The sequence below is a fragment of the Pyrus communis genome, chromosome 10 (assembly GCF_041283825.1).
Source record: "Pyrus communis isolate YQ-2024b chromosome 10, ASM4128382v1, whole genome shotgun sequence".
NCBI classification, from domain to species: domain Eukaryota; kingdom Viridiplantae; phylum Streptophyta; class Magnoliopsida; order Rosales; family Rosaceae; genus Pyrus; species Pyrus communis.
Window position 1 is genome coordinate 8810928 of NC_142574.1, and position 72089 is coordinate 8883016.

Here is a 72089-nt window from a genome sequence, read left to right on the forward strand (position 1 = left end):
TACACCACATGTGGCCGGCCTGGAGCCTGGTGATTGAGCAATTTACTTACTTTGGCACGACATTTTAGGACACTTAGGTCGAACAATGATGCTACAACACATCTCCTTATCTGAAGTAAGGATATTGTGTCTATAAGCACACTTTGCCAAGCATGCTCATTAGGGAAATTGATTTTCTATGTCATTCCTCGCAAAGATACAGCACGATTTTCTTTTCAAAGTGGATTCAAGGGAATATACATGGACTAATCCAACCAAAATGTGGACCATATAAATACTTATGGTTTTGGTTGATGAATCGACAAACTAGTCACATGTTTGTCCACACACATTACTGCTAAACCTCTTGGCCGATTAAGGGTTCACCACCCTATTTATCCCATAAAGTCCTGGAGACTGGATAATGCCGGAGTGTTTATATTGATGGTTTTTGATAAAGTATTGCATGTGGTTTTGGGTTTATAATTGAACATCGAATTCCCATGATTCACCCCAAATAGCCTCGCCTAGTGATCATAAAGCACAATTTAAATGATCGCCTGAATTTTGGTAAACGTACCAAGTTTTCGATTTCTGCCTAGGGCTATGCAATCCTTGTACACAATTATGTTGGTCCGCCTTGAGGCCTATTGCCACCCAACCTATATGATGTTACAGTTGGTTACTGGGTATGAACCTGACGATTTTCAATTTACGCATTTGGGTAAGCATTCCATGTGCCAAGTTGCGCCGCCGCAACATACCACCATAGGTCCTCAAAGAAGGATGTGTATCTTTTGTCAATCATGAATCTCTTTCACATTAGCTCTCTTCAAACCTTTGCACGCGATCTCTTTACTGCTCATTTACGGGTTGTCACTTTAATGAGACAGTCTTCCTGCTGTTAGGGGAAGATAAGAATGTCAATGTTCTTGGAGAATGGCGTGAATTTGCGTGGACGTTACCCACTATGTCTTATCTTGATCCCTGTAACCGCACATGTATGATAAGTAAGTGTGACGAATTCTAGCTTTCAGAATGTTGCTACAGACTTATTCCTCTAATTTAGCTAAAGTGACAAGATCACATACCAGCTGCAAACATGCCTGCAAGGATAGACGTACTTAACGAACGTTGAGTCAACATCCCTGAAGGGTGTGCCGCCCCTGTTGGACGGTTTAGACGCCCATGTTGGACGGTCCGGTACATCAGTAGATAGCCAATCAATATGTCTTGGCCTGGAGCACGACAGATCACTTGGTTCGTAGGATTCACTTCCCCGGAAGAGGAAGACACGGCACAATAATGAATCTAAACTCGATCGCTATCTCAAATCATTTCCATCTCAAGAGATTAATCCGGATTTCTCCCAAGACTTAAAGTTCTTGGTCCAGTATACTAGTTTGTATGAGCTATATGGAATTAAAATAAGATTATTATCGATGATGTTTTCACTTATATGGTAGTTACCGATATTAATGAAAAGCGACGATATCGAACCATGTTTCGTTGATTTAGTGACAATGTAGAACTGATTAGACAACTGAAATTACAATTCAGGTCAAATTCCTTACCAAAATGTGTATTGGACTTGTCGTTCCTACACTGCCCAAGGTAACCTTGTTATGTTACAAGTGGGAAATGAAGCGTTATGAGCTAAATGAAATAAGTGCGATATGATGCACGCCTTACGGCTCAAGGTTTCTCTCAAACGTCCTGTGATTAACAGTAGCATTATGAAATGTGGTTAGTGTTTTCTCCATAGGGATATAGATACGGAGATTGACATATAAGTTCCCAAAGAATTACATGGACTGGTTCAAATAGTTCCAAAACCACGGAACACCCTCTTAACTTGTTTGAGGCATTCACTTACAATCTGACGGATGTGGTATACCCGTCTAAGTCATTATTTGATCAGTCAGGGATATGAATTATGCCCTTGCATGTTAAATTATGGAGTCTTATTCCGAATTGCTAGAGTTACGATTTATGTTATTGACATGAATCTCACTAAGACTCTAAAAGAGCTTGAGAAAACTGCCTCGCACGTGAAGACGAAATTTAAGATAAAGGATCATGGGAAAACTCATTTATGTGACCTAAAGTTGAAGCATTGTTCTAACGGTATTTTGATCTACCAGTTGAACTACACCCTGAATGTGTTACTTTTGAGTATACCTATGATCGTCCATACGTTATATGCAAATGAGACCCTTGAAGAGGTTATGAAATCCGAAATTCCATGTCAAAGTTCAACTTTGTGCTTCGTTGTACTTAGCTCATTGTATTTAGACAGGACATCTTATTCGCTCTTGATCTTGGTAAAGATGAAGCACCGCGCCTACACGCAACCACTGAATTGGTATTAAAGACGTACCCTGAAGGTACTACGTGGGCAAATCCCAATGCATCTCGAGCAGATCCAACCCCCTAATCCTCGAAATGATGTTTGCCTTGTTTGTTTTGTTGACGCTGGCTACTTATCAAACCCGCACAAGGCAAAATCCCCAAATGCTTATGTTTTTACCGTTAGGGATATCGCAATATCTTGGAGGTCCACGATATGACCTTAGTTGCAAAATCTTTGAATTGTTTCAAGACTTACCTCACTTCACTACGCCACAAGTGAGACATGGTTAGAGGTTCTTGTTGAGCATATTCAAAGTACTTGCTGTGTTTTTCATCCATTATTAAGTCCCAACTACGATCTATGAAGATTATCCACCCGACCAAGCCATGATACATCAACAAAGTCAACGCCAAGTCATATTGCGTCTATATTTACATCAGCAAAACATTAGGAGATTGAAGTTATGCAAGCCAATCCGAGACAACCTTGCCGACCTCTACACAACGTCATTGCCGAAGTCAACCTTCCAGAAGCTTATCCGAGGAATTGGTATGCCTAAGTATTCATATGCAATGCTTGTAGTTCTTATTTGGAAGTTATGTCAAACTCAAGGGGAGTATCCAGAAGTATACTCACTTGATCTTAATGTACTATTTTTCCCTACGATTAGGAGCATTTTTCCCACTGGGTTTTTGCTACCTAACTAGGTTTTAACGAGGCACCCATCATAGGCTGATCATACCCTTGTGAGCTCTTCTACTTGCATCTAAAAGAAGTATAGTTTTGACTTAATGCAACTTCTCACTTTTCTCCTTAGTCTGGGTTTTTCTCCGACCTTGGGTTTTACCATAGCAAAGTTTTGTGAGTTTTACCTTTTTATACATTCTTCCGTTGATATGAGACTCGCATTTGCTCATTATACCGACGACTTCATCAACTGTACTTACTTCATCACTGAAGACCTGATGCGCCATTTACTTGAGTATTTACACACTCAAGGGGGAATGTTGTAGTCCTATTAGATTAGGAATGTGATTGTGTAAATCCTAGTATATCTAGGGATATCTCTTATATTCCCATTAGGAGTTGATTACCTATTGAAAGTTGTAATCCTAAAGGGTAAGGAATTAACTTTCCCTACTACTATAAATAAAAGCACAATGAGGTGGAATAGAACACACCTCACAATTACACATCTCTCTCTCTTATCTCTACTATTGCTGCACCTTTCTCTCTCTATGGCCTCCTTTAGTAAATTATGCCTATAACAGATTTCATATTATATATTTTACCTTATTCTTAATATGTTTTGATAATTATTTTGGTAGAGTTTTGATATTTTGCTTTATACTTTTAATATAGGACATTCGACTTCCTTTGGGTCAAAATATGACCAAATGGATGAATTTTGAAGTGATTCAAATTGGAGGATATTCGTGAGTTCCTTAGTTTGTTTGTATCAAAATTTCGGCTTTTTTTTACCAAATGGTTATTTTCTGGCGATAAAATAAAGAAGCAATGCGCGGTGCTGGAAAATGATGTTATTGGGCTTAATTACATTTTTGGAGACCAAGTTAACCTCTGATAGGTTCATGGCCTTCTGGAGAAGTGTTCAAAATATTCCAAGCTTGAAATCCAACTATCATGGGTCAATTTTGGAGCAGATATGTGTCTAAACGTAGTTGTGCAGGTTTTGAATGAATTTTACTAGTCAATTTAGGATTATATTTCCTAATTTATTTTTATTTATTTGGTTTCCTAGCCTTATTCTAAGACCTATTTCTAGGAGGATTTAATTACAACAATATAAATAAGCCATTGTGGCTGGCCTTATTCTTCTTCTTCTCTATGCGATATTTGAGAGAGGATTTTGGCCAAAGCTTAGAGATTTTTAGACTTACATTCAAGATGTTTTTCGATCTTTTTCGATTTTAATACAATTACTTTTTATTTTAATTATGAATATGTGTAACTAATCTCTTTTGCTTGGGTAAGGCCACGAGTCTTAGCAAGAATATGTAGTTTCTTTTCAATTTACTTATGATAATATGCAAGCGGGTTTTTGAATTATTAATCACCGGTTTAAACTAGCTAAGTGTCTTGATGATTCGCGACCATTATGATGTTTAGAAAAGTAATTTGATGCAATTTTAATCGGAGGTCAGTCCCTGAAATTGACGAAGGCTCCTTGTGGTTAATATGTGAAAGTTCACTTAGGATGAATACCACGTCTTAAGGGTTGCATGGTTTTTCAGAGAGTTTTCACAAAACTTAATGAGTCATGCATATTTAGATTTAATATGAATACCATAGGCCGATTGCATGTTTGATATATGCTCTATGTTGGGGGTCCAAGTAGGCATATATTAGGAAAACCTAAGCTTCAAAATATGCATGTATAAGTCATAAATAACTAGGATAACTGCATAAGATTGTTAAGGTGACGGCGAAACTCTAGTGCTTTCTCAATTTGATTTCTAAAAATTGTTTTTTTTCTCCTTTTCTTAGTACTGCAGATTTTTCTACTCTTTTTAATTAAATTTGTTTTTAGTAAATTAGGTCATAAAATCAATCTTCTGAAAACTTTGCTTTTAAATAATTAATTGAGATTTGGTTTAGTACGAATTATTTAATAATATTTGTAGAGAACGACCTTACTAGAACCATCTATACTACAGTATCCTTGTTACTCTTGCAAGTATTATAGGTGTTATTAATCCTTTTGTACATGTGGTAAAATCCTATCAAGAAATTGGCTTTGTTGCCGGGACTTGTTTAAAATAATTTGTTTTAATCGGATTCTTAGTTAATTATTGTTGCACATAAAAAAATAATTAATTTTTTTTCTTTTTCTATAGATTTCAGCAATCTGTGTAGTGTAGATTATAGAATCTGTGCATGGTTAGCACTCGTTCAACAGGGTAGAAACTCAGTCCTTTTGATCCAGAACCTGAACAATCACTAAGAAGAAGACGCAGGGAGTAGAATCTACAATGGGTTCCTTCACTACAAGGGGACATTTATGCAATCTATATTTTCTGGGGCTTTGGACAACAAATGTATAATGGCATTTGTCATACCAGAAGTTGGTCAGCCCTTGGGGAATTCATTAACAACTCAAGGCACTAACATACCAAATTGCATTAGTTATCCGAAAGTCGAAGAAGGTTCTACATTCGAAAGTAAAGCATCGCATGTTGAATATTTTACCTACTTTTAATGGGTTATCAGCTGACGATCCTAACATGCACATTACAAAATTTTTAATGGGATGCAAGAATATTTTGGTGAAGGTATGTTCAGCTACATCTATCAAGCTTCGTTTTTTTCCTTGCACTTTGAAGGAACAAGAAATGAGATGGCTCCTCACACTTCCATCCGAAAGCATTGTCCAACTAAAGATTTTTATTCCAGTAAGACGGCTATGATCATGGTAGTTGCGGTAAAGTAAGCACGAGTATCAAAAGGTTACCCATTTTTTCTCCGGTTTCCGCAACCGTAACCATTTGTCACTCCGATTACTTCATCCACAAAGCTTTATTTATTATAGCGGTACTAACTCTTGGGACCAACTTAGTGAAAAATTCTTAAGTACTATCCAACTTCAAATACTCTTGACATGAGGACTCAAATTCCATCCTTTGCTCAAAAACCAAAATGAAGAATTTCATGAAGCTTAGGAACGATTCAAGGAGTTGATCAGAAAATGTCCTCACTTCGGGATTGATGGTACTATTCATATGCATATATTCTTTAGAAGGTTAAATATAATAACAAAGACTCTTGTCAATGCTTTATGAGGAGGATCATATAAAGACAAAAATGCACAAGAGACGTGTCTATTGTTTGAAAAACTGGCAGCAGATACACAACAGTGGCAATTGAGCCTCTGTAATCTAGGAGCATTTTTTACATGTATGTTGGGTCTCCTTATGTGTTAGCTCAAATTGAAAAGATGGAGAAAAAGCTGAAAAATATGTGATGCAAAATTTGACATGTTCTTGCAAAGAATTCTAGATTCTGGATAGCAAATTACTATCCAATAGCCTATAACAGCTGCCTGCAGCATCTGCAGCATAACAACAAATGATTGTATGAGCTGCCCACATAAAGATGCATACATAGAGTTAACAACAAAATAGGTTAATGCCAATAATAATTTTCAGTGTCCAAGGAATGATCCGTATTCAAATATCTACAACCTGAGATTGAGAAATCATCCAAATTTCAAGTGTGATAGAGATCAGCAGGCTAAATCATAATTTCAACAACTGGTAAAACAACCTACTGCACCATCTAAAGCTGCTTGGAGGTTGCAATTGAAAAATTAGCAAACGGTACCAACACAAAATTTGATCAAATTGGTTAGGAAATTCAAAATATTCATGCAACATTGAAGAATTTGGAGCAGCAAATTGGGTAGATTGTGTTGCGGTGTTTAGACAGAGAACATGGTAAATTTCCTAGCCAAACTGTTTCCAATCTGAGGGGAAAAGTTATGACAATCGAGATGAAAATGGTGTTGGAAATATTCTACAAATTTTGAAACTTCAACAGCTTCTACAATTTCTACAGATTTTGTACTACCACTGGATAGATCCGAAAATATTGCAAAAATTGCAGAACACGTTTATGTGCGTCAATGCCATATCCCATAAGGTTGAAGTCTAAAGCGAAGGATCAACAGTTAATGAATTTCATGAAGACGTTTGCTAAAGTTCAGATTAATCTACTGTTTATTAATGCAATCAAGAACATTTCATCATATGCCATGTTTTTTAAAGATGTTTGCACAACGAAAAAAAAGTTTGTTGATTTTGAAAAAGTGATTCTAACCAAACAGTGCATTGCAGTTTTATTGCATAAATTGCCATCAAAGAAAAAGAATTAGGGAGTTTTACAATTTCATGCACAATTGGAAATTCAAATTTTAAGCGTGCTTTAATTGATTTAGGTACTAATATTGATTTAATGTCTTTTTTTGTTTTTCAGTGGCTAGGACAAGGAGAAATCAAGCCTACATCTATTATTCTGCAATAAGCGGATCGTTCAGTTGCTTATCCTAGGGGAATTATTGAAGATCTCATTATCAAAGTGGATAATCCCTATCTTCCTGCAGATTTTGTGGTCTTGATATGCATGAAGATATGCAAACACGAATTATATTAGGGCATCCTTTCACGGCAATAACTCGGATTTTGATTGATGTAAAAGCTGGAACACTTACATTAAGAGTGCAAAATCAATCCTTTTTTTTTTTTTTTTTTTTTTGTCTTTTTGAAGCAACTAAAAGGTCAGCTGATGTGCAAGATTGTATGCGAGTTGACGTGTTGGATGGTGATAGGAGCATATTCATGCGACTTAATTAGCTTGTTCTCATGCATTTATGTTGTGTTTACTTAGTTGTTTTAGTGTTTAAGGCCACTTTTGTGTATTTTCAGATTATAAGGCCAAAGTGTGCAAGAAGATGCAAATTGGAGTCTTTTGGAGTGAAAGAGGAATGAATGAATTGAAGACTCGAAGAAACGACGAATTCATACTCCAACAATGAATTCTTACCAAAACGAGGAATCCTACTCAAACAAGGTTTCCTATTTTAGGAAAGTTAACCCTAAGTTTCGCGTTTTGGTAACCTTTCCTAATCTAAACGTCCGTATTTTCTAGCCACTTTGAAGACCTTGTAGGTACTTTAGGACACAAAACGAAGGCCCTAGGCTCCTTAAACACTCTTGCCGTGCCTTTCCCTTTCTTCCCTTCCCTTGCCGTGCAAGGGAAGGGCAATTTTGTCCCCTTATATGCACTTAAAACCTAACCCTTGTTCCTTGCAGCCACTCTCCCTTTTATTTCTGAATTTTAACCCATTTCTCTCCAAAACAAAACCTAGCCGCACCCTAGGGGCTCCAATTATTCAGCCATATATTCAGCCACACATTTTCAGCCGCAAATCCCATCTAAAAAAACCCTAAGGATGCTAATTACACCCTAGCCGCACCATACTTCTCCATATTCACCCTAATTTCATTCCATTCATATACATATTTTTCCCTAGCCGCCACCATGACCCACCACTCTAAACATTCTTTTGTCCTTTAGCCGCATGTATATCATTCGGCCGTTCTTCCCAAATCCACTTGACCCGTGCATTCCATAACCATTAGCCCATTATTAATTAAACCTAAGAATCCCAAAACATACATCCTGCCGTAGCCATTATCACCCATATGGCATAATCATCCAGCCTTCCCCCACTTGTGCCGCAGCCACCAAAACCCAAAAATTACAATCAGCCATTGCAGCAAAACCCCATATTGCCGTGCCTATCCCATCACACACCAGCCGTAGCCTCCCTCAACCAAAAACCTTCACTGCCGTGCCTTTTCCCACACCATTCCACCACCATTGCCGCCCACTTTAACACCCTAAATCCATCCCAAAGTCAGAAAAATCACCCAAATAAACCCACACAACATCTCTGCCGCAGCAAGGAGAAGAGGAAAGAGGAGCTTGGACGCGCCAAAATTCAAGTGGATTCGTTGGGCGTTCTAGGTGTAATCAATCCTTTGTGCTTTATGTTTAAATTCAATTGTATTTCTCTTTCTGTGAACATGAGAGGCTAAACCCCCTAGTTAGCTAGGGGGTGATTCGAAACCATGATTATATATGTGAAATAAGTTGATTACTTCCAGTTATTGTTGAATAAGTTTTGAATACAATTTGCTTAACCGTTTGATTTAGAACTTATTCTTGTATGTTGATTGAGAGTGCACGCTTAATTTGCATGCTTGAATTTGATGCTAGGGTATAAGTTTGTTTCACCTAATCGTTATGAATTTATATTCACAAGTAGTGAAGGTTGCTAGTCACGATCATGTTAAGTAGATTCCTGGCAAGCGTATCATGCTTTTCATAGTTACAAATGCCTTGTCGATGCTTATGATTTCCAAAGAACGTAATGATTCTAACTTATATCTTTATCATGCTGTTCATATAGAGAATTTGTTAGGAATAATTTGTTTGCGATGCATATTCATCCAATTCAATGATTCTAGGGAAATCTGAAGGTTAATTTAAGCGGACCTAATTAACTTGGAATGTCGAGGTTCATAACTTATTGGATTGATAATTGGAAATTGATTTACGTTGCATATATTTCATGTGTGGAGAAGAACCCCTTAGCTATCCCATCATCCATTGATTCATCCAAATTTTGTCTTAAAATCTATTTTCTTTACAATCTGCCCATTTAGTTTAAATTCATCCAACCACAATCCCCCCATATTTTGTTGAGTCGTAGTCATTCGTATTTGTTTTATTTTGTGTTTTTAAGCATTTGGAGTCATAAACACTTTCAAATTCGATCAAATTAAATTTTAGTTTTTGTGTTTTTGAGTCAATTCAAATTAGATTAGCACCCCTAGTTAATCCCCGGTTAGAACGATCCCTACTTACTTCATTACTACAATTGTCACAAATAGGGTTTAATTTGTGTGTCAACATAAGTTACACATCAAAATTTTGGCGCCGTTGCCGGGGATTAGCAAAGTTGCTAATCCCTTGTCTTGAGTCTTGTTTAAATTGTTTAGTTTCTGTTTTGTTTTAATTTTTTGCACCGTGTGTGTGTGTTTTGTTTTTGTGCCGTGTGTGGCACCTTATTTCCTTACTTGTGCCGAGTCTATTAGGTTGATTGCTAACCTTGTTTGCTCTTGTGTGCAGGTACTAGTTTATGACCCGTGGCTCACAACCTGTTCGTGAGCATATCTCCGACTTTGACGATGATTTCGAGAGGACTTTGAGAAGGAAAAAGAAATCGCAAGCATCTAATCCTCCTAGTCCCGAACCTGAATTAGAAGAGCAAGAAGTTGAAGTTGAGGTTGAAGAGGAGGCCACGAATTGGGTTGAAGAGGAAGTACCAACCATGGCAGTGGACAATCGAACCATCAAGGAGCTTTCTGCCTCGGGTTTGGCCAATGCAGCACCTCTTTGCATCCAATACCCTAGGGCAGCCCCTGAGAAGACCGATGAATTTGAGTTGAAGTCCAGCTTGCTCCACCATATTCCGAAATACCATGGGTTGGCCATGGAGGATCCGAACAAGCATCTAAAGGAATTCGAGGTGGTGTGCTCAAGTATGACACCGGTGAACGTGGACAGCAACATATTGAAGATGAAGGCTTTTCCTTTTTCTTTGGTGGAGAAGGCCAAGGATTGGTTGTATGAGTTGGCTCCCGGAACTGTCACATCATGGGAGAGTATGAAGCGAGCCTTCTTAGAGAAGTTCTTTCCGACATCACGAGTCATTCTTCTTCGCAAGAAGATTAGTGGAATTCAGCAAAGCCAAGGTGAATCTTTTCCTACGTATTACGAACGTTTTAAATCTCTTGTTGCTTCATGTCCACAGCACCAGATGAAGGAGGAGCTACTTCTTCAATATTTTTACGAAGGCCTTTTACCACTTGAACGGCAAATGTTGGATGCATCCGCGGGAGGGGCCCTAGTGGACAAGACACCTAGGGATGCCAAAACTCTCATTGCCAATCAAGCACTCAATGCACAACAATATGAAGGTGTTGGGCAGAGAGACACCCCACGGCCACAGCATGTAAATGAGGTAAGTTCTATTTCTGAGTTACAATCCCAAATGGCTAACCTTACATCTATGTTATCGCAGTTTGTTGAAGGCCCTAAGACGCAAGGAACTACAATCTGTGGTGTATGTTCCATTCAAGGACACCAATCTGATCAATGCCTTCAATTAATTGAGAACGGAGGGTGGGAATCTGCCAATGCCGTGGGCTTTGGGAATCAGAACCAACCACGGGGTGATCCTTTCTCCAACACATACAATCAGGGATGCCGTGACCACCCCAATTTCAGATGGAGAGATGCACCACAATATGGCCAACAAAGTGGATTCCGACAACCCCCGGGTTTCTTTCCAAGACAAATGGCACCACAACCACCTCCTCAAGCACAATCATCCCAAACGAACTCAGGTACGTCTATGAATGACGATAAAACATATCAGTTACTAACCACAATGGCGCAGGGAATGCAGAACCAAGCAAAGGAGGTTAATGAGCTAAAGAAGCAAATGGGCCAAATGGCCGAATTTTTGGGACAATTCCGTGAAAATGGTAAGTTACCAAGTACTACGGTGGTCAATCCCAAGGGTGGTTTCGAAACGGCCAACGCAATCACCTTGAGAAGTGGAAAAGAAGTTGGCATTACATCCAAACCATCACCATCAAGCCCCGAAGAGGATGAAAAACGGAGAATTGAAGAAGAGGAAGCAAGACAACCCACGGCAAAGGTGGACATACCTTTGCCGCAAGCTTTTAAAGATCCCAACTTGTCCAATTTGACCAACAAGGGTAAGAATGTGTCAAATTCGGTTCCTACTAATGTGATTCCACAAAACGTGCCTTTTCCTAGCAGGTTTATGCAAACAAAGAAGGAGGAGCAGGAGAAAGACATTCTGGAGACGTTTAGGAAGGTCCAAGTAAACATTCCTTTACTTGATGCCATTAAGCAAGTGCCCAGGTATGCAAAGTTTTTAAAAGAGTTATGCACAACTAGGAAAAGAATTTCAATCAAAGAAGTTGTGAAAGTGAGTGAAAATGTATCAGCGGTTTTGCAACGAAAGTTGCCTCCAAAATGTAAGGATCCAGGGAGCTTTACTATCCCATGCACAATTGGAAACACGAGATTTAAACAATGCATGTTAGATTTAGGTGCTTCTATTAATGTCATGCCATATTCCATTTATGCATCTATGAACCTTGGTGAGTTAAAACAAGATGGTGTTATAATTCAGTTGGCCGATCGTTCTAATGTTTATCCCAAGGGAGTCCTTGAGGATGTTTTAGTGCAGGTCAATCATCTCATCTTTCCTGCAGATTTTTATGTCTTAGAAATGGAGGATTCGAGCTCTTGCTAGGCCGTCCGTTCATGAAAACAACTTAAACAAAGATCGATGTGGCCAAGGGAGCACTAACAATGGAGTTTGGGGGTGAAATAATTAAATTCAATGTTTATGACTCTAGTAAGAATCCTAACGATAATCATTCTTGTTTTGTTGTAGATGTGCATAAGGACAAAGGGCCGAAAGGATCCACACTTACTATGAAGGATGTATCAAGCACCACCAGTGGAGAAGAACTTGGAGTGATTGCCCTACAACCACCCAATATGGCCGAAACTTCAAATGGGGACATTGTTGATAGGGCTGCCGATTTTGAGCCTTCACTACAATATGTTTGTAAGTTGCCAAGCCCAATTCCAATACCCATTTCAACTAATAGGTTGTTACCTTCTTCGGTGCAGGTACCCAATCAATTTCAAGGTGGTGGGAGCATGTACATGGACTTTCAGAACCGAAACACCACCATCAGGGAGGATCATTATCCCCGGCCATTCAGTGAGCCATACTACGAGAAATTCCAAGAAGTATACCGTGGAGGACATACCCCCCCATTCCGTGAGCCAGAGTGAAGTTTAAAAGAAGGTCTCGTCCGGCTGGAAGACGTTAAAGCAAGCGCTACTTGGGAGGCAACCCATGCAATCAACAAAGGAAGAACTTGGGAATCGCTCCATACTCAGATTTGCGTCCCTAAACCCTTCCCTTTGTTGCTTAATTTATGTTATGTGTAATGTGTTCGATTGTGTCTAAAACATTGAGGACAATGTTTAGTTTAAGTGTGGGGGGGGGGGGTAACATTCTGTTTTGAGATATTTTGTGCATGAAATTCGTAGGGTATGACCACCTAACATGTCTAAACTTGTTTCCCACTGTTTTTAAGTGTTTTTAAGCTATTTTAGAGTGTTTTAGTGTGTGTTGACTTAAAAATCCGAAAATACCATAAAAATTTGAAAAATTGTTTTGAAAAACCCAAAAAGAGTCGTTTTTGTGTGTTTGTTTGTGTTTTAGGTACCTTCCAACACAATGATGAGGATTTGGTTTTTAATTGCATGATGGTTAAAGAAAGTTACAACATGGATGGACGTTTGATATACTCTTTGGTTTATGCTTGTTTGTAGTTATAGTTTACGAATTCACATGTAATCACAAAGAAAAAAAATTAGTTTTTGTAACATGCTTGAAGGAATGAACTCAAACTAACGCTACATCCCTGTGAGACTTGAGCCTAAACGTTATTTGGAGAGTTAAAATCTGTGCATTAATGTTTTCTAAAGTCGTTGCATGATCTCATTATTCTTTGCTTAGTTACTACTTAGAAGGCGTTTCATCACTTAGTTCCAAATGCTAGAACTCATGCCCATTTCATTCAAAGCATGTCATTGAGTTGCATAACACATATTCAAGATGAAGTTGTGTAGTGACCACCATCAAAGCCAAACAGTCATGTGCCCTTCACTCATTTTGTGTTTAAGTTTAACCCCATTGAGCCGTGTTAGCCCATGTTCTTTGTTAACCCACATTATCCTCACCTAGCCTAGAATAGGACCATCCGTATCCTTGTTCTTGAAGCATAGTAAGCATGAATGAATTCCCTTTTGATTAATGTGTTGCAGAAAATAAGTGTGGGGGAAGGATTATTGATGTGAGTTATGTGCCATAGGCACGGCTAGAAAAAAAAAAAAAAAAAAAAAAAAAAAAGAAAGAAAAAGAAGTGAAAAAGAGTTGAAAAGTGTGGTTTGTTGAAGTAAGGGCCCAAAACAATGAATTAGGCCCTAAGAGTTGTTTGAATCTCCCTTTATGTCTAAAAGATGAATTCTGCATTCTAAGGGAATTCTAGGTCATAATTTCATTACTTTACTTACTATTGCTTAAAGAACTTTTGTTTATCCCTACCTTTCCTTGTGAGCCAATACCCCAAGCCCCGTTACAACCCTTGACTTCTATCTTGAGTGTTGTGCATTTCAATTGTGGAGTTTGAATTTGGTATGAGCATATGGTGTCACTGGTTCTCGCATCTAAGTAGTAGCATTCCATTCATGAGATCATATCTAAACACGTTTAATTACTCCAGAAATTGCGTTCGTTGTTATAACATATGTGAGTATTAGTCTTTCATGTTTACATCAATCTTCTCACATATAACTAGTGTAGGGTGTGTAGTCAGAAAATCTGAGTGAAAATTGAGTGCATAACTAGTGAGGAATTGAGGGAATTCTCTAAGGCATGTTACTACATTCAAAATGTGTTTTATTTGATTAAATGCGAACTAGTGAATGGTGACTATGATTAAGTTTGTGCTCGAGGGGAAGGAAGACTAAAAGCTATGTGAGTAATGATCTTTGACATGTCATGTTTCATTGGAAATCCCTGAGGCAAACGTTGGAAGGTTTAGGTTATGTTTTGTTTGTTTTGTTTCGTCTTATTTTCTTTAGTTCATTTGTTTTGCTCGAGGACTAGCAAAAGTTAAGTGTGGGGGAATTTGATAAGAGCATATTCATGCGACTTAATTAGCTTGTTCTCATGCATTTATGTTGTGTTTACTTAGTTGTTTTAGTGTTTAAGGCCACTTTTGTGTATTTTCAGATTATAAGGCCAAAGTGTGCAAGAAGATGCAAATTGGAGTCTTTTGGAGTGAAAGAGGAATGAATGAATTGAAGACTCGAAGAAACGACGAATTCATACTCCAACAATGAATTCTTACCAAAACGAGGAATCCTACTCAAACAGGGTTTCCTATTTTAGGAAAGTTAACCCTAAGTTTCCCGTTTTGGTAACCTTTCCTAATCTAAACGTCCGTATTTTCTAGCCACTTTGAAGACCTTGTAGGTACTTTAGGACACAAAACGAAGGCCCGAGGCTCCTTAAACACTCTTGCCATGCCTTTCCCTTTCTTCCCTTCCCTTGCCGTGCAAGGGAGGGCAATTTTGTCCCCTTATATGCACTTAAACCCTAACCCTTGTTCCTTGCAGCCACTCTCCCTTTTATTTCTGAATTTTAACCCATTTCTCTCCAAAACAAAACCTAGCCGCACCCTAGGGGCTCCAATTATTCAGGCATATATTCAGCCACACATTTTCAGCCGCAAATCCCATCTAAAAAAACCCTAAGGACGCTAATTACACCCTAGCCGCACCATACTTCTCCATATTCACCCTAATTTCATTCCATTCATATAAATATTTTTCCCTAGCCGCCACCATGACCCACCACTCTAAACATTCTTTTGTCCTTTAGCCGCATGTATATCATTCGGCCGTTCTTCCCAAATCCACTTGACCCGTGCATTCCATAACCATTAGCCCATTATTAATTAAACCTAAGAATCCCAAAACATACATCCTGCCGTAGCCATTATCACCCATATGGCATAATCATCCAGCCTTCCCCCACTTGTGCCGCAGCCACCAAAACCCAAAAATTACAATCAGCCATTGCAGCAAAACCCCATATTGCCGTGCCTATCCCATCACACACCAGCCGTAGCCTCCCTCAACCAAAAACCTTCACTGCCGTGCCTTTTCCCACACCATTCCACCACCATTGCCGCCCACTTTAACACCCTAAATCCATCCCAAAGTCAGAAAAATCACCCAAATAAACCCACACAACATCTCTGCCGCAGCAAGGAGAAGAGGAAAGAGGAGCTTGGACGCGCCGAAATTCAAGTGGATTCGTTGGGCGTTCTAGGTGTAATCAATCCTTTGTGCTTTATGTTTAAATTCAATTGTATTTCTCTTTCTGTGAACATGAGAGGCTAAACCCCCTAGTTAGCTAGGGGGTGATTCGAAACCATGATTATATATGTGAAATAAGTTGATTACTTCCAGTTATTGTTGCATAAGTTTTGAATACAATTTGCTTAACCGTTTGATTTAGAACTTATTCTTGTATGTTGATTGAGAGTGCACGCTTAATTTGCATGCTTGAATTTGATGCTAGGATATAAGTTTGTTTCACCTAATCGTTATGAATTTATATTCACAAGTAGTGAAGGTTGCTAGTCATGATCATGTTAAGTAGATTCCTGGCAAGCGTATCATGCTTTTCATAGTTACAAATGCCTTGTCGATGCTTATGATTTCCAAAGAACGTAATGATTCTAACTTATATCTTTATCATGTTGTTCATATAGAGAATTTGTTAGGAATAATTTGTTTGCGATGCATATTCATCCAATTCAATGATTCTAGGGAAATCTGAAGGTTAATTTAAGCGGACCTAATTAACTTGGAGTGTCGAGGTTCATAACTTATTGGATTGATAATTGGAAATTGATTTACGTTGCATATATTTCATGTGTGGAGAAGAACCCCTTAGCTATCCCATCATCCATTGATTCATCCAAATTTTGTCTTAAAATCTATTTTCTTTACAATCTGCCCATTTAGTTTAAATTTATCCAACCACAATCCCCCCATATTTTGTTGAGTCGTAGTCATTCTTATTTGTTTTATTTTGTGTTTTTAAGCATTTGGAGTCATAAACACTTTCAAATTCGACCAAATTAAATTTTAGTTTTTGTGTTTTTGAGTCAATTCAAATTAGATTAGCACTCCTAGTTAATCCCCGGTTAGAACGATCCCTACTTACTTCATTACTACAATTGTCACAAATAGGGTTTAATTTGTGTGTCAACATAAGTTACACATCAGATGGCATCATGATTGCATATATTATGCCATGTTTAATTGCTGATTCATTGTTGAACATTTTGCATGGGTTCGAGAATAAAGAAACTGAAGATGAAGAGGCTTTTGAGTATATTTAAGTTTTGAAAAATGTACCTTTTTACCAACCACGTTGGAGGCCATTGATGCTCATCATCGATTGAATCTAATTATGAAAAAGGTTGTATGTAATGAAGTTATGAAGCTTTTGGATGCTGGGATGGTCTACCTAATTTCAGGTAGCAAGTGGGTTAGTCAAACCCAAGTGGTACCTAAGCAATCCGGAATTACAATTGTGAAGAATGATAACAATGAATTTGTGCCTACACACTTGGCTACTAGATGGCGTATGTGTGTTGATTATAGAAAGTCAAATGCAGGTACTAAATAAGGATAATTTTCTATTACAATTCACTGATCAAATGTTAGAAAGAGTGGCTGGTCATGTTTTCTATGGTTTCTTAGATGAGTATTCATGCTACAATCAAATTCCAGTTGCACCCGAGGATGAAGAGAAGACAACCTTTACATATCCTTAAGGCACATTTGCCTATAAGAGGATGCCTTTCGGTTTATGCAATGCACCTGCAAATTTTCAACGTTGCATGATGAGCATATTTTCAGTTTGGTTGAACAAGTTATTGAGGTATTTATGGATGTTTTTTTTTTTTGCAGATTCTTTAGATCAATGTTTGCAGAATTTATCTCTAGTTCTTGAACGATGCATTGAAACAAACTTGATTTTGAATTGAAAAAAGTGTCATTTCATGGTTAAGCAGGGGATTGTTTTAGGTCACTTGATTTCTAACAAAGTTATTGAAGTTTGTAAGGCTAAAATTGATATAATTGCTAAGCTGCCATCGCCTACAACTATTATTAGTGTCTGATCTTTTCTTGGTCATGCTAGGTTTTACAGAAGGCTTATCAAGGATTTCTCCAAAATTGGTTGGCCCTTGTGTAGTTTATTGGCTAAGGATGCTCCTTTTGTTTTTTATGAGGCTTGTATGCAGGCATTCAACAAGTTAAAGACACTCCTCACTACAACACCCATTATTGTTGCCCCTGACTGGAGTTAACCATTTAACTTGATGTGTGATGCATCAAATTATGCAGTTGGGGCAGTTCTTGGATAGTGAAAAGATAAGCTTCATCAGGTTATTTTTATGCTAGTCAGACCATCAATGATGCACAACTAAACTATGCAATCACTGAGAAAGAATTGTTGACAGTTGTGTTTGCATTAGAGAAATTTCATTCTTATTTGGTTGGGGCTAAGGTGGTTATCTATACAGATCATGGACCTTTGAAGTATTTGTTGTCTTAAAATGATGCCAAAACTCGTTTAATTCGTTGGGTTCTTCTACTTTAAGAGTTTGACTTGGAAATGAGGGATAAAAAGGATAGTGAAAATGTTGTGGTTGATCATTTGTCAAGGCTGATCTTCCAATTTTTGCTGAAGAGGATTTGCTGCCATCAAATGAAGTTCTAGATGAATAACTATTTGTTGTCCAGAACAGTTCACCATGGTTTGTGGATTTAGTTAAGTATTTGGCTAGAGGGGTAATTTATCTAGATTTTACTTTCTAGTTGAAAAAGAATTTTTTTGGCTAATGCAGAGTATTATTTTTGGGATAAACTGTATTTATATAAGTACTATTCATACCAAGTTATTTGCAGGTGTATTCCGGAAGAAGAGTAAGAAAGTGGTTTAAAATTTGCACAACATTATGCCTGTGGGGGACATTTTGGACCTAAAAGGTCAACATCTAAAATTTTGCAAAGTAGCTTGTTTTGGCCTTCTCTTTTCAAGGATGCTCATAATTGGTGTAAATCTTATGATCATTGTCAAAGAGTGGGAAGTCAGTCCAAATAGAATAACATGCCACATCAAAGTATTTCAGTTGTTGAATTATTTGATTTAGGGTATTGGTTTCATAGGACCATTCCCAACGTCCCATGGCATTAATACATTTTAGTGGTTGTTGAGCATGTTTCCAAATGGGTTGAGGCAATCGCAGCATCAGCTAATCAAGGATTAGTTATTCTGAAATTCCTTCAAGGGGTAATTTTCCACAGGCCATTTGCTGCATTGCTGGTGAAGTACGGGTTACCCATCGTATTGCTACTTCTCAGGTAGTAACACACACTTGATAATAATTGTTAAATAATTTGATAACTTAATCATTTAAAATTGATGTTCTTATTTGATTTCTTTATGCTAGTTACAACCTATTCGTATTTTACGAGGGTCTTCATGCAAGTTACTAAATTGACTCAGAAATGGACAAGTTGTTGCAACTGGAGAAATAGAATTAACAAATCCTGAGGCGAAAGTTCATCACATGGTGCTTGGTCCTGATTGCTGGAAGGTTTGGGTAACTGTTGTCAAAGTGGAGAATGTATCTTTGTACCGCCTTACAAGTAAATTTCGTGTCCTGGAGGATGCTATATCTAGTACAATTGCGTGGCCATCAAAGTACGTCCGAGTTGGAGAGTAATTTTAGTTCATACTTAGACTAGAAAATGGTACTTCGGCACTACATAGATGGTACTTTATGACTTCCGCTGTTTATGTATTCATTAGGCACTACATGGATACTACTTTATGACTCCCGTTGTTTATGTATTCATTTGGAAACTCAAGTATTTTTACATTATGCTATAATATTATCAAGTATGTTTTATGTAGTTATTATATTATAGTAAATATGCAATTTTGTTGGTTATTTTGTATTAAAATATATAAATACAGATATATATATATATATATATATATTTGTTAAATAATTTTTTTTTAATTTTGAAAAATAATTTATAACAGGCATTAGCTGTGGTCAATTAGTAATCGACAACGGTCATAGTACGTGGTGTTAGATCTCAATCTACCACGGGTACAATCCGTGGTTATATTGCATTTAACAACGGGCATAGCCCGTGATAAAAATTGAGATTTTTTATTACATCCAGAATACTAATGGGCACAATGTCCATGATGGATTGCAACTTATCATGGGCATTCACTGTGATAGATGAGCTTTTTTCTTCTAGTGATAAACAATCAACATGAGTATATACAGAGGTACATCAGTAATTTAATCACAGATCAGGGTTCATCATAATCTGAGGAAGAAATTTTACCTTGTCATCGTTTGGATCTGTGATGTCCGAGCTTTTTTTTTCCTTTTGTTGCTTTTGTACAATTTGCAGATCGAGGGTTTCCTGCCAAAAGTAAACAGATTCATGAGTTATTGAGGAAACATGACTATTTTCTGCAGATCTGCCACTTATGCATTCAGCGATGAAAAGTATGTCAATAATTCAGTTTGGGGGTGGATTCTTTTTCTGTTCTCAGAGCGGGTCAAGTTCCAAATGGTCCACATGTATGTTCAGGCTTGATCTGGGTCTTAATTCATATTTTTACTGGGGGCAAGCGTTTTCAGTCCGAAATCCTCATCAGCATACAGATCCAAGTTTTTCAAGGAGTTAATATTCCCAGTTATTAGTTATATTCAGTTTGGGGGTGCCATCACAGAATATTACAAGTGAAATGTATTTCAATCCGTAAATGCTGAGCAAAACGAGAGCAGAAGGAAGAGATTTGTACTTTCCGATGTGCAGAAGTCGCAACCTCGACGTTTATTTTGCCTTTTTGGTCCACTAGATCTGCAGCTTCGACGTTCCTTTCTCTCAGATATAACTTGGATCCGAGTGTCCTACATAGAGAGCAAAAATATAAGTACATGCTGGGACATACAACAAAATTTTCGCAAATCGGGGTCCTAACACATTCCAAAAAGCAAATTAAAGCCAAGGGCAGGTTAATGATGAGAAAGAGTGTGCACTGGGTGGTCGAAATATGTGGTTGTGTAGCCTATGACAGATTTCTCAACTGACCATTCAGGAGAAGGCAAATTCCAGCTCCCAATACTGTAGAAAGCTGAACAGTTACCAAATGAAGCAAGTGATATCTCGAGGTAACAAAAAATTAACAACACGACGCATAAATAAACACATAGAACTAAACCAGCACACACACAAAAGCAAACCAATTAAAAAACAGTGGAGGACGAATAACTAGCAAACCCTAATGATGAAACCCTACCAACTTACTTAAACATCATAGTTCTACCTCTAGACTTAACTGGCCGAAGGACATGCAAATTCTTTTCACAGACACGGGTGTAGTAGACATGCAAATTTCGGTGAAAAATAAATGTTCACCAACACATTAAATTTCGACATGCAAGGGCTTACGTGGCATGTATTATGTGTCTCACATGACATGTGATTCATAAAAAAAAACCGGACTAGTCATCAATAGGACACATTTCAATGCTTGGCAAAAAGGAATTATTTGGTTTTAGTTTAAATTAAACAAATTATTTAATTTAAATTCAAATAAAATAAAAATGTCAAATCTGGAAGATTGATTTATTTGGTTTTTATTTGATTAAATCAAATATAATTGATAGAGTAATCATGAACCAAGACACAAATCAAATCTTCATTCTTTCGTTTGTTTGTTTTCTGGTCCTTTTGTGGCCGCGGTGTTAGGGCTGATCTGCTGGACCACTCGATGCATTTGCCTCTTCTTTCTTCTAATATAATTGTCTCTTTAGGGAAAAGAAAAGAAAAATCTTTCTTAAACAAAACAAGTTAATAGAAATCAGCTGCCATTTTATTTCGTACTATAATACATGGTCAGGGAGTTTTATGAATGACTAATCCATATATTGGTGTTGTGGGCGCTAGGGGGCATTTGTAAAATGGTTTGCACTCTTTAAGGTATATAGATGTTCTTTTTTGTAATAATCTATGCACTTCAAATGTTAGCAAATCTTTTGTTGGCTTAAGAAGCAGCAAGTTACCAAATATTTTTGAAAAAAAATTGGTCGAATGATCAAATAAGGTATAGGAAATTCCATCAACAAGCGTTGTTCTAATCTGTATATTGCGAGTGTATTTTCAATGCGTATGAAAATATTTAGACTGGAGAATATGTTGTACAAATGCACCCCAATATTAAGACGTAAAAAATATTTTCCCAGTACCTGTAGTAGCTGATCAGTTGACGGCGGTTGGTATACTAGTACTATTTTGCAAGAAAATTTTGTTCGGACTATTTTTCTAAATGACAATGTTACCTTCTATCATCAGTCACCATTGATTTGTATAATGAGCTGGAAGAATGTTGAAAATTTTGTTGGGAAAGTATATTTTCACTTAATGGTGGATAGAAATCTGTTGCAAATTTTGTTAGAAACTACGGACTGGATAGAAATAATAACTAGGTGTTTGTATGGAACATTTTACTTTGTTAACTAGAAAATTGAGCGGCCATGATATATTTTCACTTAATGGTGGAAGCAACCACCATATACGATGAGTTTATGGCCGAAAATTATATATCCTTATATGAAAGTAATAAGGAAATGGTTTCATATAAGGAAATGGGTCGGGTTTGTAGATACAAGAATTTGTATTTGAGTGCTTAACAGCAGTTAGGGGTGGGTTTAAAAAATCAAAAACCGAGCCGAACACCAAACAAATTTATATTTAATTATTTAATATATATTAATTATATATTACCTCCAGGTTGAGAGTGTTTACTTCAGCCAACTTACAACAAGCTTTGTGTTGCTATAATCGTATTAGCAAAATATTTATACCGATTTTGGATCTTTAATTCTTTATAAGATTTCTAAACACAAAACCCTAGCCATCCCATTTACTCCCATTTAATCTCCTCTTTGTTCTGATTTGTCAAGTTCTCAGCCTCTCCCTTACCCTAGGCGTTGTAGGACTAGCCGGCCTCCAACCAAGACAGGGGTGTATGATGTTCTCTCTTCATACTTATTAGTGAAGTCTAATTCTCCGTTTACATTCACTCTGTAGTATTGTCGTCTAATCGCTGATTTGATGGCATTCAAAGAGATTATGTACCTCGGGATGAGGCTTTCGAGGAAATTAAGCAGAATACTTTCTCCACTGGAAGATTGAAAGCTCTGCTTCACAATCTTATACCATCTCTTGCTGCTACATTGTCAAGAGGTTCTTTCCGTTGGAGAAAGATGGTTGAAATACGAAATCCCCGCTGTTATAAAAAGTAAGTGCACTTTTTCTCCTTCTATCCTTATTCTTTTCCCTTGTTTTGTAAGATTTGAAGCTCCTACTACTCCATTAGATTACAATAACTTTGTCGAGACTCCGAGGCATCAGTTTAATTTCGTCTTTAATCTCACTTCTTTCTCCTGCTGTTTACTTTGTGGTTAGTGGATAGATTTGCTTGGTTGCGTGATAATGAATTTGCACGCCAAACTTGGGGTCAATTTAAGAGTCCTTAAGTTGGGTTCTATTGCTGTTTGGACCCAAAATATTATTGCTGGGCCGAGCAGCAGGATGCGTTCGGCCCAAGGTGATGACAAATAATATGGGCCGAATAATAAGGCCCGGGCCAGATGGCAGGGTCGGCCAAATCCTATCATAAGTAGTCCAGATAAATAGAAAGGTCGAGGAAGTCCTGGTGCAACTAGGAGTCTCGACCAGCAAGGAATGAAGTCCCGAAAAGAAGGAGAATTCAGAATCCCAGTAGGAGTAGGTTTGTTCGAGGAAGAGGCAAATTGGGACAAGGACTCCCAATCCAAATCGGAGTCAGTTTCAGGGAATGGGGCACTATAAATACAAGAAATCATGCAACAGAAAAGGACCTTCAAATCAGCATACAATTGCCCTGCGCAAAACCTCTCAAACACCTTGAGAAATTTTCCTTTTCTTTTTCCTGCCGACACACCTTCAGTTTGGATAAACAGCACTGTGGAAGCACCCGGCGAGCACCTTCAGTTTGGATAAACAGCACTGCTGCCGCAGAATCAGCCGACCGAGAAGCACCTTCAGTTTGGATAAACAGCACTGCGTCGAGGTCGACCGATTATCTATCCAAGTCTCGGTCGAGAAAGGTTTTCGAACCTTTGTTGGCAGAGGTCACCTTGCTAGCCTTCTCGGCATAGTTAGGTGTTACGAATTACATTGCTCGGCGTACTGGTCGCCGAGTGGTTTTATGATTGGATACTCACAAGTGAGTTTCAGGGTTCGGCATTCCGACGGCCGAACTACGTTTACCATCAAGACATACATCACGTTCGATTACCTGTGCCCATACACCTTGGTCTCGATTCGACGTGCTTATACTCTCACGAATATAATCACAGTGACCGAATCGGGTGTAGACATCAAAATTTCGGTGAAATGAATGTTGACCGATAGTTAAAATTTCAACGCTCACGTGTCACATAAATTTTACATGTAGCGTGTGACTCAACAAAAAATCGAAATAAATTGGAAAGGTCATCAAATAGGACACGTGTCAATACCTGGCAGAAATGATTTATTTCATCTGATTATTTAAATCCAAAAATCAAGTTTTGGAATTCTATAAATAGGAAGCCAAGGCATTCATTTCAGGGGGGGAAAGAAAAGAAGAAGAGAAAGAAGGAAGGGAATTTACATCACACCAAAACCTTGAAGCCTTGAAACTCTAAAGCTCTCAAGCAAAATCCCGAAGGATCAAGAAAACACTCTTCGTTCTTCGTCAAACCCTCCTTCAAGGTCAAGCCCCAACGGCCCTTGAAGAACTTCCGCCGACTCAAGATCAAGCCCCGACGGCCCCTTGAAGAAAGTGTTCATCATCCGTTCGTCCCAAGATCAGGCCCCAACGGCCCTTTGGATCAACAACCTCAACAAATCCACACATCCAATCAGTCTTCAAGATTAGGCCCAAAAGCCCTTGAAGATCCGCTCATCCATCAACCCTCAAGATCAAGCCCCGACGGCCTCTTGAAGAAATCCATACACCCAGTCTTCAAGATTAGGCCCAAAAGCCCCTTGAAGATCCGCTCATCCATCAACCCTCAAGATCAAGCCCCGACGGCCTCTTGAAGAAATCCATACACCCAGTCTTCAAGATTAGGCCCAAAAGCCCTTGAAGATCCGCTCATCCATCAACCCTCAAGATCAAGCCCCGACGGCCTCTTGAAGAAATCCATACACCCAGTTTTCAAGATTAGGCCCAAAAGCCCTTGAAGATCCGCTCATCCATCAACCCTCAAGGTCAAGCCCCGACGGCCCCCTTGAAGAAATCCATACACCCAGTCTTCAAGATCAAGCTCAAAAGCCCTCGAAGATCCGTTCATCAACTGTTCATCCCTAGATCAAGCCCCGACGGCCCTTTGGATCAACAGCTCATCCACAAACCTACACCCTACGAAGATAGAATCAGAGGATCAAATTACAAAGAGATTGTAACCCCAAAATCATTAAACACAAAAATATATTTTGTACGCGTTATTCTTGTCTCTTGTTTCAGGAATTTTCCGTGTTTACAAATTTGGCACGCCCAGTGGGACTATCTCTACCTCTCATCTCTGTCTCCGTTCAAGATATTCAAGCACAGTCCATGGCTTCAAACAAAGAACAAGTCATGACTATCGGCGCTACCTCCATTGAAAAACAGCTGGTTCAGATGAAGGAAACAATTGCAAGGCTGATAAAGACTGCAGAGGAGAAAAACTTGCAAACCGCCGGACTCATCAACCGTCTGGAGGCACAGCATAGCGTCAAAGTGAAACCAAGCTCTCTTCCAACTAAGAGGACCGAAGAAGGCTTCAACCCAAATGCCTACGAACTCATGTCAAAGGCTAGGCATGACTATGCTTCCTCTTCAAATCTTGGAAAGAAGGTTTCAAACACCGTCAACAACAAAGATCGCGACCTCACCGAGACTCAAAAGAAGTTGAAGGAGCATGATTATGGAGTTGACAACAACAAGGCTGGACTTGGCTTCACACCAAATGCACCCGTGAAGATTTCAAGCAAAGTGAAGAAAGCTAGCGCTCAACACATCAGCGTGAGCATTGAACAAGACCAAGAAAAGCCTAAACCCTCCCCTCGGACGTCGGTCTTCGATAGGATGAGCCATTCAAGCTCCAGAACTTCAGTGCTTAATCGCATTAGTGGTCAAGACCGAACCCCTGTCTTCAAGAGGCTTAACGCGCCGACATCCCGAAGCTCTGTTTTTGAAAGGTTGTTAAAACCTAAGAAACAAAGCAACACAACTATCTCTCCTCTGCGACGATCAGCTTCAGAAAGATTTGAAGATAATGGTAAGCCTTTTGGAAAGAGGAAGACAACACCAAAGGAAGAAAAGCTCGATGGGTTAGGAGAAAAAGACGACGCTCGAAGCTTGATTCCTTCAAGGATGGAGCGCCAAGCAATCCTAGAGGTCGACACAAAAGGACCACTGAAGGTAAGGAGGCGCATCATCGTCCACACTGGCAAATCTTCATGCCAACAAACCCAAGAGAACGGCACTGAAGAGGAGATCCAAGATGTTTTCTACATCACGGTTCAAGAAGGTAAAGAAGACGAAAGCCCGAGGAAATACTCAGAGTCCCTACTCTCCGACCCTGATCCAAGCGGCAGTACAACCATGCAAGTCATGACCACTGGAGCAACTTCAATCGAGGAGCAGCTAGCTCAGATGAATGAAGCAATTGCAAAGCTCACACGGACTGTGGAAGAGAAGGACTTGCAGATTGCCGCACTTGTCAACCAACTAGATGCGCTGCCCGACATGAAAGTCGACCCACATATTGGCCTATTAAAGAAAGAAGACGACGAAGAAGAGGAGCCACCAGTGGAGAAAGTTGAAGAGAAGCCGAAGCTAGACCAAGCAATGGCATTCATGGGATCTCTCTCTATCCAGCAGCTACAGGAGATGATCGCAAGCACTGTCAAGACACAGTACGAAGGAAGCTCGCATGACTCCGCACTGTACTCAAAGCCTTACTCCAAGAGGATTGATGCTTTGAAGATGCCAAGGGGTTATCAGCCCCCGAAATTCATGCAGTTCGATGGAAAAGGCAACCCGAAGCAACATGTCGCCCATTTCATTGAAACTTGCAACAATGCTGGGACAGAGGGAGACTACCTCGTCAAACAGTTCGTGCGTTCGCTGAAAAGTAACGCTTTTGACTGGTACACTGACCTCGAACCTGAGTCTATCAACAGTTGGGACCAGCTAGAAAGGGAATTCCTCAACCGTTTCTACAGCACTCGTCGTACTGTAAGCATGCTAGAGCTGACCAGTACGAAACAGTGGAGAGATGAACCTGTCATCGACTACATAAATAGATGGCGCTCCTTAAGTCTGGATTGCAAAGATCGGCTTTCTGAAACCTCTGCCATTGAGATGTGCGTTCAAGGCATGCAGTGGGGACTACACTACATCCTTCAAGGCATCAAACCACGAACATTTGAGGAGTTAGCCACCCGCGCCCATGATATGGAGTTAAGCATCACCCGTCATGGGAAGAAAGAACAGATCGCCGACTACAAGAATGACAAAGTTTTGGGGCCCAAGGTGGATAAGGCTGCGTGGAAACCCACCAAGGAAACAATGACGGTCAACACAACTCCAGTCAAAACCCATACACGAGGCAAAGCGATTCAAACCGAAGCTTTTCGTGATCAAGAGATACGTAGACGCACTTTGAAGGAGCTTGAGGAGAAGACTTATCCATTCCCCGACTCTGACGTGGTTGCCATGTTAGATGACTTGCTGGAAAAAAAGGTGATCAACCTACCTGAGTGTAAACGGCCGGAAGAGATGAACCGTACTGACAGTCCAAGGTACTGTAAATTCCACCGCTTCATTGGTCATCCGACGGAAAAGTGCTTTGTGCTAAAAGATCTCATCATGAAGTTGGCTCAGAAAGGGATCATCGAGCTAGATCTTAATGATGTGGTGAAGTCAGACTATACCACCATCACTTCTGGCTCTTTGAACTCAAAATCTTCACCTCAACCGCTGGGGGCATGCTCCAAAACCATGTCAGTCAAGTCAAGTGAAGTTGAAGGATGGACTTATGTCACTCCAAAGAAAATGCACAAGAAACATAGGTCTCCTCCACAAGTTCACCAATCGGAAAGGGGGCAAAGCAGCTACCGTCAACCTTCAAAGCTACATGAAAATGTTGAGGATGATGAAATTATGACACAAAGATCGTCCGTTGCCATCATGATGCGCGATTTCTTCCCCAAAGACTTCTTCAATCACTCAGTCAAGACTCCTTGCTATGAAGATTGCAAGGAATGCCTCTCTAAGATCGTTTGACAAAATCATAAAAAAAAACGCTCCTCGTTCGCACGAGCCTAAAAGGCGACAACCAAAGCTCCTTGTCCGCACGAGCATAAAAGGCGACAACAAACGCTCCTTGCCTGCATGAGCTGAAAATGCAAACGGCACCAAGATGCTCCTTGCTTGCATGAGCTGAAACTGCAAATGGCACCAAAAGCTCACTGTCTGCACGAGCGTAAAAGGTGACAACAAAATGCTCCTAGCCCGCAAGAGCATAAACTGTGTACGGCACCAACAAAAAAATATATATATATATGTATTTGAACTACATTATGACTTGATCTTTTCTTTGGAGGGGTACGTAGGCAACTCAAACATTCAATTTTCGAGTCCAGTCATATCAAAATAAAAATTAAAGGTTTCATTAAATGCTTGACTAATAAAAGTCAATTTTATTACAGGGGAAGATATTACTTTTTATAAAATTGTTACAGTTTCTTTAATATATATATATATATATATATATATATATATATAAAATTTACAAAAAAAAAAAAAAAAAAAAAAAAAAAAAAAAAAAAAAGGAATTGGGTTGCCCTTTCTTCTCCACCGACAAAAAGAGAGTCAAAAGCCAAGCCTCCCTCCAATTTACAGGCCCAGAAGCCTAGAGACCGGCTAATGCCATAGGCCGCACAAGAGGCCCATTTTGCTTCTTCTCCCACCAGGCCCGGGCCCGGCTCTCAAAGCCCAAACTGCGTTTTTCCTATATGCACTGAAAAGGCCTTAAGCTTTAAGCTCTTCTCTCTGATTTCTCACAATTCAACTCGAAAAAATGGCGTTTCATCACCACCAGCAGCAGACCCCTCACGAAATGGTGTTCCACTCCTTCGCGGAGGACCAGCCGCCACTCTCCGGAGCTCTGACGTGGCTCAACAACGCAGCTTTCCGCCAGCAGAACACCAGCTTCAGCGGCCTTCACGACGCGGGGAGAAACGACGACACACCGGCCATGGAGTTCAAGTACCCCGACTCTGCTTTCGCCTCCAAGAAGCCAAAGGGTTGGGTCGCTTCTGGTTCTCCCCAGTCGACTCTCTGCGCAGTCAGCAGCGGTTGCGGTTGCGGACAGGGCTCGAGCCGCGGAAGCCCTAACGCCCAGTCGCCGCCGGCCACCTGGGATCTGCTGCATGCGGCTGCAGGGGAAGTAGCCAAGATGCGCATCAACCAAAGCAGAGGCCTCCTGGGTCCTCCAAGAAAGCCTTTCCCTGTTTCGGTCCCCACCAACCACCACTCCAGAAAAGACACAGATCATTAGATCAGATCATGGAAGGATCTTTAACTGGCAGCTTGCTCCAGAACACTCTGATTAAAGATCTCCGCGTCAACGCGTATTTTCCCCAACCTCTGACCCGCCTGAGAACATGAACGTCCACAAAAAATTAGAGATTGGATTCGGTTCTCATGAACCAGAAAATGATCCCAAGGCGGCGAAGAATGATGGGTTGGAGAGTTCTGGATTTTTTTTTTAGTTGCTTTACAGACCCTTTACCTCTAAAATCCCAAAAATGGCTCTGCAACTGTGGGAAACACTGAAAGAGGCGATCGTGGCCTACACGGGCCTCTCTTTGACGACCTTCTTCACTATGCTAGCTCTGCTTGTGGCCATCTATCATGTGGCGTCGGGGTTGTTTGGGTCATCCGACAATCACCAGCGGGCTAGGAGCTCGGAGGAGGAGATGCAGCCTCTGACGCCTCCCGTCCAGCTCGGCGAGGTCACCGAAGAAGAATTGAAGCAGTACGACGGCTCTGATTCCAACAAGCCTCTGCTCATGGCTATCAAGGGTCAGATCCGGATGTTAGGGGTGTACATGCAGAGATCGTGGATCATTCTGCTGATGACAGCTTGCGTTTTGGTCCCCGTCTATGTGTGGTCCCCACCCATTTTCGAGCTAGTTGGAGAGACCACTGAGATTTCCAAGGCCGCCGGGGAGTTTGCAGTGTGGATGCTTCCACAGTTGTTCGCCTATGCCCTCAACTTTCCCATTAAAAAATTCTTACAAGCACAGAGGAAAGTTAGCGTGATAGCCTGGATCTTAGCTGCAGTACTTGTAGAACATGCAGTCTTCAGTTGGTTGCTGATGATTAAGCTCGGCTGGGGTCTGACTGGCGCAGCGATCACACTTAACGCCTTCGATGCCTGCAAGGCCGCCTTGGAGAAGAAGATCGCAAAGCTCACTCCGGCCACCATGGTCAAAATTGGCGAAGAACTTCAGTGACCGCTGTTAAACGACTAGCCGATCGTGAAGCTCGACGCTTTGCACTACTTCAAGCTCTGGCTGCTTCTGCACCTCTGCCTCTGCTGCTGCCTTTGAATGTGATTGACAAAATCAAAGTTTGTCAACTCACACCCAAAGATTTCATCCGTCTGCTTGCCTCTGCTGCTGCCTTTGAATGCCTTTGAATGTGATTGACAAAATCAAAGTTTGTCAACTCACACCCAAAGATTTCATCCGTCTGCTTGCCTCTGCTGCTGCCTTTGAATGTGATTGACAGATTGACAAAATCAAAGTTTGTCAACTCACACCCAAAGATCTCATCCGTCTGCTTGCCTCTGCTGCTGCCTTTGAATGTGATTGACAAAATCAAAGTTTGTCAACTCACACCCAAAGATCTCCTCCGTCTTCTCTCGGACTCGGCCTAGGTTTTCACCCACAAACTCAGCCTTGCAGATCACCATATAAAAGAAGAAAAAAAAAAATGATGGAATATGGGTGGACAGCACCATACAAAAAAAAAAAAAAAAAAAAAAAAATATATATATATATATATATATATAAAATAAAAACAATGATGGTGCTTTTGGAACCATGTGCAAAAAGAAAAAATATATATATAATAAAGAAAAAAACAATGGTGGTGCTTCTGGCACCATCTGAAATATATATATATATATATATATATATATAAAAATATATCTATCTTGGTGGATCAGCACCACCGAAAGCAAAAGAAAAAAATATATATATAATAAAAAAAAAAATCTATCTTGGTGGATCAGCACCACCGAAAGCAAAGAAAAAAAAATAATAATAATAAAAAAAAAAAGGGATCTTAGTGCACCGGCACCATGTGGAAAAAAAAAAAAAATATATATATATATATATATATATATATATACGCTCTATTTAGCACATTACGCTAAATAAAATAAAGTTTATTTATTGATATCTCTGATAAATTACAGATATGTGCTTACACATGAAAAAAAAAAAAAAAAAAAAGAAAAAAAGAAAAAAGAAAAAAAGAAATACAAGATTGGAGCTTTCACAAAGGATGTCCACGTGAAGCCCCATTATTTGGCAAAACTCTAGAAGCGGAAGGCATCGGAGCAGAAGGCATCGGAGCGGGAGGCATTGAAGCTAGAGCATTCCAGGCCTCAATACTTGGCCAAACGCTGGAAGACCCAGGAAAAAGGTGCCTCTGGAGGAAAGACGAAAACCTTTGACGATCACTTTGAATCCGACCTTCAGATTCTTGCAGCTCATCAAGCTTCCTCTTCATGCCCGTCGAATAGTTGTTTGCAAGCACGTGCAAACTTCTATTCTCATACTTCAGCTGCTTGATCTCTTGCTTGAGACTTTCCACCTCTGCCATCAACGATTCAACCTGACGGGAGCGAGCAAGTAGGCGTTGGCCCATGTTGGACACAGAGCCTGCACACTGAACGCTGAGAGCGAGGGACTCTTGAACGGCCAACTCATCGGACCGTCTTGACAGCAGCCTACTATCTTTTGGAGTGAGGAGGTTCCTAGCTACTATTGTAGCTGTTGTGGCGTCCTGCATCACGGAGTCTTCACCTGTAAGAGGACCGTTAGAAGATAAAAAAGAAGGGCGCCATACATTACCTTGACCGGGTGCAACCGGATCGCTGCTGAGACTCAAATCTAAGCAAAGGTTCGATAAGTTAGTCATTTTTTTCAAAGGTGTTCAGAGAGAATGGGTGGATGAAGATAATTCTCAAAAAGGCCGGAGACGATTTTCAAGAATGGGCAATTTTCAGAGTGTGTATGTTGGAGTGATCGATACCTCTGTAAAAAGCCAAGCGACACGACCACCGACTCAAAAATCCGGATTTTCCTGCGTGAAGTTCGGCGACGCATTCGCGGCTTTTCAGAAAACGCGTTCAACTTTGTCAAAAGATATCTGACAAAGTCGAAAACACGTGGAGGCCATCATCGCAACTACACGTCTTTAGCCGACAAGCGCAAAGTTCGGCGACGCTTTCTCTGCTTTTCAGAAAACGCGTGCAACTTTATCAAAAGTGGCGCTCGTTCAGAAATCGAAGAGGCGCTCGTTCAGAAATCGAAGAGGCGTCGTTCAGAAATCGAAGGGGCGTCGTTCAGATATCGAAGAGACGTTTGTCGACGAGGGTAAAAGAACGGTACCACCACTTGCTATTAAGAAATCCCTATATGTGTCGACCTTCGTCTCTTATGGCAAGGCAGACCTGAAGAAAATGCCCAAATCTTCCTCACCTCTGAGGACGCACTCCCAGCAAAGCCTCTCGAAATACTCAATTCTTCTTCTTCCCTTGAGAAAACCTATTCAACCTTTGAAGATACCAGATGCCTGGAGTACAGATGACCCAGGAGGAAACGATAGATTGAAGCATGTGCTGATTCATTCACCGCTTCTTCAAAAGCAAAGGTATCTCATATCATAAAGGACGAAAGCATAGGTATCTCATATCATGCTTTTTCCCTATCTTTTCCTTTGCCCTTGTTCTCACCTGCCAAGACAAGGACAGAGGAAGCAATATGTCGGAACCTCCACTCAAACCAGTTGCCACCAAGGAGTGAAGCACCATTTAAATGCAAAGGTTGCATTCAACTCCTGCATCGGAAGACAAATACTACAAGAGAAGATGCTAAACCTGCATAAGGAAATACCACTTCTGCAAAGGGGAGCAAGTAAGGCAAGCGAAAATGATACATCGAAGCATGTGGAGACAAGCACAACAAATATATGTGCTGATTCATTCGCTGCTTCTTCGAAAGCAAAGGTATCTCATATCATGCTTTTTCCCTGTCTTTTCCTTTGTCCTTGTTCTTACTCGCATGGCAAAGTGAAAGAAGCAATCAGCCGGCACTTGGAGTCAGTCTTCCGAACTGGAACCTACTACCTGGAATCTATTCCTGATTGCTTACCTAGTATTGCTCTCGAGTAGTCATCTTCAACGGTTGATACACTGCCAGAGAAGGGACAAGGAAACTTCAATCTTTCCGATTCGTATTCAATACAAATTGGAAAGATTGAACAAAGAAACAGGTCAGCACCTCCACCTCGTACTTGCCTGCCATATCCTGAAACCGCTCGTAGACCTTCGGGGGGAGACCAAAAGAATCCTGCTGCCCAGTTCAAGAGTAGCACAAAGGAAAATCAACGAGCGGAGGAGACCAGAAGAATCCTCCAGCCCAGTTCAAGATCAAGCCTCAATGGCCTTTGAAGAAATCACAAGTCCGATTCAAAATCAAGTGTTCACCACCCTTGAATCAAATTCAACTCCAGATAAAAGGAGTAAGTTCAGACCTTCGGAGGAGACCAAAAGAATCCTCCAGCCCAGTTCAAGATCAAGCCTCAATGGCCCTTGAAGAAATCACAAGTCCGATTCAAAATCAAGTGTTCACCACCCTTGAATCAAATTCAACTCCAGATAAAAGGAGTAAGTTCAGACCTTCGGAGGAGACCAAAAGAATCTTCTAGCCCAGTTCAAGATTAAGCTTGTGGAAAATCAACGATTGGAGGAAACCAGAAAATCTTCCAGTCGAACTCAAGATCAAGCCTCGATGGCCCTTGAAGAAATTTCCAGTCGAACTCAAGATCAAGCCTCGACGGCCCTTGGGTTGACATCTACATTAAGGGACTTCAAAACGCATCTTCTACACGTGACAAGCACATGTCTACGACGCGCCTTGAAGTGGGGGCATTTGTAGACATCAAAATTTCGGTGAAATGAATGTTGACCGATAATTAAAATTTCAACGCTCACGTGTCACATAAATTTTACATGTAGCGTGTGACTCAACAAAAAATCGAAATAAATTGGAAAGGTCATCAAATAGGACACGTGTCAATACCTGGCAGAAATGATTTATTTCATCTGATTATTTAAATCCAAAAATCAAGTTTTGGAATTCTATAAATAGGAAGCCAAGGCATTCATTTCAGGGGGGGAAAGAAAAGAAGAAGAGAAAGAAGGAAGGGAATTTACATCACACCAAAACCTTGAAGCCTTGAAACTCTAAAGCTCTCAAGCAAAATCCCGAAGGATCAAGAAAACACTCTTCGTTCTTCGTCAAACCCTCCTTCAAGGTCAAGCCCCAACGGCCCTTGAAGAACTTCCGCCGACTCAAGATCAAGCCCCGACGGCCCCTTGAAGAAAGTGTTCATCATCCGTTCGTCCCAAGATCAGGCCCCAACGGCCCTTTGGATCAACAACCTCAACAAATCCACACATCCAATCAGTCTTCAAGATTAGGCCCAAAAGCCCTTGAAGATCCGCTCATCCATCAACCCTCAAGATCAAGCCCCGACGGCCTCTTGAAGAAATCCATACACCCAGTCTTCAAGATTAGGCCCAAAAGCCCCTTGAAGATCCGCTCATCCATCAACCCTCAAGATCAAGCCCCGACGGCCTCTTGAAGAAATCCATACACCCAGTCTTCAAGATTAGGCCCAAAAGCCCTTGAAGATCCGCTCATCCATCAACCCTCAAGATCAAGCCCCGACGGCCTCTTGAAGAAATCCATACACCCAGTTTTCAAGATTAGGCCCAAAAGCCCTTGAAGATCCGCTCATCCATCAACCCTCAAGGTCAAGCCCCGACGGCCCCCTTGAAGAAATCCATACACCCAGTCTTCAAGATCAAGCTCAAAAGCCCTCGAAGATCCGTTCATCAACTGTTCATCCCTAGATCAAGCCCCGACGGCCCTTTGGATCAACAGCTCATCCACAAACCTACACCCTACGAAGATAGAATCAGAGGATCAAATTACAAAGAGATTGTAACCCCAAAATCATTAAACACAAAAATATATTTTGTACGCGTTATTCTTGTCTCTTGTTTCAGGAATTTTCCGTGTTTACATCGGGCTCGGACGATTTGTGAACTCCGCAGAATTAGCAGCCTTGTCTTCAGGCTGTAGAACCCAGAGACCGAGAGTGTTCCTTCCTCGGTCGCAATCGCAAGATAGAGAAGTCAGCGACGCGCTCAAAGCTACATCAACAAATTTTACTCCTCGGCCAGGCTCGGCCGACGAGTTGGCACGCCCCGCATTCGACCGAATGACGTAGTTAGCTTATTAGTTACTCGGCCTGCGCGCCACGTAGGTTTTGTAATTTTTAGGGTCAACATTTTGGCACGCCTAGTGGGACCATTTGTGCTAAACCTTCGGAGTTCATGACCATTGAGACACGGTCTACGAAGCAGAAAACAACCATGGGAAAGTCAACGACTGACTTACCAGTGCAAGGCCTTGGGCAGGATTTGCACTCTACAAAAAATCCAATCATAATTGCGCCGCCCGAGGCCACAAGTGTAACACGCCGAGAGAATGAAGTCTGTCTCGGCGGGCAACCTTACAACCCCGCAGTCCCGAATCAAACAGCTGGAATGTTCATGGAAGGGATTGTGGAAGATTGTGATGACGATGGTGGGGAAGGTTCCGATCCACCAACTAGGACATTCCTTCGAAGACGACTGGATGAACAATATCGTCAGGTCGAGCAGTCGATTGGTCAGAAGATGAATGATTTGCTAGACGCAATACGTAGTAACAGCGATACACAGACCAGAATGCTTGAACTACTAGTCAGTAAAGCTTTCGAAGATGGCCAGGTCGGCCAACTGCGGCAGCTCCCGACGAATGTGCCCATACCAGCCGAGAGAGGGTCCGCTCGGCCGCAACCAGTCCCCTTAGAAAGAAGAGGACCAGGAAATAGATCCAAGGGACCAAGCCAGGGAGAATAAGTCACTTCCATAAACGTGACCGAAGTCCAGAGAATGATTGAATATCCACCCATACCCGGCTTATGTGGAAAGGTTTGAATATCCACGAGGATTTAAGATCCCCGATTTCAGCCTCTTCGCCGGGGAATCATCATTATCCTCACTAGAACATGTGGCTCGGTTCACAGTGCAGTGTGGGGACGTCAATAGTGATTTCTACAAACTACGACTGTTTAACTTTTCACTGACAGGCTCAGCTTTCGCCTGGTACATTAATCTTCCACCCAACTCCGTGCAGAGTTGGGAAAAGTTGGTCGAAAAGTTCCATGAACAATTCTATCGGCCAGGGATGGAGATGTCCGTATCATCCTTGGCCAGGATGGCTCAAGCATCTGATGAATCTCCAATGGAATACCTAACAAGGTTTAAATCGGCCAGGAATTGGTGCCGAGTGCCACTCCCCGAAGTGGAATTCGTCAGGATCGCCCTCAACGGATTAGACGTGGAGTACAAAAAAAAGTTTCTGGGGGCAAATATTCGAGATATGTACGAACTTGCTCAACACGTCGAACAATATGAGTATCTGCTCCGAGAAGAAAAGATATCAAAGTCACCATCCCGGGGGACGTTGTATAAGAACCCCACGGTGAGCTATGCATCGGCCGAAAGTGAAGACCCTCAGTATGCTAGTGTGGATGCGGCCGAGATAATAATAGACAAACCTTATGTTTGCAAGGCTTTGGCGCAAGTAAATACCAAAGACGCCAAAACACGTTTGACCGCCGAGGAAACGGCTAAGTCATCAAAAGTATACACTTTTGATATCACCAAAGCTGACGCAATTTTGGATCAGTTATTGGCAGCAAAAGGAAAGATATACTGCAAGTATCATAATTCTAATAAGCATGCAACCAATAATTGTGTTGTGTTCCGGGACACAATTCAAAGCTGGATCGAAAAAGGAAAGTTGAAATTTCCGGAAAAGATGGCGGTCAACGTTAATCCTTTCCCTTCAACAACGATTGGTATGGTGGATGCTCACCTTCCCAAAAACAAAGGGAAGGCCGAATATATCCCGGTGCAGCATATCCGTCAACAAAATGGTCGAGCAAGACTAAAGCTTGATATCTTTTCAAATGCACCACCAACGGAACAATCGGTGCGACCCGCCGATGAGCCGATGACAAGGTCAAAATCCGACGGAACTTGTGGATCGAAGGTTTTATGTGACCATTGTAAAACACCAATCGAACCTGGGAAGAAATCTTCAACACCACCCACGGCCCCTACAACATCATCAAAGGGATTAGGTCCACGACGTCAAGTGTTTGATCGACTCGGCCCACAAGTACAGCCGAAAGACCAAACCTCGGTCAGGCGGCGTCTTGATTTCGACGCACCTTTCTATAATGAGGATTATTACTCGCGCAATGCCAACAGTTCGGGATTACCAGCCGATCGCAAAACTTTCAAACCACCAAGGACATCGGATCAACGCTGGTACAGTTACAATTCTCCGACTGGTTTGTATACGGCGCTGTCCAAATCCCAAAAACGTCGTCGTCAACGGATAGATTGCATGGCTCGGCGACGAGAAGCGCAGGCCAGCCCGGCCAATCAATGGCAACCAAAAAAGGCCGTGGAAGATAGTAGCGAACGGCCAACCCCGACTATCATGACCGAGTTAGCCGAAGGGAAGAAAGTAGCGGATGCTGATTTCGAAACCACCATTGAGGAGGCTGAGAAACGTATTAAGATCCTTCTCCGGCCTGGGGAAACGAGAGCTCGTCTAGAGTACTTTACACAAGAGGCCGAAAGGAAACTTTCTCCGTTACCACCGCGTGAGCCGTTTATCAAAATACGGCGCAACTTACACCCTCCATTCCTCGGTGCATCCATGGAATACATGCGAGAATTTCATAAGAAATACTCCGCAAATGACTTGTACGGACTCCCCAAAGCATGTCAGGAAGCCCTCGACTTAACACTAACTTGCCCTGATGCCGAGCAAATTATCCAGAAAACTTCTGATCCAACCATTAAAGCTAGGTTTCAACATATACGGGAGGCTCGGGTCCTTGGTTTTGAGGTCGATCTGTATACAGATATCGACGCCGCCGAATTACCCTTTTCGCTCGAAGACATTCAGCATTTACGCTATCATTTCGAAGTCTTCTCGGCTGTATCGCTCTTCGGCCTCACGGACGACGAGGAAAAACGGATAGCACGATTGGATACCTATCTAGACACGAGGAACGCCCGTATTGCATATGAAGAACGAGCCCGTGTAACAAAGGACCAACGGAAATCTTCGCCAGTCCACATCGTCGAAGGAAATGGCTCACCTGCACTCGATTTGGTTCCCACGTCTCGGATACCGGCTCTTACGGAGGAACTCAAAAGTTTGATCAAGGATTTTCCGACGACTGCTACAGAGGATAGTTCTCCAGAAGACGACGACCATGACCCAATGGGCCCCTCGGTCCTCGAACATATGGAGATTAGTATGGTACACGTTCTACCGGCTGAATTCCAACCGAGTACCCACCAGTCAAGTTTCTTGGATGGGGACGTAGTTGCCGAGGAAGCAACACAAGTAGACTTCGTCGCAAACGACGACGACCGAGAAAACCAGAGCGGAGATAACCTCAAGGCAGCTTTGGCCGAGCTATTTCCCCGCTCCTCCTCGGTTAATCTCCAACACCTGAAGCCGTTGTATGTCATGGCTCACATCGAAGGATTTCCCATTTCTAAAGTATTTGTCGACTGTGGAGCCACAGTCAACATTATGCCAATATCCGTCATGAAGGCTTTACGCCGTTCTGATAATGAACTCATTCCGTCAGGGATCACTATGAGCAGCTTTGTTGGTGACAAATCTCAGACCAAAGGGGTGCTCCCTTGGAAGTTAGCATTGCCGGTCGTCAACACATGACGGCATTCTTTGTCATTGATTCCAAGACGGATTATAACGCATTACTTGGCCGCGACTGGATCCACCAAACCAGTTGCATTCCTTCATCATTATACCAAGTCCTCATCTTTTGGGATGGCAAATCGGTCGTAGTTCACCCAGCCGATAACCAACCATTTGAAACCAACATGATTCAGGCTCGCTATTATGATGATCACGTCGGCTACATCACCCTCCAAGGCCTTAACGAGGATGGACGGCCGACGAGAATTTCAGTACAAAAAGTGATTGAGGTCGGCGCCGAGACTGTCCAACATGATTCGGCGAGACTTGGCTTGGCGAACTTGGTTATCAATGCCGATGATTGAGCACACCACACAAGAACGGCGTCAGGCCGCGATTTCATCTACAATGGAACGGCTGCTGGCCCATTGGTACGCCATTACCAAGCAACCACATTCTGGCGTCAATTTAATCGAATTTCTGGCCGAAGCAGATAACGGCCCCGTTCTATCTTTCGATAAAGTTCAGGCTGCGCCGGCCGAACTCGAAGACCATCGACCTCAAGTCAAGGACCCGTTAGAGGAAGTGAACGTCGGCACGGCCGAGGATCCTCGAACATTGTTTATTAGTGCGTTACTCCCACCGTCCATGAAGGTCGAACTCCGTAAACTACTCCACGAATTTAAAGATTGCTTTGCGTGGAGTTATCATGAAATGCCAGGCCTCGACCGAAACCTTGTAGAGCATGAGCTACGCATCAAGGAGGGGTGTAAGCCTTTTCGACAGCCTCCTCGCCGATTTTCAAACGAAGTACAACTCGGCATTAAGGAAGAATTAGTTCGGCTTCTAAAAGCCGGGTTTATTAGGACCGCTCGGTATGTTGAATGGTTGGCCAATATCGTCCCCGTATTAAAGAAAAACGGTGCCCTTCGCATTTGCATCGATTTCCGTAATCTAAATCTGGCTACTCCCAAGGATGAATATACGATGCCGATCTCAGATTTATTAATTGATGCCGCAGCTAATCATGAACTGCTATCTTTTATGGACGGTCATGCGGGTTATAACCAGATTTTCATCGCCGAAGCTGACGTCCACAAGACTGCTTTCCGTTGCCCGGGGGCACTTGGTATTTACGAATGGGTAGTCATGCCTTTCGGCCTCAAGAATGCCGGCGCCACATACCAACGAGCCATGAATATGATCTTCCACGACTTAATCGGTACAATCGTCGAAGTTTATATCGATGATGTGGTCGTAAAATCCAAACATCGTCAAACACACCTGGACGACCTGAGGCAAGCGTTCCTTTGCATGCGCAAAAACAACCTCAAGATGAACCCGGCCAAGTGTGCTTTCGGTGTTTCGGCCGGTAATTTCTTAGGATTTTTGGTGCACCATCGCGGCATCGAGGTCGACGAAAATAAAGCCCGCGCCATCATTAGCGCACCACCGCCGACGACAAAGAAACAGCTCCAGTCGTTACTCGGGCAGATCAATTTCCTCCGTCGTTTCATCGCCAATTCGGCAGGTAAAATGAAAGCATTCTCTACACTCCTTAAACTGAAGGAGACCGACCGATTTGAATGGCGCGAAGAGCATCAAGCTGCATTTACTCAAATCAAGGTGGCCCTTTCCACCCCACATGTGCTCGTTCCACCTTGTCGCAACAAACCCCTTAAATTGTACATTTCGGCAGCTGCTGAATCCATTGGGTGCCTACTCGCACAAGATAACAACGTCAGCCGCGAACAAGCTATCTTTTACCTTAGTCGAAACCTGAATTCACCAGAACTTAATTATTCCCCTGTCGAAAAACTTTGCTTAGCATTGTTTTTCGCCGCATCCAAGCTTCGGCATTACATGCTCCCCACAGTTACGCAGGTCATCGCCCAAACCGACGTAATTCGTTACATGCTGACTCGGCCTATGGTCAAAGGCCGAATTGGGAAATGGGCACTCGCCTTATCCGAGTTCAGCCTTCAGTATGTACCACAAAAGGCCGTCAAGGGGCAAGCCCTCGCCGACTTCCTGGCACAACACCCATCCCCTTATGGTCTTGAGGGGGGCGATGTCGACATCGGTTTCGTCACCACACGCGATAACCATTGGACTATGCATTTTGATGGTTCCAGTACTTCGACCTCGGCAGGTGTCGGTATCGCAATTCAGTCGCCTGACCACTGTCGATGGTATTTTTCTCTTAAGTTAGATTTCAGCTGCACCAATAATCAGGCCGAGTATGAAGCCCTCATTATCGGCCTCCATGTTTTACACGATATGCGGGCCCCCGCGTTCTCATCCTTGGAGATTCCGAACTTGTGATTAACCAACTAAACGGCGTGTTTCGTTGCATGAGTTGTACTTTAGCTCCCTATCACATGGTCGCCACTTACCTGGCCGAGTCGTTTGACCAAATCACATTTGAACACATTTCACGTATCCACAATACTGACGCCGACGAACTCGCCCAGATCGCCTCCGGAGCACAACTCATGGGGGGCAAACTAAGTCGAATTATGGAAATTGCGAACACGGGTCAACGCTCGTACCCCGTATTGATTAATCAGCAAACTCTCGAACGCGCGCACGTAATACGTACAAGGGTGATGTCGCTAAACCGTGGCCGTTCAGGGGTTGGGCAATGGATGTAATTGGCAAAATTATGCCATCATCGGGGGCAGCGAAAGACGCATGGATAATTGTAGCAACTGACTATTTCACTAAGTGGGTCGAGGAAAGGTCATACGCCGAATTAACGGCTAAAGAGGTATGCAACTTCGTAGAGGAGAATATTGTGACCAGATTCGGCGTGCCAGAAATGATCATAACTGATAATGGCACTATATTTACGGCCGATAGGTTTAGGGAATACGCGGCAAGTTTGAATATCCGACTCGAGCAATCTACGCCATACTACCCACAGGCAAACGGACAGGCCGAGGCAAGCAACAAAGTGTTGATCGGCATCCTTGAAAAAATGGTAAAAGAGAAACCTGGTTTGTGGCATTTGAAGTTAAGTGAAGCATTATGGGCATACCGAACTTCACCTCGGTCGGCCACTGGAACCACTCCTTACGCGTTAACTTATGGACACGACGCCATGTTACCAGTCGAATTGAGTATAAGTTCGTTGCGAGTAATCGAGCAAAGTGATTTGTACAGTATTGAATATAGTCAAGAGATGCGACAAGAGATAGAAGACTTGGAAGAAAGTCGAATCGATGCAGTTAACTTGTTAGTAGCACAAAAGAAAATCGCCGAGCGAGCGTATAATCAGCGTGTAAGACAAAAAACGTTCGGCGAAGGAGAATTGGTTTGGCAAACTGTGTTGCCTGTTGGGATTAAAGACCCCAGATTTGGTAAGTGGTCGCCGAATTGGGAAGGGCCATTCATCGTTCACAAAGTACTCGGCAAGGGGGCATATCATCTAAGAGATCGGACGGGTTCAGTTCATAAGTTGCTGATTAATGGAAAGTTTTTAAAGAAGTATTATCCAATTACATGGGAAATGCAAGAGTAAGACAACCATTGTATTAATAGCAAAACGACCGTTGTATTGATAACAAAAAATCATTACAAGAAAAACAAATACAAATACAATGGTAAAATCCTAAGGGGTCGAAGGGAGGAAAATCTCAAGGGCAGCCTTCAGCTCTAGCCACTTCGCTTCGCTCAAAATTATCTCAGCCTGCCGTGTCTTCTTGTTACACTGCAGTTGCTAGATACGCCGTGCACTGGCAGCAAAGGCCGTCAACCGAGCCTTGTTGGCCTCAAAGTCTTTCTCCAGCTCGGAAGCAGCAGCCGACCTTTGCCGTTGAAGGTCAAAAATTTGACGTTGGAGGTCAGAGATCTGACGATCAAACTCGGTCAGCTTTGCTTTCTTCGCCTTGATTGCCTGCATCTCTACTCGGCCAGCCTCATGCGCGACTTTGGCCACCTTCAAATCGTCCTCGGCTTGTAAGGCTCGCTCGAAGATGAGAAAGTGTTGCCGAGTCCGCTCCAGGAGATCGGTGAGGAACGAGATACCTTTCGGGCTCAGGTGACCACCGCTGGCGAGGTCATTGAGACACTCTCCAACAGAGTCAAGGCCCTTGCACCGGAGAGCTTGGGAGGCAGTCAGAGATAAGACTTCGTGCAGCTTCACGAAGACTTCGGCGGGCGTGGCTCCTGCCGATTCGGCCGGAGCAGCAGAAGAACCGGCCTCACCGGTCGTGCTCTGAAGAAGAGCATCGAGCTCCACTTCCCACGACGGCTGCACATAAAAATAGAACTTTGTGAAGAAAAGTAAGACGTGATATAGCGCATAAAGAAGAGGGGATTGTTTTAAACCTGCCGAGAGGAGACTTCGGCCATGCCCTCTGGGTCATTGCTCGAACCCAGGGAACTTAATGGCCAAGCCCAGTGCCTTAGACCGCTACGCAATTCACGCGGCCGATGGAGGTTATCTACATTTGATGGCCACGACAGCGGCCAGGAAATATAGACAACTCCCCTTGGCGCGTAAAATTGCCGGTGAAATGAATGTTCAGGCACCTGACATTTAATAGTCTTTTAAAAAACATGTCACAAAAAACTCAAAACACAAAAGGAACAATACTTACAAAGGCAGAAGAGACTTCTTGTGGAGGAATGGGAGGGTCTTCGTCCTGCGGATGGATCGGTGACTCGGCCGTGGCCTCAGGATCAACCATGGGTCTCTTGCCACGATCCGCCGCAGTAGGACGTGGTCGAGCGGTCGCCTCGACTACAGGAGGAGGATGGACGGGAGGAGAGTTGGCTGGTCGACGGCGGCGTTGCAACGGGGCCTCGTCGCTCTCGCTCTCGACATCCTGAACGAAAAGAGAAAACAGTTAGCATTTCGACCAGAAACCTAAGGAAACAAGTGAAAGCAGAATTATACCTCCAAAACGACCGTTGGAGAGGAGGGTGATTCGGCAGGCGCAGCCGACTTCCCCATTACAGGTGCCACGACCGGCTCCGAAGCTGGAGCGGGTGCGACGATTGGATCGGCCTGGGAGACGGCTGGAGGGATCGAGGTTGGAGACGCCGGGGCAGCCGGCACAGTTGGAGAGCCGGCAGGAGCAGGCGTCCCAGTAGTGTCACTGGGGACGACGTGAATTTCCCGGTCGCCCTTCTTTGCCAATCTCTTGACGCGTTTAGAAGGGCGAGGGATCTCTTCCGCCAGCTCGACCCCTCGGTGGGGGCGTTTGGCAGGGACCGACCGCTCGGTGACAAGGGTCCTCTTCGTAGGCGCCTTTTTCGCCCTTGCCACCACGGCGACCACCTCGACCGTCTTCGACCCGCGACCCCCTGAAATAACAAAGTAATTAGTGACGAGGACAAGTGAGTTTCTTTTTCTGAAGTAGCAAAGTAGTCAACAATATACCTTGGGCCGACTCCTTAGGTTGGGTCGAGAGCGCTGGTCTGGGCCGGTCACCAAACACTTTGCTCACCACGTCCTCGGCCGTGGCGCTGAAGAAGTCGCCGGTGTACTCATCCCACCAGTCCCCAAAAGTGTCGGTGCCCAAGGATTCCGGAACGGTTGGCCGAAGACGAAACTTCTTGCACCGGTCCTGAAACTCTTACTCCATCATCCAACACTCCCTCTCGGAAGAACCAGAAAGACGTCCCCGGCTTAGGAGGGAACGAGAGACGATCAGGGGTACGGGGCAACCTTGGAGGTAGCCGAGCTGCCGGGCGACAAAATGGGGCTGGTAGACCTCCCAACTGGCTCGGCGGGCATCGCAAGCAAGGGGAAGGTCGCGAGCCAGTACAATTGAAGCAGGGTACTCCTGGCGCCGGCACACCAAGAACTCGTCGTCCGAAAGAACGTCGAGGCTGAAAAAGTGTTTAAGGACCTCGTCAGCCCGGTGGGGAGGAGCCGGTCGAGAGGCCAGTTGGGGGCCGAGGGCGGCCGAGCGCTGGAAAGCGGGGACCTCAGGCCGAAGAGTGGAGAAATAGACCTGCAGCCAGAGTTGGAAAACCTAGAGGGGCCCATTCTGGTGCGGGTCAATCTTGTTGATGGTCGTCTCGGCCAAGCAACGAAAGAGGTTGGCAATAATAGCCGGGCTAAGCGCCAGAGAGTGACCACTAGCCAGGGCCTGGGCCACCGGTATATTCTCGACCAGGCACTTGTTCGACCTGGTACAACAAATAAATTTGTTGTACCAATAGAAGAGGAAGGCTTCATGTTCTCCCTTCCTGAGACTCTCCTCGCCTCGGCCGGCAAAGTGGAGAATCAGAGTGTTATAGTTAAAGAAGTTCTTATGAAGCTTCTGAACTTCTTCTCTGGAAGGCTCTCGATCTCCTCGGCTGAGTGTTTCGACGGCCCGCTCGTCGAAAAGCGCCTTCAGGTCAAGGAGGGAGGGGCATCCAGAGAGAGCGGCGTCGATTGGGAGACCGGATGGTGGAGTCCCAAGAATGGCCGAGATGTCGAGGATTGTAGGGCCGAGGGGTCCGAATGGAAGGACCATGGTATTGGTGGCCGAACACCATAGGGTCAAGGCCGCCATAAGCAGCTCTTTGTCCATGGTAATTTCCATGGTCGAGAGCATGATGGCATCATAGATGCCGAGGGCTTTCCACTCCTCGCCGAAGAATGATCTCATTCGATCCACCCAGGCGGCCCAGGCTGTGGTGGTCGAGGGCCAAGCTCCTTGAGGCCGAGCCAAGCACCATTTGGACCAGTCGAACCCTTGAAGCAGGGGTGCTAGGCACTGCTCCTTGAGAAGGGTGGTGATGCACATCGGCACTGCATCTCTGAAGAAGGGGCCCAGAATCTGATGAGTCGTGGCCATGTCATTCTCGAAGCGTAGGGTTTTGATTGCGCTCCGATCGATGAAGTCTTTGCACTTGTTGATTTCGTCGGAGAGTTTCGAGATAAAGGAGGCCATTGGAAGAAGAAGAAATTGCAAAAGGGAAAACTGGGGAAGAAATCGCAGAATGAAGAATTGGAAAGGTTTTTGCTTAAAACAAGTGTAAGCAAATTGGGATTTTGGAGTTTCTGAAAGCGTAAGATGTGAATGGCAGAAATGTGGGCATTTATAGGTTTTTCAGAATGAATATCGAACGACTGGAATTCGAAATTGGGGGAAAATTTAACCGGGAAAAGTTACCAATCATTTCGAATATCTTGGGAACCTGCGAAGAGGGGATCGAGGAGTCGAAAATCCAGGATGCACGATTGCATGCGACGCCAGTTTTAAGGCATTAATGAGGATAAGACGTTCCAGTTAGTGCACGGTTTCGAGGCCCACGATTGAAAGTTTTAAGAGCAGTGGAGAATCGACACGTGGCCACGCGTTGGGGGCAACGAGGAAAGTGCAATCGTGCCTCATAAATGCGCAGGAATAACGGTCATTAAGGAAGTAAAGTCCAAAAAAGCAATAAACGTTTTCGCTTCTTCAAGGTCGAGGCCCGACCAAGAGTTAACGGTCGGCGACCTCAGAAGCGAGGGGGCAATGTTTGGACCCAAAATATTATTGCTGGGCCGAGCAGCAGGATGCGCTCAGCCCAAGGTGATGACAAATAATATGGGCCGAATAATATGGCCCGGGCCAGATGGCAGGGTCGGCCAAATCCTATCATAAGTAGTCCAGATAAATAGAAAGGTCGAGGAAGTCCTGGTGCAACTAGGAGTCTCGACCAGCAAGGAATGAAGTCTCGAAAAGAAGGAGAATTCAAAATCCCAGTAGGAGTAGGTTTGTTTGAGGAAAAGGCAAATTTGGATTGGACTCCCAATCCAAATCGGAGTCGGTTTCAGGGAATGGGGCACTATAAATACAAGAAATCATGCAACAGAAAAGGACCTTCAAATCAGCATACAATTGCCCTGCGCAAAACCTCTCAAACACCTTGAGAATTTTTCCTTTTCTTTTTCCTGCCGACACACCTTCAGTTTGGATAAACAACACTGTGGAAGCACCAGGCGAGCACCTTCAGTTTGGATAAACAGCACTGCTGCCGCAGAATCAGCCGACCGAGAAGCACCTTCAGTTTGGATAAACAGCACTGCGTCGAGGTCGACCGATTATCTATCCAAGTCTCGGTTGAGAAAGGTTTTCGAACCTTTGTTGGCAGAGGTCACCTTGCTAGCCTTCTCGGCATAGTTAGGTGTTACGAATTACATTGCTCGGCGTACTAGTCGCCGAGTGGTTTTATGATTGGATACTCACAAGTGAGTTTCAGGGTTCGGCATTCCGACGGCCGAACTACGTTTACCATCAAGACATACATCACGTTCGAGTACCTGTGCCCATACACCTTGGTCTCGATTCGACGTGCTTATACTCTCACGAATATAATCACAGTGACCGAATCGGGCTCGGACGATTTGTGAACTCCGCAGAATTAGCAGCCTTGTCTTCAGGCTGTAGAACCCAGAGACCGAGAGTGTTCCTTCCTCGGTCGCAATCGCAAGATAGAGAAGTCAGCGACGCGCTCAAAGCTACATCAACAAATTTTACTCCTCGGCCAGGCTCGGCCGACGAGTTGGCACGCCCCGCATTCGACCGAAGGACGTAGTTAGCTTATTAGTTACTCGGCCTGCGCGCCACGTAGGTTTTGTAATTTTTAGGGTCAACAATTGCACAGAAATTTCCGATTCTCAACAAACTAGATCCTGCTGTTTATGGTCCTCCCGAATCTGCTATCATGAAGGAATTGTTAGAGCAAGAAATCAATGGGATGAGTGCAGATAAGGTAATAATGTCTGAATTTCAATTTTTGATATATGATTAATTTGAACCAACATGAAGTGTAGAATTTCTCAACTAAGAGAAATGCAAATCATACCAGGCAATTGAGGAGAAGAGACTATTTATACTTAATTAGTCCGGGAAAGTACGCCATGGAGGTAAGCTGTGCAGCATACAAGGATATGTGGAGGTTTGACATGGAGGCATTACCAGCTGATCTTCTTCGAAGGTAAGGTTTGAACAAGTGAATAGAGGCAGTATAGCCGTGTATTATTTTCTGAATTAACGGAGTTATTATTTGACAATTGTGTCTTTAATTCTAGTTGGAATGCATGTTATGATTGTGTTGGAGATGTGCATGGTTATGCTATAGTGGCTCGCTGTAGGCCTATAGTGGCTCCGTCCCTGGTTATGCTATGTTTGTGACTAAGGATATTTGTTATGTTTTCTCCTATTTACATTAATACTGTGAAACGTTGAGTACAAATCAATTTAGAGGAATTATATATTAATTATTAGAGATGTGCATGTTAATCCTGCCTAACATTTAAAAAAAAATATATACCAGCTTGTAATTTTTTTCCTTCGTATATTGGAAATAGAAGACAATGAAAAGTACTAGAGCAATGGCAATACAACTGCTAAATTCTCAATTGACTTTATGGAAGTCATGATTTGGTCTTGATTGCGAATACAGATTCAATACTGTTGAAGCAATATTAGAAAATATAAGAAATATAAAAGAATTCTAATAATAATAATCATAAAAAAATTCACAGCCTCAATTATATATGAGATTAATATAAACAACTAGAGATAAAGTTACAAAAAACTGACAAACTTGGAGATTGAGTCTTGCATAAATGCAATGTCTTGAAGATAGAATTTCGCCCTTACTTTTGTGCTTGTAGTTCGATAGGCGTCCATCTCCCAGAATTCAATTAACAATCTATAATCCGAAGTCAAAGCACTTCAATTTTTGGACTCTGACGAACTTTATATATTCCGTACTCTCAAGATACAACTCAAAATTTGACACACGAAGTATGAGAGAAACAACGTGGGGAAACTCTATTTCTCAAGAGTAAAAATTAACTCTAATTTTCTATATTTAATACCAATGGTTTCATGGGTTTATATAGAATCCAATTTCTACTTATTAAAGAGATGTAACTTTTCACTCATAAGTACGCATCACTTATCAAGGGAATACACCTAAACAACATAACCTTTCTAAGAAATTGGTTAACATTATTTTTCATTCAATTATTAAAATTATATATTACAACAATCCCCCACATGAATGAAAAATTAGGAAGAATTTGAGAGTACAGGCGGACAAGAGATGCATCCCTAGTGAATACTTCTCGGATTTACTTGGTGACGCAGTGGATGTGGAAGATCTTGAACTGTTCACCGCAACAGTAAACCAAGACAATAAGCAAAACATATCACTAATCCTAATATATTACGGTTCGTACTGTTGTGTTCATTTAGGAAGAGCAATTTGCATTTAAAAGAGATAATAAGCAATATCTCTTATTATGAATGACTTTTAAGGTGTGGAGAGGTTAGAGACATTCTTTCAAAATACCTTAAATGTGGGGAAAGTCTACTTCCTAGTGTTAGCAAATTATTGAATAAGTCATAACCCATGTTTGAGGACTTGACATTCTAAACAACTACTCTTGTGTGAAATATAATTTCATAAGATGGATTGTGCACACCATTAAAGATAGTCAACTTAAATGGTACCAAATATTAAAGGTTTGACTAGAGAATAAGTTGATCATCGAGGGGAATGAGGCTAAAACCAACACAACTAATGAATCAGTTGCGCGGAAACCTAACTTAGTTGATTGGAGATCCCATGGTCTAAGTTCAATAGGCAAATTGGTTGGGCATGATTCAAAGAAGTTAACACACTATATAGCTCATTCCTATGATGGAAGAAGTGTGTTGTCTGCAGAAGTTTTAGGATGTATATTTATACTTAATGACGGTGATATCTTATAAATAAGAGGAATATTGTAGAGTATTCTTAATCGGTGGTCACCTATGTGAGAGTAGAAGTGGGTCGCTTCTATGAGAATAAAATGGCTAAATTCTCTAAAGCTTTCATGAATCCGGGATTTGTTCAGGGCCAAAATGAACACAACCATATGAATCGAAATATATTAGGATTAGTGATGTGTGTTGCTTATTATCTCGGTTTACTACTGCGGTGAACAATTCAAGATTCCATATTCACTGTGTTAGCAAGTAAATCCGATAAGTATTCACTAGGGTAGGTTTAAGTCCAAAATACACCTCTTTCGATGCATCTCTTGTCCGCATGTACTCTCAAATTCTTCCTAATTTTTCATTCATGTGGGGATTGTTGGAAATTATAAATTATAATTAATATTATATATATATTTTTTATATGAATGAAGAATAAGAGTCATGTGTCATAGATGAATTCAAATTCATGAGTTGTATCTATTAGTTGGAACTTTAAGAAACAGTCATAATGTTTCAAAAAGGGTGGCTTGAGTTCTATTTAAACTCAAGCATCTCACCTGTCTAATAGATTTAAGAGAATAGTTTTCTCCAATGTCTTAGTAAAAATCTGAGTCGTGTATTAAGAGTATGGAATATATGAAGTTTGCCAGAGTTCAAAGATTGAAGTGCTTTGACTTTGGATTATAGATTGTTGAATCCTGAGAGATGGATGCCTACCGAACTACAAGCACAAGAGCATGGGCGAAATCTGTCTTTAGGACATTGCATTTATACAAACCTCAATTTCCAAGTTTATAGTTTTTCTAACTTTCTCTCTAATTGTTTATATTAATCTCATACATAAATTGATGTTGTGAATTTCTTTATGATTATTATTAATGGAATTCTTGTGTTATTTTCATATTTTCTAATATACTCCAACAAATACAAATATATACCCCTTAATCCTTGTGCCCTTTTTTCTAAGACAAATATAAGACGTCCAATACTTCTGATTTATGATCCTATAAGATATATTATGCTGCTTTTATCAGATATAAGATACATTATGCTGCTTTAATCAGCCTAGGTAAAGGAAATTAGTTACTGTTGTAGAATTCTTTGATTAAATCTCTTAGTTTGGTAGTGGTTTTTTACTTTGTATGTATTTGACTGAATCTGGTAGTTGGGTTTTTTTTTTTATTTTTATTTTTTTTTATTTTATTTATTTTGTCATTTGTTTGCCATCACCCTCTCTACTGAGATAATGACACAAGTGAAAAGTGGTGGAACGGGAAATGATTTGTTGTTAGAGAAAAGCTGTACTGTTGGATTAGGAATTAGCTGAGATAGCTGCAATATGTAAAGAAAGATTTGCCTTCCTATTTATTGCAACCATCTCTTTGCACTAAATTTACTAAAAGGATTGAGCTTAAATATGCATGATACCTATAGGTAATTGCATGTATAGATGTGTATTTGAAAGAACTTTAGTTCATTTTTTTTTTTTTTTTTGCTATTTTGAAGTTTTGATTGGTTTGGATTGCAAAGAAGTGCTAGCAACCTTTTCTTCGTGAATAAGAGTTGTACATTAGGAGTCTGCTTGTGTTAACTGGGATTTGGGAAGCAACAACCCCTTTGATTTTTCAGTCATTTGCGAATTTTACTTTCAACCAAATGAAATTGTTTTGTGTCTAACTTCAATTTTTGCGTTGTGAAGCTGAGTAAATTGGCATCTGGGAGAGAATGTTGCTTGAAGATGACCTTAGAGGCCGTCCAGGGAGCATTGTTCAGGTCATTGTTTGAGGATGTAATATATGTATCTAAACACTACTCTTTGGCACATATATTTTCAAAACTTTCTACAACTTCAACAATGTTTCAAACCCTGCAACAACGTGCGAGTACACCTGCTTGTTTACTCTATCACAGGCCTGCAATGCATGTTTAATCCCGCAGATAACTCCTTGCTGCTACAGCTTTTTCTGCATCACATAGGCTAGGCTATTCATCTCTTTCCTAGTCATGTCTATCGATATCAAGAGCATCGTCAATGAAGGTATTATCTTTGGGGTAACCAGGGTTGGTTTTGATTCGTTGTTTAATTAACATAAAACTGATAAGGATTTATAACGATACTAATTCTTACTCTAAATTAGACTAAAATTGAAGAGTGTTTGAACCAAAGACACATTGGGTTGAAGAATAAAATATTTATCTATTAGAAACATTCACCACTTGAAAAGATATTTGAGTTTGTTAGACTAAAACTGAAGAGTGTTTGAACCAAAGACACATTGGGTTCAAGAATAAAATATTTATCTATTATAAACATTCACCACTTGAAAAGATATTTGAGTTTGGAAGCAAAGCAATCAAATTAAATATATATATATATATATATATATGTATATAAAATAGAAAAACAGTTTTCACAATGCCTCCAAAGTATCTCTTTGTGGTCCAAACTCATGGAATGTGACTATAAACACCATGAGTTAATCGCTTTGACAATGTAGTTCAGTTACATCATGTGCATGCAGAGAGGATCGGATCAATCCGACAAAATATCATAATTATTTATAGTTCAGTTCGTTTTAAATTTAGAAATCATCAGTGACGGATCCAAGAAAAAATATTAGAGAGGTTAGTAAGAATAGTACGCGTAGCGCGCAAATTTTTTTTACCAGAAATAGCATGCATATCACCATTTCATCGAGTCTTGGTAGGCCTGAAGTTATTTGGAAAGGCATATTGCACACCTGTTAATGCCTCATTTGCAAGGGTAGCTAACATGTTCCAATGTTGCTTCCATATGAATGCTTAACAAAGAAACACACTTATCTTGAACACACTAACAATGTTTGATATTATTATATCTAGGGCTGGCAAACGGGTCGTGTCTGTCGTGTTCGTGTCGTTTTCATGTAATACCTATTATCTTAATGGGTCATGTCGTGTCAGGTAAAGTGACCTAACCTGTTAAGGACCCGTTGAGAAAAATATATATTTTTTCTTAAATTTGCACATAGCACACATTGCCGCATAAATATTACTTCAAAACATTAAAATACATTTGTCATTTAAGTACTACATCTACACTCGAAAATAAGAGCCTAATAAAAAAACATCCATACACTATTAGTCCATTACAAAATATTAAATGTGCGAGGATATGCAAAAGGAAAGAATTTTTGTTTTCAAGGTTGTGAAGTCTTTCTCAAAAGTTTAAACCTTGCCAATAGATATTGTATTGGAACTTTGGCTTGATCTATTGCCTTCAAGAGTTATGTTGATGATGTTTTCAATAAGGTTTTCCACGTCAGAACTCTCTTCCGCATAAACTAAGTATAGAAAAACCAAACATTAAAAACCGTTCAAATTATGAGAAGTCTACCCAAATAATTATGAAAATAAATAAAACAATAGTACTATACCATATAAAAATATATTAGCCTCCAAACTAATGCACAATGGACTGCTGAGATTAAATCTCAGCCGATCCAATGGTCACCAATTTTTTAAATTTAATTTAATATGTGTATATATATATATAGTGTGTGTGTATATATATATATATATGTGTATATATATATATATAATTATTATTTTTTTTAGGGGTATAATGACACACCCCGACCGGAATCAAGGCATGTTGGCTGTCACGCGAGGGTGACGTAGCCATGTGCACAGTACGGAAGCAAAAGATAATAATAAAAGTACGAATAAATAAAAACCAAACTACTAAATAAGCTAGTTAAGGTAGCACACTAATGCGAGACTAAGTGTGATAAACATAATCAGAGCACAGAAAGCCTAAGTGTAGTCCAGAAGAACGAATACTAATTACACAACACCCAAAGGTGATCTTACATTTGTGATATTCTGTCAGAACCACCGTCAAGTCCTCGTGAACCACCAATGCTGCTTTTAACTAGAACCTGGAAGGGCGCAAAACAGAAAGTGTGAGTGGGCAAAAACAAGCTTTTCAAAATCATTTCATTATCAAAAGTTCTAACCCCTTGCTGTAAAACCTGTATAGTTTCCCAAAAAATAGACTATACACATATATCGAAAACATGTTCAGAAATATGCCATGTCGAATGCCTCCACATAAACTGTAAGTAACCCAGGTAATGTCAATCAATCCAAGTAACATGTCAGTCGGAGTCACCTAACGTCACCTGTACGGCTGAATCAAGAGCTCAAATCCCCAACTCACTAACTATACCTGCACACGAGTCAGAACCACCTAAAGTGGTCTGTACGACAGGACTGGGTGTAAATAAATACGCTCAAGTGCTACAATCACGTGAAAACTGGGCGAATAATCGCGGGTTACCTACGAGTCGGAACCACCTATAGTGGTCTGTACGACAGGACTGTGCACCTAACTTGGATCCAAGATGAGCATGTTACGGGAAGTGAACATCACGTGAAGGATTGTGCCCTACTTTGGGCGGGAGCATTAACACCAGGGGTGCAGGTTATGAGCTCTCTATGCATCTCACATAACCACTAATTCACAATCATAAACCATAAACTTACCTGGCACTTACCTGTGCGTCCGCAACACTAAAAATACATATACGCAACTACTAATGCATAAAGAAATAAGCAAACGCTATGCATGGCATTTAAAACATATAAACATTCTATTTCATTTTCTGGTCAAAACCACAAGTATATAGGTATATACGGAAAACCAAAAGCCCACTCACTGATATGTGGAAGGGTCGTAACCCCTTTGCCTCGAGTGACTGCGCTCGTCCTCAGGATAAGTCTCACCTATATGCGAAACAACTATAAAAACGTCAATTTAAAGCACATAAGCAAAACTAGGTAATAACTTCTCAAACAATGCTCAAATAGGGTGTTTGGATATACCAACGTGATCTATTCAGCCTCACGAACAACCCAATATTTTTAAAATATTTTTCTGACCTTCCAAGCGCCGCCATGCGCCGGCCAAGGCAGGGCCAGACGCGCCGGCCACGTGCGGGCATATGTCTGGCACACGTGTGGTAACCCTAACGGCGTCAGGGAATATTTCGTTCAAAAATGGAATATACCGTTATATATACCTGACGCCGTTTACTATATTCCGTCAAAATTGACGGAATATTCCTTGTCTTCTCCGGTGAGTCTCGTCGGCCGCCGCCGTCCGCCCCACCGTCTGCAACTCGAATTCTCGCCGAAAACTGGAAAATTTTCAAAACTTCATATCTTCTTCATTTCTCTACCAAATTCCATGAAATTGGTACCAAAATGAAGCTTACAACAAGTAGAACAAAACCTTACCACTTTTAAACCCTAAAATTCACAGAATCTCGCCGGAGAAACCTCGCAAAATCCGGCCAACCTTAGAATTTGCTATCCCGACGCCCAAAATCCTTCAAACTTGTTCCCCGAGCTTCGTGAGAGTATTCTAAAGCTCCCTAAGACCTTAAAATCCACTGAAACATTCGCAATGATTAGTGCATGAACAGGGCATGAAAATTGGGTTCTCGAGTTCTAGGGTTTTCGAGGGTTTCAAGTTCTAAAAATGGTATGGATGAACTCAGGAGCTTGCAAGGAGTTCAAATCTTACCTTCTAGACATTGATCCATACGTGAAAGGTTGGTTTTGAAGTTCGTCTGTACACTTGCAAAGGAAATGGAAGAAAATCTGAGAGAAAGAAGAGAGAGGGAGTCATAAGAGTGTATAGTATGGGTGTGTGTGTGTCCTGTAGAGTCAACCACCAAAAACAACTAAACAACACACCAAAATGGCAAACACCCACCAAAGGCAAAATCGTCATTTCATACCTACGGTACAAATAATTCGGGACGGGCTGTCACATATAAAATTGTTAAATTAATATATATAATTATTATAGTATTTTTTTAGGGTTATAAAATTATAAAATTAATATTTTACTTATCGTGTATCGTGTTACCCACGTATATACCCGAACCAACCCGTTATCTTAACAGGTGCTTGTTGGGTTACTCGATAACGACCCCGATTCATTATCGTGTCGACTCGAACACTTGTTAATTTCGTGTCGGGTTATCAGGTTGTGTCAGGAATTGTCAGGCCTAATTGTATCCCATTAACATGTTTGTCCAAGAATGATGATGCTTTGTTATTCACTGAGATCACCATTTCATTCACTCTTCTTACAGACATTTTATCAAACAGTTGAAGGGCATATATGAAGCCAACTTTACTCTTCAAAAGGGCAGCACCCAAAGTATCTATGGACATTCACCGAAGTTCGAGGGGTTAACAACCAAGGTATCCATGGACGTTCACCGAAGTTTGGAGGGTCAACAGACCCCCTTGCCCCTCAATGCATCCGCCACTAGAAACTATAGGAATCATATATATATATATATATATATATTTTTTTGAACAAAACTATAGGAATCATTTAGACAATAGGGTTAATCAAAATGAATAAGAGTTATTGATCATAGAAAGAGACATGGCTTCAATGTTGCATAGTACTTAGTATGACAAATGGAGTTCATGAAAAACATACCAAAGAATAACAAGTCGGAATTTGATTTGTTAGTCCTTTAATTAACCCTAAAACGTACCATACGTACGATATTCACATGTCTCTTGATTTCTTGAAAGGTAAGTTTGGTCGATGGAAAATATCGATCGATGGGAAAAGGGAGCGGAAAAATGATGATGTTGTTGAAGAGACGACGAGCGAGGAGAGCCCAATAAGTGGAATCCTTGCAAGGACCAAACAAAGAAGAACGATAATGCCATTCAACAACTCGTTCCTTAAAGTAGACAAAGACACCAAAACCCGGTAAGACAAAAAACAGCCTCACAAAGTTGTGAAAAACTGTAAATTTGCATATCTGCATTATTTAAAAAGATTCCATCGTCCCTTCTTCTCGACATGCAAAGGGGAGGGGACCCATTTGGCCATTTTCTCAAATGAAGAAAAATATATGAGAAGGGAGGGATGACTAATGAGATGAGAGCCAAAAGATACCCTAATGATCGAGGAGGTCTCACCTCAAAGAAATTGCCATGGATTGAGCATGAGCTTGTCATCACGTGAAATATGCTTTTAGGGTTTGATAAGGACTTTTGAAAGCATTTTAAATAAGATATCTTACTATCTTATTGTGTGTGTTTTGATTGACCCAAGTTGCTTTGTAAGTATGTATACGTTGAAAGTGAGAGGGAATTGGCTCATGCACTGATTCTTGTGGAAATTTTGAGACACATTTCGCAAGGTATGAAAGGTATATATATATGGATAATGTTAGGAAGATAAAATTTGGAGACAAAATTTGCAAATTAAATGATGTGTCACCAAAAGGAATGAACATGTTTATCAACGCTTAAGTAATAAATCAATCATCAATTTCTATGTCCTTTAGTTTTCAAAATTTAGTCTCCCTATCATTACTATATATATATATATATATAACTATTATTAGCACTCCAAAAATCTCATTCTACACTCCTCACAAATGTATTTTTCTTTCCATCTATAGAAAGTTTGGAGTGCCAAATGATATTTTTGGAGTGGTAATAACAATTCCCTATATATATGAATAATACTTGGCTACTTAAAGATGAGTAAGAACTCCTACTCAAAATTTCTCAAAATTGTTCGTTGTCAATTTGTAGAATTTCGTTTTTATAATCAGAATCGTTGATATTATAAATCACTCTATAAAGATCACCTCTACAAAAAAATCAATTAAAACTAAGGTTGTTTAGTCATCAAACTGTTTAAAAACAAATGAACGGTATTGGTAAAAGCATTACAGACCGTCTTTGTATTTGCTACAATAGATTAACTAAACGACCTTAGTTTTAATGTATTTTTTATAGAGATAATTTTTATAGTGTGTTTCATAGTATGAACGGTTCTGATCATAAGCACAAAACTCTATGATTAAAACACTAAGAATTTTGAGTATGAGTTCCTACTCATCTTTGAGTAGCCAAGTATTGTTGTATATATATATATATATATATAACTTTTATCATTATAATTGTATGTAATTGCACATGCTTGCTTCAGTGTTTGATGGTCATAGAAAAGGAAGAGGTTTTACAGCTCAAACAAAACCATTTATAATTTGTATGGAAATATTTGTGAGTTTTACTACTCAAACAAAGCTATTTATTTACGTTTATGGTAAAATTTGACCTTTTCATTGCAATTAGATTGCATAGCGAAAGCAACTTAATTAATTTCTATTAGTGCACATGCATATGCATGACTTTGAAGCCGAGTCATTCATGTCTCACGACACCCTAAACCCAACCTTATTTTCGAAAAACTTACACTTTGACACGCGCCTGAACTTGTTTACGATCCCATAAATGGTTTCGCGAATTTTATAGAATTGAAAATCTGTAAGCGTATTTGAGACGGAGATAATATATATAGAGATGCTTATGATTTTGTCATGGATGATGATAAAGAATCATCAACTTGAACTATATTTTGTAGACCACATGATGTGGGGGTTAATGGTTGGATTTTTTTTTCTTTAATACATAAGATATTATGTATACAAAAGGGTTAAGAGGATAAGCTAAGCTTTATAGTAGGCTAGCTCTAATAATTTAATTCAAATTCGCTTTTGGCGAAATTCAAATCTACGAACTCTCACTTGTGCGTGAAGGAATCCAACCATTAACCGCCACATTATGTGATCGACAAAATATGATTTAAAAATATGATATATCCCTAACATTTTCCTTTTCTGAATCCCACTGTTATATAAAATAAGAGTAATATAAAGGAGACACATATTTATACCATATGAGTGTGCCATTTCATGTGGCAAGTGATGCATTCAACCAACATCCAATGATATATAATCATTAGTTGACGTGATATGTACACATCACTTGCCACATAAGATGAAACACGTGGTACAAAAATATGGTCTTCCTATTTTCCATAAAATATAGGCCTTTTAGCCAAAATAGTCATTGAGATTTTCATATCTCCTCACTTTGGTTCCTGAGATTTGCAATCGATAGAAGTAGTTCCTAAGTTTGTCCACCATCGATCATTTTGGTCATTCCATGAAAAATCTCCATTAAATAAGGATAAAATGACAAGATACCTCAATTTTGTCAAATTATTTTGGCTCATTGTTTATTAGATTGAGAGTATTTTTGACATTTTTGTCATTATTTAACATAATTTTTCATGAAATGACCAAAATGATTGATGGTGGACAAATTCATGAACCATTTCTATTGATTTCAAATCTCAGGACCAAAGTGAGGAGTTATGCAAAATTTCAGAGGCCATTTTGACTAAAAAACCTAAAATAAATTAAAATCTACTTGGTCCGATGTTTAAATAGGTAATTTGACCATCTCTACTCTACATTGTTTTGTGCGTAAATATTGTTCACGTGATATTATCGTTAGATTGGATTGTATATATTTTTTTATTTAGTTTGAAATGTATTTTGAGTTCAAATCTTGTGAATATATTTTCTATAACAATGTGTAAGAAAGAAAAATCGTATAGTTGAATGAAATAAATTTGTTCACATGTGCATGGCATTGTGATCTTTAATTAGAAACAAATTAAGCACAAGAAACGGAGAACGAGGAAATATAGGTAGCTAGTTTTACCGATGTGTACTTCTTACCTCTGAAATCCAATCATCCCCCCACTTCCTTGGTACAACTTTTTTCCCTTGAATCTAGTAGATGCGTGGCAGCTAATCAACAATAAGTCTCTATTATTCCAGCGGACCAGCAGGTGTGTAAGAAAATAGTTTTAATGTTGGGTGCATTTTTGCTTGCGAGCATCACTACATTAGTTGTCGTTAAATAAGTGTGATTTAATTTATCAATTATACATATTCTTTAAATTTAAACTCGCTTAATAACAGTAGTGATGCTCAACAACTCTTTAAGGGTGATGTGCAAGAATAAATATATTATTAATTGTGTGGTCTTTCCTCTTTTGTGTGCTTGAGTTTAATAATGTTGATGATGATGGGTCAAAGGGGCATAAGATTCTCTCAATCCCTGCTTCTAAAGAAAGCAAATGATGGCATGGAATTGAAGCCAGGACTTTGGGGAGAGAGAGAGAGAGAGAGAGAGAGAGAGAGAGAGAGAGAGAGAGATGGCTTGGCTTGACTGCATGGCTTGGCTTGACTGCATGAAAGCCAACCAACTTGTGTTTTGAGGACCAAAACAAAGCAAAGCATCTCAATTCACATTGAATAATAAGAGATTTTAGTACTTTCTGGAATCCAAGAAATGGTATCTACTCTACCGCCCAACTGTTTGGTACTTATCTACCACATTACCGTCAAAGAAAGCAACTTCAAGAATCACCCATAATATAATAGGGGTGGGTGGGGACTCTATTCTTAATTAAAAACATATATAGTTATAACCATAAATTATAGAAGGGAAACTGTTTGAAATATCATATATATGAGCTTATACAAAGTTTAAGTTTGTCATATGAACTAAATTTTTTTGCGATTCTCATGTCAAGTTTTCGAAATAATTAATTTGTCATCTTATGCTAACAATATTTTTCCATCCAAAATAATTACACATGATTTTTGTTTAGGGTTATATCGGAAATTTGACCTCATTTTCATTTCATTGATTGCCACATTGGTAAAAAAAAATGCTTGCACAACAAAACTTAAGGCGACAAAGCATGTTTCGTGCCCAAGATTACTTTGTGCAACAAAATAGGCACTTTGTCACGCTAAATGTTCACAGCCAAAAAAGAAGCCAAAAAGTTTGCGGGACAAAGCATTTCGTTTTGCAACAGTTGTTTGATGACGACACAAACCATTCATAGCCAAACTCTGAAAATTTTGCGGTAAAATCAGGATTTGGTGCCATTTTCTGCACGACAAACAAAATTCTTGTGTGATGAAATCCTTTATTGCCCTGGAAGAAGTGCACAACAAACTACCATAAGGCTTTGTCATACAAAATCCCAAAAAGTAAGGTGAGACAATAATGGCAAAAAAAAAAAAAAAGGGCAACAAACATGAAAGTTTAGGAGCCAAAGCTCTTCGTCGCGCAAGGTTCACAAGATTTCAGGTTAAAATCCCAAATTTGCATCCCTTCACTAGTAGGAAAAATAGCTTGCATAACAATACTTTGCGTGAAACGACGTAATTTTCATCACTTAAAGTGTGTTTGCACGACGAAATGAGAAATCCTTCATGCAAATGTTGAAAACTTTGCGCGACTGTTTGTGCGACGAAATGAGAAATCTACTGCACAAAAGTGGAAAACTTTGCACGATGAAGGATTTGTCGTGCAAAGGATATTTGCTAGACGAACCAAACCCTTAAGTCGCTCAAAGTCCTTTAAGTAAATGCTTGTAAGGAGTTTTTTGGCACTAAATCAGTGTGCCAAGAAGAATTTGTTGCGTAAACATTGCATAACAAATGTCATTGTGCAAACTTCTCCACACCCCCCCCTCATATCCCAAGGTTTCATTTTAATTTTTGAGACGGTGGCCAATTCCGCTCATCTTCCAACTAAAGGATGTGAGGGATAAGGCTCTCAGAAAGCTAATACTAAAGTTTAGGTGGAATTAATTGTTTTATTTTTTGTGTTGAAATTTTTTTTGGATTATTTACTTATAAATTTTTTTCGTAGACAAAAAAGCCAAGAAAGTTGAGATGCGGGTCTAAATGAGGCCGGTTAAAGGTCGCCTTAAGCGAATCAATTATGGTGCAATAAGTGGATTTGACAAGGAGAAGTCACATGTTGTGCTTCAACACAACATTAGGGTGCTAGTGTGGAACAATTGTTCTGCGGAGTGTGCGTCTTGAAAAATGGTGCTGGATAAGGTGAAGAAGTATATGGTGCAAGAGTTATATGTAAGTTCAAATTAGTGAATTGATAATAGTTTTTATTAAATAATATATTAGAGTGATTATTGATTTATTATTTTTTGCATAACAAGATCATTGGGATATTGATGCAACCAACCAAAGTTGTTGAAGTTCATCGATAACATCTTCAAGGGGCACTTTTGCGAGTGGAAGTATGACGTCGAGCTAGATGCAGAACTATAGCGAAATTTTGAAGGACTGGCAGAGTAGAAGTGTTATTATTTTGTTTTTCAATTGTTATGGATGAATAATAATTTTATTTTAAGTAGATGTATTTGTGGACAGTAATCTATTAAAAAGTGCTAAACAAGAATTATACCCAGGAAGCTAAAACTTTTCAATGCTCACACTCATTCTGGAGTTGATGTGTGCCAAAACAAAGTATCATATGTCGAACCAGTGTTTTGATTACTTTTTGGGGGTTTTTCAAGAGAATGCTTTCAAAGGACAATAGTTTGCCTAAACATCATAAAAATGCACAGAAGGTGTTTACAAAAATAATTGTATATTGTCCTAAAAGGAGGATAAACCGTTGGATAAATGCCTTGTATGTAATGAGTTGAGGTTCAAAATAACAACTTAGAGTAGAACAACGAAGATTACATAGAAAGTTATGCATTATCTGCCATTAAAGTCGAGGTTGCAGCCATTGTATATGTCGATATATACTTCAAACGACACAAGATGACATAAGGAAGGACAGGTGGATGACGATGTGATGAGGCATCCTCTAGACGGAGAGGCATGGAAAGAGTTCAATCAGATGTACCTCAATTTTCAGCTAAGCCTCGGAACGTTAAATTAGGACTTGCCCCTGACGGATTCAATCTGTTCAGGGTTCTAAACCAATACGACAACATTTATAATTTGCCGCGTTGAAAATGCATGAAGAAAGAATATTATGATGACTCTATTGATAATCGAGGATCCAAGTAGGTCAATTGATGTTTATTTACGGCCGTCGATTGATGAGCTAAAAGATTTATGGAAAACAATGTCCACACGTATGAAAATTCTACTAACAAGATGTTCACCTTGTTGGAAGTAGTGATGTGGACTACAAATGGTTTTCCTACATATGCAATGGTTTTCAGGTAGAGCAGTAAGGGTTATATGGCATACTCAATTTACAAGGAAAGCGTAACATCTTCTTGGTATGCTGGAAAAGTTTATTATCTAGTTAACGGAGATGGTTGCCATGGGACCACAAATCAACGTCTTTCAGGACTTTTAGGTTCAATATGGGGATGAGTTGGTCGAGCAACTGCATGTAGGTATAATTGATCTTTTTAGTCTCTTACGCTTCCAAGTATTATAAAAAATTAATTCAATATTAATTATTATTAAAATTTCCTGTCTTATTATCATAGATGACGATGGTGGAGAAAAGCTAGTCCGTTCTTCAGATGTCCACCTCCTAGCTTCCCTTGGACACCCCGATCGAGTTCGTTGTTTCGCTCGAGGATGTGAGGTTTCTTATCCCGATAGAGACCTTGGATCAGACCCTCGGTTAAAGGCTTGAGAAGTATTGTGGAGGGATTGGGCATGCCAATTACCGTAACACTAGGGCATCTTTAACCACGTAGTCAAATGGTAAGGTCACAACATTGACGTAAGAAGTGGCCGACCTGAGAGTACGTTCACGCGTATCATAGAGGCCCTCAGCTCGTCCGACATTTGTCTCCCACCAGGTGCTGTTGCCCCATCCACCTCCAAGCCCCTCTATTTGGAACAAACCTAGCTGACGAACCTGTCAACCTTCGAGCCCCTTTAGCCGCAAGACATCCAATAGCCAGCCATTTATGACCAAATAAACTTTCAATACATTTTTTCATAGATTTTATTTTTCCTACTTACTTTTAAAAACTTCGACTTGTACGTACATTTTCCTTCGATAATATAAATAAATCATTTTTCCTGTATTAATTACAGTTACAATTTAATTAAAAAAAAATTATCAACACTAGGGCATCTTTAACCACGCAGTCAAATGGCAAGGTCACAACATTGACGTAAGAAGTGGCCAACCTAAGAGTACGCTCACGCTTATCATAGAGGCCCTCAGCTCGTCCGGCATTTGTCTCCCACCAGGTGTTGTTGCCCCGTCCACCCCAAGCCCCTCCACTAGTTGACCAACCTGTCAACCTTTGAGCCCCTTTAGCCGCAAGACATCTAATAGCCCACCATTTATGACCAAATAAACTTTCAGTACATTTTTTCATAGATTTTATTTTTCCTACTTACTTTTAAAAACTTTGACTTATACGTACATTTTCCTTCGATAATATAAATAAATCATTTTTCCTTCATTAATTACAGTTACAATTTAATTAAAAAAATAAATTATCATCATAAATAAAAAATGTAATGATAACCAAAAAAAATAAAAAAATAAAACTTTTGCGCGACGAAAAACTTTATCGCACTAGATTACATGCAACAAAAAACTTTCGCCGCACAAACATTAATACGACAACAGTTTAACAATTTCATAATAATAAAATTAATTCATTTTTGTTGCATGAATGTTTACTAGATTAAACATTTCGTCGTGCGATGTCTTTACTAATATTGTCTCTCGTCCCAATGAGCACCAAGTGTTCTTTGTCGTGAAGATTGTTAAATGTAGTAGTGCTTCTCTCCTAATTCCCTATCTTCCTCACTTTCTTCCGGAACTCAAATCATTTTTTTCTCACCCAAACTCCAAAGCTTCCTTCTGGCCATATCCCAAGTTTCTTTTCTTTTTCATACTCTTATTGTCAATGATTGAAGATATCCACGGTAAGTCTCTTTTTCTCCCAATTAAGAACAAATTTGTTTTGGTTATTAAATTTACTTTTTGAATGTTTAGTCGTGTCTCATACTTTTTGGGTTTTCGAATTTATGAAAATTATAATTTTGTAGATGTTGCATTTCGTAGTTTCATCGATCCTGCTGCTGCTCTAGTTGTTTCTCCAGATGACTAGGCATCTGTTGTGACATGTGAGGGAGAATGATCACATATAGGTAATATCCAATTTGTATGAATTTTATGGTTGTTTTTTGTGGCAAAGTTTTATTGCATAATTAAAATAAAAGTTGATTATTTTACTTAGTATGTAGTTAATCTCGGTTGGTTGTGGACAATATGTATATCAAAGTCTGTAGGTTTTTAATTTTTTGGGGAGGTTATGCCGATTTTTCTGTAGAATTTTCAGTTTGGTTAATTTGAACATTTTTCTTTTTCATAGGAAAAGAAAAAAAAGAATGCCTCACAGGGTTAGACATCTAATGAATGATCAGCGAATGCGCATCAGCTGTGATTCCAGGCGGCAAACAGAATATGAGAGGAATGTGCACGCCAAGCTTGTGCACGACATAGGGGCGCTAGTGCGGAACAATATAAGTTTCATACTTACCATTATTTTGGTAGATAACTATACTTTTAAAGAGTCTAGTAGTAATTGTATAGTTGGAGTTAGTTAGACAAGGGTAGATGTGTAATTAATTGATGTATGTTGAGGTCAGTTTTGTCAATAGAATAGTCTCTATATATTCTGATGTAAATGTATTGTTCAGATGTCTTTGTGAAATGAGAAGAAGATATTTTCTACATCTCTGAGTTCTTGAAAGCTGAGATTCAATATGGTATCAATCGCCACCGCCTCACGACCATGGTGAATCTTCGATTGTTCTTGTCACCGCCTCACGGTTCTTTCCTTGTTTTCGTCCCTGTCGTCATCGTCTCCAAGTTTTGGTGACTCTTCGATCCTAGCAGTCTTGGTGGATCTTCGATTCCCACCGCCTCACGGCTTCTCCGCTCCGATCTCTGGTGCTTCTTCTCTTCCGTCTCTGTAATTTGTGTGGTTCTTTGGTTGCATCTTGCTTTTTGCATCCATCATGGCGTCCGATTCGTCATCTTCTCTCCCAACTTCTTCTTCAAACCCTAATTTGGTGCAAAGCTATACCTCTCTCACAATTCAGAACATTGGAAGTATGGTCCCGATCAAACTTAAGAGCTCGAATTATCTTCCATGGCGATCACTCTTTGCTCAAATTCTTCGTCGTTATAAACTTCTCGGTGTTATTGATGGATCTGAACCTTGTCCCTCTCCTCTCTTGTCTGATCGTTCTGTCAATCCTATGTTTGAACAATGGTATGAAAAAGATCAAAATCTCTTGATCTGGTTGAATTCAACTCTCTCTGAGGAGATTATTCCTTTCACAGTTGGGGTTTCTTCTTCTCGTGATCTCTGGCTTAAATTGGAACAGCGGTTTGGTGGCATCTCTGATGCTCATGTTCATCAGCTTCGATCTCGTCTTCAATCTCTTCAGAAAGGCTCTCAATCGATCTCTGAGTACCTCCAGTAAATTAAAGCCATTTCTGATTCTTTAACCGCTGCTGGTGCATCTGTGTCTGATCGTGATTTGATTGTTGCTACATTACATGGTTTACCAGAGGAATTTGACTCATTTGTTGATTCTATTACTCTTTGTCTCTCATCTACTACTTTGGATGAACTGCATAGTCTTCTTCTTACAAAGGAATTGTCAATGGCTCGTCGAAAGAAATCGGTTGCTACTGAACCGTTTCATGCTTATGCAGCTCAGAATCAACCACCTTTCCTTCCTACACCACATTCTTCTCAGACTTATGCAGCTCAGAATCATCCTATACAGAATCAACCTATGCAGAATTCTTCTCGCTACAACTCTAATCGTGGCCGAACCAATACTCGTTTTTACAACAACAGAGGCAATCGCAACTATCATGGCAACAATCGGGGTTCTCACTCTAATTCTGGTTTCCAAAGGTACAACCATCAAGGCTTTCATTCTCCTAATACTTCTGGAGGTCGTACAAATTGTCAAATCTGCGGATCATCAAGTCATGAAGCTATTGATTGCTATGACCGAATGAATCCAGATATCTTTGGGAAAGTACCTCCTACTAAACTTGCTGCTATGTACACTCATTATGCTTCCAAGCCTTCTCCTTCCTGGATTCTAGATTCTGGTGCTACCTCCCATGTCACTCATGACATCTCTAATTTCTCTTCTCCTACTCCTTACACTGGTGAAGACAAGGTGTATATCGGCGATGGTAAAGGTTTGTCCATTCATCATACTGGCAGTACATTGTTAAATACTGCTCATGCTTCTTTTAAATTGAACAATGTGTTACATGTTCCGACAATGAAGCACAATTTACTCTCTGCACACCAATTTCTCAAGGATAACTACTGCTCTTTAACTTTGCATTCCGATGGTTCTGTTGTTAAGGATCGTTCTACGGGGAAGATGTTTTTGCAGGGACCGGTTAATAATGGTTTCTACACCTTTCAAGGTATCCCTGCTTCTTTATCTCCATCTTGTTCCTCCCCTCATGCTTTAGTCGGTACTAAAGCACCTATGACTATTTGGCACAGTCGCTTGGGGCATCCTTCTACTGCTATCTTCAGGCGCGTTCTGTCTGCCAATAAAATTGCACTGCAAGGAAAGCACTCTGTTGATTTCTTCTGCTCGGACTGTGCAATTGCTAAGAATCACAAGCTACCATTTAAGCACTCTAGTTTTGTTTCTCCTACTAGTCTCCATTTGTTACATTGTGATGTTTGGGGCCCTGCTCCCGTAATTTCTGCTTGTGGCTATAAGTACTATCTTTTAATAGTTGATGATTACAGCAAGTACTCTTGGTTCTTTCCTTTAAAGGCCAAATCTGATGTATTCTCCACTTTTGTTGTATTCAAGAACTATGTTGAAAATTCTGTTGGTAATAAAATCAAATGTTTGAGGTCCGATTCAGGGGGTGAATTTACAAGTAATCAGTTTAAATCATTTCTTCAAGGTCATGGTATCTCTCATCAACTCAGCTGTCCACATACACCGGAACAAAATGGCTGTGTTGAACGGAAACACAGGCATTTGGTTGAGACCGCACGGACTCTCTTCGTTGCTTCCAAAGTCCCTCATCTGTATTAGGTCGAAGCCTTCTCTACTGCTGTTTATTTGATAAATCGCTTGCCTATTTCCAGCCTGCATCACTTTCCATGGGAAATCTTATTCAAATCCATTCCTGATTACTCCAAGCTGAAGGTTTTTGGTTGCTCCTGTTATCCCTGGTTAAAGCCGTATATTCACTCCAAGTTAGAAGGGAAGAGTACAGAATGTGTGTTTTTGGGCTATAGTTTGCAGCATAAGGGCTATCGGTGCCTTGATCCTACTAATCAGCGTATATATATTTCACGCCATGTCCAATTCAATGAGACACAGTTCCCATTTCTTTCTTCTTCTTCTGCGGCTGTTTCTCCGGCCTCTCCTTCTCCACCTTACTCTATTGATTTGCACTTCTCCATTCCCCAGATTCCTACTTCACCCTCTCCGGCCTCCCCTTCTCCTATCAATCCTACAGTACAATCCCCTGCACCTTCCAATAAGCCTGTTTCCTCTCCATCTTTATTATCCGCTCCTGTATCCACTTCTACAGCCCCTAACACCCATCCTATGCTTACTCGATCCAAAGCCGGCATTTTTAAACCCAAAGCCTATTCTGCCACAAAACATCCCTTACCTGTTGATGTTGATTTTGTCCCTTCCACATACTTACAAGCCTCTAAGTATGCACATTGGAGACAGGCTATGCAGGAAGAGTTTAATGCTCTTCAACTTACTGGTACTTGGACATTGGTTCCCCACTCTCCGTCTCACAACATTGTTGGCTGCAAATGGGTGTTTCGCATTAAGAGGAAACCTGATGGTACAGTGGATCGGTACAAGGCTCGGTTAGTGGCCAAAGGTTTTCATCAAAAAGAGGGTGTTGACTATCAAGATACTTTCAGTCCCGTAGCTAAGCCAGTCACCATTCGAGTTTTATTAACCTTGGCTGTTCAGTATGACTGGTTTCTGCATCAATTGGACATCAGTAATGCCTTCTTACATGGAGATCTCAAGGAAGATGTTTTTATGACTCAGCCACCTGGTTTCACTGACTCCAATCTTCCAAGTTATGTCTGCCAACTCAAGAAATCTCTGTATGGCTTAAAACAAGCCCCTCAGGCTTGGTTTGATAAACTGTTCCAAGTTCTGTGCACTCTTGGGTTTAAGCAGTCCTCATCCGATGCTTCTCTCTTTGTTCTTCAAGCTTCGGTTCCTGTTCTTGTTTTGGTCTATGTCGATGACATTCTTGTCACCGGACCTAATGCCACTGTCTGTCAACGTTTTATTCACACCCTCAGTCAAGCTTTTCCTGTTAAGGATTTGGGGCCCCTCCATTACTTCTTGGGATTGGAGGTGCAAAGAACTTCTGATGGTCTCTTCATGCATCAAAGTAAATACTCCCTTGATCTTCTTAACAAGGCTAACATGGCAGGTGCCAAACCGTGTGTTACTCCCCTTGGTACTACTAAACTTGATCACAGTGGTTCTTTACTCTCTGACCCCACTGAATATTGATCTCTGGTGGGTGGCTTACAGTATCTTACTTGGACGAGGCCTGATCTCTCTTTTGCAGTAAACCAAGTGTGTCAGTTTATGCATTCCCCACGGGACCAACACATGCAGGCTGTCAAACGCATTCTTCGGTTTTTAAAGGGCACCCTTACACAAGGTCTTTGGTTTAAAAAGGGTTCTCTTGACCTCACGGCTTACTCTGATGCTGACTGGGCCGGTTGTACCTTTGATCGACGATCTACTACTGGTTTCTGTGTTTTTCTGGGTCCAAATCTGGTTAGTTGGAATGCTAAAAAGCAACCCACTGTTGCCAGATCTTCTACAAAAGCTGAATATCGAGCTTTAGCCCACACACTGCAGCTGAAATCACTTGGATTTGCAAAGTTTTTTCTGATATCAACTTTCCTTTGTCTAAAGTTCCCACTCTTTGGTGTGATAACATTTCCGCTATTTCTCTTGCCTCCAATCCTGTGTTTCATGCTCGGACAAAGCATGTCGAAGTGGATTATCATTACATTCGGGAGCTAGTCATGGCACATTTGATTAAAGTTCTTTATGTCTGCAGCCAAGATCAATTAGCTGATATTCATACCAAATCTCTATCAAAACACAAATTCTGTTTTCTGCAATCCAAGCTTCCTCTTGGCACTTTTCCTGTCCCCAGTCTCAGCTTGAGGGGGTGTAAAGAGTCTAGCAGTAATTGTATAGTTGGAGTTAGTTAGACAAGGGTAGATGTGTAATTAATTGATGTATGTTGAGGTCAGTTTTGTCAATAGAATAGTCTCTATATATTCTGATGTAAATGTATTGTTTAGATGTCTTTGTGAAATGAGAAGAAGATATTTTCTACATCTCTGAGTTCTTGAAAGCTGAGATTCAATAACTTTAAGAACAAGTGATATATGTTTTCGAGGACTATACTGTTTGAGAGAAACTCAATAAGAATGATATCATGTCATTATACTAAGTTTCATTTTTATTTTAGAATAGAAATATTATTCCATTGAAATATCATTTTCATTTTTTAGTGTGTAGAAACCTTAGATTGTCGTTTCGTCGAAGACAACTATTTAGAAGGGGAATAGAGAGTTGAAATGTCCTAAATAAGCCTAAAAACAAAGTCATGTGCAAGGCACACAACTTATTTTGAAACCTAATGGAGTCAAAGACATATGACAAATTAATGATTCTAGAATGTTGATATGAAAAATCTCTTAAAGTTTTGGTTCATATGACAAATTGATAAAAGTTTATAAGTACATATGACATTTAAAAAATTTCCCATTGTAAAAAACTAAACATCAAAAGGTAATGCTAGGAAGACCAATTTTTTTAAACCAAATTGCAAAATAAATGATGTGTCTCCAATAAGAAACAAGTACGTTAATCGACACTTAATTAATAATCCAATCATCTACAAGTACATCATTTGGTTTGCAAATTTGGTTTAAAAAATTTAGTCTTCCTAGCATTACCCAACATCAAATGTACTCCCGTCACATCGACCGGTGAGCACATGTTTTCTATGTAAATTAGTATAAATTACATTCATAAATATTCACTTGTCCATTTATACATTTATTCATTTATTGTATGAAAGGTTATATTTGATTAATTAGTTTATTATAAATATTCAAATGAAAAATACATGTTTACACCTATTATATTGTTAAGAGTATAGATCCCACATTCGAGAAATTAAACAAGAATCATGATGTATATATAGTCTAGCTCAACTATCTTCATGTTACATGCTGATTATATATAATCTTCTCTAATATACATGTATATAGACATTGATCGTTACAACGTTAAAGATTTTTAATTTTATTGATATAGTAAAAGATTCTTTGATTACAAGCATCCGACAAACCCTAATGGAGATGCGAGAATTGGAGCCGGATCCAATCCAAACTTTCTTTGTTTAAGCTTTAAATTAATTAAAACAAAAACAATTGAATTTGGTGGAGCAGCTTCGAGAGAGAGCAGAGAATAAAGAATAGAGAATAGAGATAGATTCTTGAATTCTATGGACTATATAAGAGAAAATGGGAATCTCATGGCTGTAAAAGTCGGTCTTTTCTTGCTTGTAAAGGGCATCTTCTTCTCCCGTCCTCTTTCTCCCAACATTAACATATATTTTGTTCCAACTGAAAATCTCTGCCGATATCGAAATTGTCCCCACCAATTTTTTCAAGATTCCTCATCTCTAAGTTTTTAGCCACCTTTGATGACATTGATTGGTCCATAAACATCACCCAATCACATGTTGTATGGTCAAGAACCAATAATAATTGCTCTCTATTTTGTTTGCTTTTAAAATGTGGTTAATCAGTTTATGCAAATCACAATCACTTAGATATATTTGGATTTTTGGTGGTTCGTGAAATTTAGAATCATGACCTCTTTTAACAAAGTCGAAACTAAGAGAATCTTCAATAGTAAGATATAAATTTGAGATGTGAAAGCTACATTCACATTTTATTTTACATTTTTAGTATATATAAATATGAGTTATGACACAATGAGAGAGCTATAAATTTGGGATCTTATTCTCTTTAAATGGCTAGCTCATCTTCTAAAAATGTAAAAAAAAATGTAAATTTAATTATATTTCATGTTCAAGAAGAGTATTACACCTCATCCTTTGAAAAAGGGTGTGTGGACTTGTTAAATTCTGTCATTTGATCTTCTTTTAATCTGTCAAGTCGATGGCTGCAAATTAAGAGGGTGTGTATCAAGCAAAAATGAATGTGTGGATAGCACATCCCATTGAAAAAGCTTGCTGCCCAATAAGGCATATTTTGGGAGGCAATTTGTGTCTATCATCGGAGACGCTTACTAGATCAAATGAGAGAACTAAACAATGGTTATGAGTTTGTGGTAAGTAAATTTTTAATCGCTAGAGTAATAGGTAATGCATGACTAGTTCAATTAGTCTTGCATATGGAAGGTGTGGAATATTTTTTTTGATACAAGTAATATTGAGGGAAGAGAATCGAAGTTAAGACTTCAGTTGCAAGGCTGAATACTCTTTACAAATTCAAGTACAAGTCATTTACAAATGTATGATAATATGATTTATCAAAGTGTTGGTAAGTTGTCATAGTAGTAAAGGTCCATTTC

The 72089-nt window shown here is 40.4% G+C and overlaps 1 protein-coding gene, 2 long non-coding RNA genes and 1 other non-coding gene across 4 annotated transcripts; 2 read left to right on the forward strand and 2 right to left on the reverse strand.

The window, feature by feature from the left end:
- Positions 1-5948: 5948 nt before the first annotated feature.
- Positions 5949-6056, reverse strand: LOC148693475 (small nucleolar RNA R71). Its single transcript, XR_015952808.1, has one exon. It is a non-coding gene; the product is annotated as a small nucleolar RNA R71 (small nucleolar RNA).
- Positions 6057-19952: 13896 nt separating this feature from the next.
- LOC148693476 (uncharacterized) lies at positions 19953-20970 on the reverse strand. Its single transcript, XR_015952184.1, has 3 exons — positions 20813-20970; positions 20523-20631; positions 19953-20137 (listed from the first exon to the last, which is right to left on the reverse strand). It is a non-coding gene; the product is annotated as an uncharacterized LOC148693476 (long non-coding RNA).
- Positions 20971-22640: 1670 nt separating this feature from the next.
- LOC137727619 (uncharacterized) lies at positions 22641-51693 on the forward strand. The gene is made up of 4 exons (XR_015952701.1): positions 22641-23024; positions 47570-47677; positions 47774-47902; positions 51377-51693. It is a non-coding gene; the product is annotated as an uncharacterized LOC137727619 (long non-coding RNA).
- On the forward strand, positions 29605-30489 carry LOC148693477 (uncharacterized). The gene has a single exon (XM_088678630.1). It carries the CDS (start codon positions 29615-29617, stop codon positions 30323-30325), a length of 711 nt encoding a protein of 236 aa, XP_088534756.1. The 5' UTR covers positions 29605-29614; the 3' UTR covers positions 30326-30489.
- Positions 51694-72089: the final 20396 nt, after the last annotated feature.

What these genes read in the sequence shown, in the direction of transcription:
- LOC148693477 (XM_088678630.1), top strand. Translation starts at nt 29,615, where the DNA reads ATGGCTCTGCAACTGTGGGAAACACTGAAAGAGGCGATCGTGGCCTAC.